Genomic DNA, 72,089 nt, shown 5'->3' on the forward strand with positions numbered 1-72,089 from the left:
AGGTGGTAGCCTTTAAATCGGCCGCGGTCCGTTAGTATACGTCGGACCCGCGTGTCGCCACTGTCAGTGATTGCAGACCGAACTCCGCCACACGGCAGGTCTAGAGAGACTTCCTAGCACTCGCCCCAGTTGTACAGCCGACTTTCCTAGCGATGGTTCACTGACAAATTACGCTCTCATTTGTCGAGACGATAGTTAGCATAGCCTTCAGCTACGTCATTTGCTACGACCTAGCAAGGCGCCATTATCATTTACTATTTATCTTGTGATGCATGTACCGTCAGACCGATGTTCACCAATTATGGATTAAAGTTAAGTATTCCAGAAGCTACGTACCTTTTTTGCTAGTCTCTATTCCTTTAACTGTTCCAGACCTCACGCCAGCCTGCGTGAGCTTAAACGCGTGCCTTTCGGCTATCTCATAGTGGCTTGGCTGTCTTGCCAAGTCGCAACATGAAGCATGTTTCAAAGTCCTTATGTACTTATATTGAGCTCTGAACAATGAAAGTGCATTTTAAATGTTGCCTTAGCAAATTGCTGTCATTTTGTCTGACTTCCGAATTCAAATTTCGTTCGACCAGTATCTCAAGCCATTCAATATTTGACTCGTACACTTCGCCAGCGTCTATCTCTGAAAATTTTGATTCCTTTACTTCCTTCAATTCTTGGAAATAGGTAGAGCTGTTAGGAATATGGAGTGCGACAATTTTAGTATCGTACCATTACGGTTGCAATGTAGATCGTATCTGCTAGTTGTCGTACAGTGTTCAGAATCTAAAGCTAAACAATAAATGCTGACCTGATGCTTTTAATTATCGGATTAATCTCCTTCTCATGAAACCTTGGTATTCCCATCGTCTTTTCCAGCTTTGTGATTCCGGCTGCCTTTGTTGCTTTATTTTTGTACAGTGCACATTTCACGTTCCGCAAGCGTTCCTGTTACGCGTAAGAGAAACAAACTTAACCGTTGTATCGTCACCCCACCAAGCCATGTTGCTGATCCAGAACAAACAGATGACTGAAAAGACAGAGCGCTACTGATAGGGTTCACACGCTTTCAGCGGCACGCCAGTGGTAAGTGACCTGTGGGGGAGGGGGGGGGGGGAGGGAGAGAGGGGAGGGAAGCTACTTGACCAGCTAATATTCAGCTTACTGGATAGGACCGACTGAACCGTTTTACTTTCCAACAAGACACCTTTAGTCACTCGCCACTTGACTAAATCACTGGCCTAGTATGAAACAGCCTTTAGATAGAGCGTGGTGCACTTAGGGGAGGGCGAGGACAGTGATGACCTCTGGATGATGACAAACGGAGAGCTGACGATGAGCTTAGATACTGTATGGAGTCGGTCGAATTTGTAGATAGTGACCTACCGTTTAAATGTTATCATACGACACTTGAAATTGTACGCTGAATTAGTAACGTTAACATGTGTACGTGGTTGCCGACTTAGTGTAAATTCCGTTGGTTCAAGGCTGGGTGTAGTCATGGTAACGCGGACAGCTGTTTAGACAGGCATGCACTGTAGTTCGCTGCGTACATGATAGTACGGCTGCAGCTGAATCGACGGTTATTCTACATGTTTGAAAAAGTGGTTGTCACATGTATCGATGCCTGAGGTCAGTTTAGTACAAAATTCCTTATACTGTGTGTACTTAAGTTTTCTGTTTTAAATACTATGCATAATCTTAATGTTCAAAGACATGTACTCCGGACTACCTTGCCACTGTGTTGCAAATAGAGCTGTTTTTCTTTTCAGCGCCGTGCTGATTTGTTAAATTATACCAATAACTACATCTTGAGTCTTTAGAGAATCAAATTTCTAAGTATAAAACAGCTTGACGCTAAAGTTTTACGACATGAACACCGAATATTTGGTAAACGATCAACTGTTTTCCTTCCAATACTTTATGGCACTGTAAGCGATAAAAAGTTTTTCAAGGATTTGAAATGACGTTCAAAATTTGTTGGAGGCCGCTAAGTATTCTCGTTATCAAAGACTAGATGAGAATAATCTAGTTAATTTTGCACTCAGTTTTTTTAAAAAAGCTAGTTTTCCACACACCTCAATGTTTATGTCATACCTTCTGACCTATGCGTCAATCAAGGGCATAATTTTGCAGGTACATTCGCTGGTATATGTCGATACTGTGCACAAAACGTATTACAAATAGAGTTAATAATAAAGAAGTAATAAATTAAAATATCTAACCTGATGCTGACGTTTTGCTGCATGAACAGCAAAAATATAGTAATAGATAAATATTTATCCTTTCATTACTTTTTTTGGGGAGGAGGGGGGGGGGGGGGGAGGCGAGGGGTGTCGCAAAGTGTACTCCCTCTCAAATATCGCAAGAATATAGTCTGGGTAATTTGCGCGCCATGAGCTACACTGCCTCAGGATATAAGAATAGTTTCTAATACTTGACCTATATCAAACGTTTACCATAAGATTGTACCTCTTAATGACAAGATTATGAGAGCATTGTAAATAATTTTTAAATTCGATCAGTAATAAGGTGAACTACTGAAAATGATATTTCTGTTACGACTGGAATTGTTTAGAAAGATAATCTCCACCCAATGGGTGATCAGGTGACCGTTTTGTTCGAGGAATAAATATCTCTTTCCACTGTGTACAGAGTGCAGGTGCTAGCCCCAAGCTTGATGGTTAGGACACATATCTAGAATCTGTTTTTAATATAAGTATTCTAAAGTGCAGTTGTCTGATTTTTTTATATTTCGTTGAAGCACTGTTTGTACGATTTTACGTGTTTGTCGGCTTAAATTAAAAGATCCTCTGCAAACTCTTTGTGATGACATACTGAAATAAATCAGTATCAAAGTGTTGTTATTAAGCGGATACATACTAAAAGACATCATTGTCAATTGCATATCAACTAATCAGGTCTCTGTTAATAAACTGAACTACTTGCATAGTTTGTGCAATACATAAGTCGGGACAGTGGCCCAGGTACGTAGATTTGTTCAGCGAAGCACAGCTACACGCTACAATGTTTACTGTAAAGTATCAGTTTCTTTTCCTCCTTCACACGGTGTTGTATCATTTTCTCATTAAAGCTCAAAATTAGCATAAGTAATACGGTAAAAAATGGCGTGCGCCGTACATCACTGGTTTCACCACGTGACAGGTACTAGTCAAAAACAAAAGGAGAGCATGCTGGCACCGTCATATTGGCTGCAGTGTGTCATCCCAGTCTCTACTCCTAACTATTCGTGTTTTAATGGCAAGGTCCTCAAATTATTCGGCCCGAGTTGCCGACAGGGCGCTGCACGCGTCTTACGTGTCCTGCCATAATAGGCGTGTCCGTGAGAGGTGTGTGGTCTCAAACTTCAGCCGCATTTAGTCTGTTCATGACCCAGTATAATGAGGCGCTAGAAATTTCCATCGTTAAAATTTAGCGTTAGGGGGATGGGAAGGGGGCCAGAAGATTAGTGGTGGAGGCGTACAATTCCTGATACCATGTCGGGAACAAAATCCCGAGTTCGAACATTTCCTGTCTGTACTCTCGTGTGTAGACACAGACAATGTTGACGGTAGAGGACAAAGAATTCTGCTCGATGGAACACGCTTCACTTATCTGAAAGAGCAACATTTTTTTTAAAATTTTTATTCCTTTTTTGTTTAACGTCCACAGTTTAAGATGGAAACTACGTGCTAGTGTTGTCATTCGCCTACTCCCTTTCATCTTTACAAACATTTTATATCCTAAGAGAAACAGAACATTTTGTCACAGTTCGCATTCATCAAGGCTGCAGAGTTGACCATTTGAACACCAGCCATTTCGGTTAGATAAAAATAATGACGATGAACCTGTCGTAGTTCCTTACGTAAGCCAACCTAGGTGCTACTGTATTTTTACTCGCTTAGACTCGTTGCTCTTGTCTGACATATCGTTACCAGTGGCAATAAACAGAAATAAACTGCGAAAAAGGGTGCTTTCATGCGCCTAGAGCAGCGGGCGCAGCCTTTAGGCTTGATACTGTTCCCCAAAATTACTATTTTGTACAAATTCAGTGTTTTTTAAAGAGCATTAGGATATTTATGCTGTTCAGTTACATGAATTACTAGTACTTTTACACAGAGTACGCGAAGGAACTTGTCCCCCTTCTTGCAGCGGTGTACCGTAGGTCTCTAGAAGAGCGTAGCGTTCTAAAGGATTGGAAAAGGGCACAGGTCATCCCCGTATTCAAGAAGGGACGTCGAACAGATGTGCAGAACTATAGACCTATATCTCTAACGTCAATCAGTTGTAGATTTTGGAACACGTATTATGTTCGAGTATAACGACATTTCTGGAGACTAGAAATCTACTCTGTAGGAATCAGCATGGGTTTCGAAAAAGATCGTGTGAAACCCAGCTCGCGCTATTCGTCCACGAGACTCTGAGGGCCATAGACACGGGTTCCCAGGTAGATGCCCTGTTTCTTGACTTCAGCAAGACGTTTGATACAGTTCCCCACAGTCGTTTGATGAACAAAGTAAGACCATATGGACTATCAGACCAATTGCGTGATTGGCTTGAAGAGTTCCTAGATAACAGAACGCAGCATGTCATTCTTAATGGGGAGAAGTCTTCCGAAGTAAGAGTGATTCCAGGTGTGCCGCAGGGGAGTGTCGTAGGACCGTTGCTATTCACAATACATATAAAGGACCTTGTGGATAACATCGGATGTTCACTGAGGCTTTTTGTGGAAGATGCTGTAGTATATCGAGAGGTTGTAACAATGGAAAATTGTACTGAAATGCAGGAGGGTCTGCAGCGAATTGATGCATGGTGCAGGGAATGGCAATTGAATGTCAATGTATACAAGTGTAATGTGCTGCGAATGCATAGAAAGAAAGATCCTCTGTCATTTAGCTACAATATAGCAGGTTAGCAACTGGAAGCAGTTAATTCCATTAATTATCTGGGAGTAGGCATTAGGAGTGATTTAAAATGGAATGATCATGTAAAGTTGATCGTCGGTAAAGCAGATGCCAGACTGAAATTCATTGGAAGAATCGTAAGGAAATGCAATCAGAAAACAAAGGAAGTAGGTTACAGTACACTTGTTCGTCCACTGCTTGAATACTGCTCAGCAGTGTGGGATCCGTACCAGATAGGATTAATAGAAGGGATAGAGAAGATCCAACAGAGAGCAGCGCGCTTCGTTACATGATCATTTAGTAAACGCGAAAGCGTTACGGAGATGACAGATAAACTCCAGTGGAAGACTCTGCAGGAGAGACGCTCAGTAGCTCGGTACGGGCTTTTGTTGAAGTTTCGAGAACATACCTTCACCGAGAACTCAAGCAGTATATTGCTCCCTCCTACTTATATCTCGCGAAGAGACCATTAGGATAAAATCAGAGAGATTAGAGCCCACACAGAGGCATACCGACAATCCTTCTTTCCACGAACAATACGAGACTAAATGGTTCAAATGGCTCTGAGCACTATGGGACTCAACTGCTGTGGTCATAAGTCCCCTAGAACTTAGAACTACTTAAACCTAACTAACCTAAGGACAGCACACAACACCCAAATACGAGACTGGAATAGAAGGGAGAACCGATAGAGGTACTCAAAGTACCCCCCACCACACACCGTAAGTTGGCTTGCGGAGTATGGATGTAGATGCAGATGTAGATGTAATAAGTACATTGCTTCTAGTGGCCGACAAGCAAACGTCAGTGTGCCTGCAATGGGCCCACCATCTGCGTTTGCCACCACTTCTTCGACAGCAGGCTCCAGCGCGCTGTTTACCCAATAGCAACGAGTCGCCAGTCGTTATTATACACACATTCAGTCCCATTTCAGTCCTCTTAGTAACCTCGTTACATCCTTTTCAACTACATAGCTACGTATTCACAGTGCAAGTGCACTGCAGGCGGTACTAAAGCTGTAATCGTTTCTGCGCCTTCAGTAGGGAATAAAGATGCTTTAATGGTTCTCCACACAAGACGTTTATAACGCTATCTTCTGGATCGCTAGTGCCCATCTATAGAAAACGCGTCTGTTGCTGTTTCCTGTTAACCAGATTCCTTTCCTAAGGAAACAGCATTCGAGAGCTATTGAAAAGATGCGCATAATGATAGCGAGCTTTTAAACTCCTTTAGTGCGATTTTCCGTATAAAAAACAGGAAACGAGGGAAGTGTGAAGTTAAGCCTACTGGCAACCCAGTTTTAGGTTCGTACAAAATTTGTACCTACAGGTGATAACGCCAGTTTCGTCTTCATAAAGCCGGTTTTTCTCTGCTTTTTTCTTGAAACTTTTACTGCGTATTTTATCAATATTTGTGTCTCTGTATATGTATTTTCAAGAGCACTCGAATGATACGAAACGCGCTACATCGCTCTTTTTTTTAAGAATTTCCTTCAATCCCTTTCCGGTTTAGTCTTCACCACACACCAAAACACTTGCCTTTTGCATATTATCGCTTGTGAAGTACCTTGTTTTAACAAAATGGGTACTAGTTGAATTGACTCTTCTGACTATCTTCATGCGGCCCACCGATGCCAGCCTCCATCTCAGTGTAATACTTCACAGTCCTTAATAATTTGTTGGATATATTCCACTCTCTTTCATGATTTTTATTTTCTACAGCTTCCTCTAATACCACTGAAGCTATTTCCTGATGCCTCAACACATATAATATCACCCTGTCATATCTTTCGTCAGCGTTCCCCATATGTTCCTTTCCTCGCCGACTCTGAGGAGAACCTCCTGATTCCTTACCTTATCAGGCCAGTTAATTTTTCACCACACCTCAAACACTTCGATTCTCTTTTGCTTCGGATTTCCTACAGACAAAGATTCTCTACCGTACAGTACTAAGCTGCAACCTTACATTCTCTGTAATTTCTACCTCAAATGAAGTACTATAATTGAGACTAACAGACTTCTTTTGGCCAGGAATACACTCTATGCCAGTGCCAGTCGGCTTTTAAAGACTGCATCCCTGTTTTACCCCTCTTTTAATCCCAGGACTTCGTTCTTGGTCTTCCAATCTTATTCTTCCTTCTTGGTTCTTGCGGATATTGTACATTACGAGTCTTCCCTATAGCTTACTCCTATTTTCCCCTACAGCTTACCGCTTTTTTCCCAGAACTGCGAAGATCTTGCGCCATTTTACACCGTCGAGTACTCTTACCAAATCGACAAATCCTACGAATGCGTCTTGATTTTTCTTCAGTCTTGCTTCCGTTAAAAAGCACAAGTCAGGGCTGCCTCTCTGGTGTCTTTACCTTTCCTAAATCCAAATTGATCGTCATCTAACAGTTCCTCGATGTTCTTTGCCATTCTTCTGTGTCTTAGTCTTGTCAGCAACTGGGATGCAGGAGCTATGAAGCTGACTGTGAGATCTCGTGCTTACCTGTTTTGCGCTCTTCGCAATTAATGATATTTTTCGATAGTCTTAAGATATGTCGTCAGTCTCATACATTCGACACGCCAACGTGAATAGTCACTTTGTTGCCACGTCCCTCGATGATTTTAGAGATTCCGGTAGAATATCTATCCCTTCTGACTTACTTGATCTGCCTCCCAAAGCTCTTTTAAATTCTAATTCTAATACTGGATCCCTTATCTTTTCCCTATAGACTCCTGTTTATTCTTCTATCATGTCTTCCTCATAGAGGCCTTCAGTGTACCCTTTCCACTTATCCGCTCTCTCCTCTTCATCTAACAGTGGAATTTTCATTACAGTATAACGTTGGCGCTCTTGTTTTTAATTGCACCGAAGGTTGTTTTGACTTTTATATATGATGAGTCAGTCATTCCGACGATCATTTCTTTTTCGATTTCTTCACATCTTTCACCTTGCCTTTCCTGCACTTCCTATTTATTTCATTCGTGAATGATTTACATTGCTGTTGTTCCTCCATGAACATTTTTTCCTTTCCCCTTTCGTCGGTCAGTTGTAGTATTTCGTATGATACTCACGCTGACTTCAAAGGTTACCTTGCTAGCACCCATGGTTGTCTTTTCAACATCTATGACTGCTCTCCTTAGAGATGTTCACTCCTCATCTACTGAACTGTTGTATTCCTTATCGCAGTATCCACATCTTTAGCGAACTTCAGTCGTGTCTCATCACTCCTCGCTACTTCATTGCCCTATTTCCACCCACACTGATTTTTCCGTACGATTCTCTTAAGCTTCAGTCTGCTCTTCATCATTACTCAATTATTATCCGTGTCTATATACATGTTCCTGGGTACGTCTTACAATTCAGTAAGATTTTGGAATCTCTGTCTGACCATGATATGACCCAACTAGAATCTTTCCGTATTTGCGGGGCCTTGTCCATACATATCTCTTCCTCTTGCCATTTTTAACAGTATGTTTGCTATCACTAACCGAAAATTACTGAAAAACTCAATTAGTGTTTCTCCTATCTCATTTCTACTATCAAGCCCATTTTCTCCGGTAACTCTTACTTCTATTCCTTCCCCTGCAGTCGGATTCCAATCGCCCATGATTCTTAGATTTTCATCTCCTTTCACATACTGATTTACCCGTTCAGAACCCTCACACATGTTCTCTATCGCTTCATCTCCTGTTTGCGACATCGGCATGTACACCTGAATTATTATTGACGGCTTTTAGTTGCTGTCGAATTTCATGACAACAACGGTATCACTGAATTCTTCTCAGTAATTCACTTTCTGCCCTATCTTCCTAATCGTAACGAATCCCATTTCTGCTGCTGCTGGTATTACCTTATATTCGTCTGACCAGAAATTCTTATCTTCTTTCCATTTCACTTCACTGACCCCAACTATTTATCGACTGAAACTTTGCGTTTCCCTTTTCGTATTTTATAGCTTCAATATCACGTTTGAACTTCTGACATTCCGCGCACAGACTGGTAACATATTATCCTTTTATTGGTTATTCCATCTTTTCCTCATGGCCACTTCCCCCTTGTCAGTCGCCTCTCGGAGATCCGAATGGGGGACGAAGCCGGAAATTTTGCCTTTTTCAATTACAGGCCGTATGTTCTGTCGTACACGTTACGTGTCTTTAATACAATTTTTGCCTTCTGCATCCTCAGGCCGTTGATCATTGCTGCTTGTTCCATCTTTTAGGGGAGTTTCCCACCCCAAGGGCAGGAGAGTCCCCTGAACCTCTGTCCGCTCCTCCGCCCACTTTGACAAGGCCGTCGGTGTAACGAGGATGACTTCTTATGCGAAGAGTGTTCGACCGCGATTACTGATAATTTTTATTCAAAATTTAAGCTATACCCAGATTCGAACCCGGCACTCATGGCGTTTTGATGACAAGCTAAAGACCCTGCAACCTATATCCTCTCGAATCCGATTACTGTACTCCCACATTTTCCTCCTTCACTAAGCTGACTGTTCCTTGATGACTTCTTTTAGTCAAGATGTGCTTTAAATTTCTTCCAACCCAGTTCTGTTCAAATTAGTAATCCTATCTACCCAGCTAATCTTTAATATCCTTCTGTAGCATCACATTTCAGTATTTTCTTGATTGTGATTTTTGTCGTCAAACAGTTCATATTCTACATCAACAAGTAACTCTTTACAGAAAGGCTTTCCTTGCTATTACCAATCTGCATTCTATATCCTCTCTGCTTGGGCTATCGTCAGTTACATTTCTGCTCGCATAGCAAAACATATCCAACACTTATAATGTCATATTTCCGAATCTAATTCCCGCAGTATAACCTGATTTAATTCATCTACACACCGTTATTAGTGCGTTACATTTGACATTATTCGTATTAGACACTCTGTTCCACACCTTCCTTTCAACAACTCAACGAAGTCCTTTGCTGTCTCTGACAGAACTGCAATATCACCAGTAAATTTCAGAATTTTTATCTCTTCTCCATAAACTTAATTACCTTTCCAGATTTGTCCTATCTTTCCTTTACTGCTTGCTCAATGTATAGACTGAACAACATCGGTGACATTCTTCAAATATGTCTCATTATCTTCCAAGCTGTCTCGTTCGTTGCGTGTCCTTGGCCTCTTATAGTTGCAGGTTGATTTCTGTACAAGCTGTAGATGGCCCTTTTTAGCATGTTATCTATTCCTGTTATCTTCAGACATCCACATATTATGTTCTAATCCCCACTGCCAAAAGCTTTCTTTAAATCTACAATTGCTATAAGTTGGATTGCTTACCTTCTCCTAATATATGTATCGAATTATCCTATGGACTACTTTGATCTAAATTAACAGATATATGTCAATAAAATTCTCATTATTTTGACATGGCTATCTGTACCATCTACACGTTGCTGTGTCTCTGGGTAAATGGAAAATAAAGAAGAGAAAGAAGCACACGTTTCTAATATTTATGAGACTTAGATATACGTCTCAGTTTCCTTCTTACCGTGTCTCTGTACATCTCGTCCTCCCTCTCTCTTTCTGTATCTCCTCTTCCTCCCCTGCCTCCTTGTCCACCTTCTCCTCTCTCCTCTCTCTCCATCCCCGTTTGCCCTTCTCTTTGTGCATCTACTCCTTTGCGCTCTCTGTGTCGATTACCTCCCACCCCTCTGTCCATCTGCTGTTCCATCCCCTCTCTGACCTTGAACCTTGTTTATTGTTATTGTAAATTCAGATTGTGTAAGTAATATTCTAATCATAAGCCGATAAGCCAGAAATACAACTTTCTTGTTTCCCGTGAAAACCATTATTAGAATATCGCGTAAGAATCTGAAATAAGTTGGTCTAGAGCTTTTTGAGATTTTTGATAAAAACATTTCCCTTCGTACATTACATATTATTTTTATATATTATATACTACGCTCGAGTAGGCGTATAAAAAAAACGCTCTAGTATTCGAATGCAACGTTGTATAAAAATTTAATAGCAGTCTGTGAAGAACTTTCGGAGATTTGAGATTTTGTACAAACGAAAAATTACATTTTTATTTATATAGAAGATAAATAGAACTGATTTAACCAAATATCTGTACACTAATTTATGATTTGTCGTTATAAGAATATAAAATATTTGCTTCTATCATTATCAATATTTTCTTATATAGGATAGCTTAAAATGAGTATAGTGATTATAAAAGGTTACAATTATTTAATCAATACCGACACGTCGGAAATAATTATAGTAAATATAAGAAAAAGTTCAAAGTTCCGATCGTTGGGCAAGCACATTGAATCGGAAGCTGCCGCAAATTCCAGAACAAAAGGTAATGGCTGATGCTGTGCAGAAGGCATTCTACGTGTTACAATTTGGTGACCGTCGTATACTGTTGTTACAAAGAATTTCTTTTTATGGCTTACGTGAAAGACATTGTCTATGTGACTTCTTCGCCAGAAACAATTCTAGAATTCAAAACGATCATTTCTAATGCCTCCACATACCTTCCAGAATGTTTGACCGAAATTAATTTTTTGCTTAGTTACGTGTATAATAATGGGGACTTACGAAAATCGCGTATAAAGTATATAAAAAAGAAATGTACTTCTATATATGAAGATGGTATCTGTTCTTTCGGACAAATCCGAAAAATCAGATACCATTTTATATATATATATAAGGCTCACCGGCCATTTGACCACCTTCTGTACGGATGCACAAACAGTGCCAGAACTCTTACCGGAATCGGTAAAGCCGCGAGCAATGAGAGTAATGGGCAGGGGCACTACGAATATAGTGCGGGTTCAAAAATGGTTCAAATGGCTCTGAGCACTATGAGACTTAACATCTGTGGTCATCAGTCCCCTAGAACTTAGAACTACTTAAACCTAACTAACCTAAGGACATCACACACATCCATGCCCGAGGCAGGATTCGAACCTGCGACCGTAGCAGTCACGCGATACGGACTGAGCGCCTAGAACCGCTAGACCACCGCGGCCGGCTATAGTGCGGGACAATAAGTTGAGAATGTGGGCCTCACGGGAGGCGTGCCAGAGAAAAGTCCCTGCAGTCGCACTATCCTCTGCGTCCTCGGTGGCTCAGATGGTTTAATAAAAAACTGAGTGAACGGATCAACGAACAACCTGAACGAGTGTCACTGGACGTCCGCCACGAACAAATTCAACGAAAAATAAGGAACAAAATGGGATTAAAAAAAAAAGATGGATAGAGCGCCTGTCTTGAAGCAGGAGATCCCGGGTTCGAGTCCCGGTCGGGACACACATTTTCAACTGTTCCCGTTGACGTATATCAACGCCTGTATGCAGCTAAGGGTATTCATTTCATTTTACTGAAATGTACTTCCTTTTAAGAACCTTCAACAGCGCAGAGCGTCAGTAATCGTTGGTTAATATATCAAAAAACTAAAAACCCATCTCGATTGCGAAAAAAGCTCCTAGTGTTAAGTGCTAACTCAGGTTTCGGCGTAGATAACTACACCTTCTTCAGAACAACAATAAAACTCACAAGTGCCTAAGAAGACCTTTGTCAATGATTAAAAGAACACCATAGCTATACATTTGGCAGTTTATGGCGGGTCATGGCCCATCGAACATAGGCCGGTGTGAGGTGATGCGTAAACTATTAAAGTTAAGTAGTGGTTTTGACTTTGTACATTTGCACTGGTTGTGTTTTCCTTTTCTTTTTCGTTTATAAATGTATAGCTATGGTGTTCTTTTAATCATTGACAAAGCTCTTCTTAGGCAATTGTGGGTTTTATTGCTGTTCTGAAGAAGGTGTAGTTATCTACGCCGAAACCTGGGTTAAAACTTAACACTAGGTGCTTTTGTCGCAATCGAGGCGGGTTTTTAGTTTTTTAATACTTCCTTTTACATTTTTTGTATATCTTGTAGATGTATCGCTATACATTAAATTGTTATAGCCGTATGTAATGTATTTATTTGGAATTGCCCTGGATAATAATGTGTTTCGCCAAAAAATAGATCCGTATAATTTTTAGAAGTATATGAATTAAAACTCTCAGTTTATGCTAATTAAATAAAATTTATTGAGAAATTAGATTTAAGATAAATAAATTATTCTTTAAAACACTTAACAGTGCCTCCTTAATTAAAAAAATGGGCATTAACCACACAGCAAAGCACTGGCCGTTTGCTCGCTATCTCTCTCGTGGAATAGCTTGTTTCGTCACTCTGTATATCAATTAGGGGGAGGGGGGGGGGGGGGCGGTGTGCCGCAGCCATCGGCGGGAAGTTGTTGGTACGGCAGGAGGACAATCTTACGATGATAAAGGAGGAAGACGTAAGTTGCTCGGCGGCGGGCGCGCCGACGCTCCGCAGCGGAACTTTCACCGGCAGGCGTCCTTAATTAATAACTTGAGAGAGGAAAGCTGTGTCTCTGCCACTTAATGAAACACGTAAATTCGTTTTAAATGTAAATCGCGTTATGCATCTTGCCGTCTCACCGGCCTGCACGTCCAGCCCCGCTGTCCCGCTCCCTGGTGCACGTGCCGCCTGCTGTGGGGCGGGGGTGGGGGGCGTGCAGACCCAGCGAATACTGAAATTTCCGCTGCCACTGTGCATCGTTACGTTATCAACCCTATGTTGCCTTCGACATTTCTACCGATCTACTATAGTTAATACCAACCATTCTGCTGAGTGGTTATACACTACTGGCCATTAAAATTGCTACACAAAGAAGAAAGGCAGATGATAAGCGGTTATTCATTGGACAAATACGTTATACTAGAACTGACACGTGATTACATTTTCACGCAATTTGGGTGAGAAATCAGTACCCAGAACACCTCTGGCCGTAATAACGGCCTCGATACGCCTGGGCATTGAGTCAAACAGAGCTTGGATGGCGTGTATAGGTACAGCTGCCCATGCAGCTTCAACACGATACCACAGTTCATCAAGAGTGGTGACTGGAGTATTGTGACGAGCCAGTTGCTCGACCACCATTGACTAGACGTTTCCAATTGGTGAGAGATCTGGAGAATGTGCTGGCCAGGGCAGCAGTCGAACATTTTCTGTATCCAGAAAGGCCCGTATTGGACCTGCAACATGCGGTCGTGCATTATCCTGCTAAAATGTAGGGTTTCGCACGGCTCTAATGAAGAGTAGAGCCACGGGTCGCAACACACATGAAATGTAGCGTCCACTGTTCAAAGTGCCGTCAATGCGAACAAGAGGTGACCGAGACGTGTAACCAATGGCACCCCATACCATAACGCCGGGTGATACGCCAGTATGGTAATGACGAATACACACTTCCAATGTGCGTTCACCGCGATGTCGCCAAACACAGATGTGACCATCATGAAGCAGTAAACCGGACCTGGATTCACCCGAAAAAATGTCGTTTTGCCATTCGTGCACTCAGGTTCGTCGTTGAGTACACCATCGCAGGTGCTCCTGTCTGTGATGCAGCGTGAAGGGTAACCGCAGCCATGGTCTCCGAGCTGATAGTCCATGCTGCTGCAAACGTCGTCGAACTGTTCGTGCAGGTGATTGTTGTCTTGCAAACGTCCCCATCTGTTGACTCAGGGCTCGAGACGTGGCTGCACGATCCGTTACAGCCATGCGGATAAGATGCCTGTCTTCTCGACTACTAGTGATACGAGGCCGTTGGGATCCAGCACGGCGCTCCATTTTACCCTCTTGAACCCACCGATTCCATATTCTGCTAACAGGCATTGGATCTCCACCGACGCGAGCAGCAATGTCGCGATACGATAAACAGCAATCGCGATAGGCTACAATCCGACCTTCATCAAAGTCGGAAACGTGATGGTACGCATTTCTCCTCCTTACACGAGGCATCACAACAACGTTTCACCAGGCAACGCCGGTCAACTGCTGTTTGTGTTTGAGAAATCGGTTGGAAATTTTCCTCCTGTCAGCACGTTGTAGGTGTCGCCACCGGCGCAATCCTCGTGCAAATGCTCTGAAAAGATAATCATTTGCATATCACAGCATCTTCTTCCTGTCGGTTAAATTTTGCGTCTGTAGCACGTCATCTTCATAGTGTAGCAATTTTAATGGCCAGTAGTGTAATTCAACTTTTGTTACTTGAGCCAGTGTAGGCGAAAACTATTTACCGTATGGTTACCCGACTTTAAAGGAATTATGAGTACGTTAAGAGTGTGTGCTGCAGCATTTGCATAGTTAGCAGTGTTGTGGTCGTTACTTGCCGTTAAGTGCCGTCACTGGTACGACGACAGAGGGTTGAAACACAAGCATTAGTGTGTTCTGCAGTTGTAGGCAGACAACATGGGTCTGGACAAAGTGAACAGGGCAATAGTACTGCTGCTCTTCGTGAGTATCGGCGCGTTAAATCTGGCATGGGCAACCTTTGGTGCCCCACGAGCCTGATTCACATACTTATTTAAATTTGCGGGCCGCCTCGTCAAGTAACGTAACGTTAGCGCACCTGGCGTGGAACGTCAGAACTATAGCCAAATGAAACTATATGGCTCCACATACCCTTTTTTGCTCTCAAATAACTGTGACGTACGAGGGTAATCCCAAAAGTGAGGTCTCCTATTTTCTTATAAGTACATAGACTTGTTTATTTCTACAGTGGTTTACATCTGTTTACAGCCTGAGCATTTAACTATTTTGCGACATAATCACCATTCGTGTCGATGCATTTTTGTAGACGCTGTGGCACTTTTTGTATGCCCATGTCATACCAGCTCGCCGCCGTTCTGTTCAGAAACTTATGAACCTCTTCTTTCACCTCATCGTCGGAGCTGAATCGCTTTCCGGCCAAATGTTCTTTTAACCTAGGGAACAGGTGATAGCCACTGGGCGCCAAGTCAGGGCTATAGGGTGCGTGGGTGATACTGTTCCACTGTTGCAGGAGAGCAACGGTTTGCCGAGCGACGTGTGGGTGAACGTTGTCATGGAGAATGTGTATGCACTTGCTCAACATTCCTCTTCTCCGGTTCTGAATTGCCCGTTTGATTTTTTTCAGAGTCTCACAGTACCTAGAATGAAATTTTCACTCTACAGCGAGTGTGCGCTGATATGAAACTTTCTGGCACATTAAAACTGTGTGCCGGACCGAGACTCGAACTCGGGACCTTCGCCATTGGCCAGTTTTAATCTGCCAGGAAGTCTCACAGTTCCTGTCTGCGTTAATTGTGGTCCCAGCGACTCAGCTCCGGCGACGAGGTGAAAGAAGAGCTTCATAACTTTCTGAACAGCATGGCGGCGAGCTGGTATGACATGGGGATACAAAAACTGCCACAGCGTGTACAAAAATGCATCGACAGAAATGGTGCTTATGTCGAAAAATAGCTAAATGTTCAAGCTGGTCTATGTACTTACAAAAAAATAGCAGACCTTACTGTGGTGTCACCGCCAGACACCACACTTGCTAGGTGGTAGCCTTTAAATCGGCCGCGGTCCGTTAGTATACGTCAGACCCGCGTGTCGCCACTGTCAGTATTGCAGACCGAGCGCCACCACACGGCAGGTCTAGAGAGACGTACTGGCACTCGCCCCAGTTGTACAGCCGACGTTCATAGCAATGGTTCACTGACAAATACGCTCTCATTTGCCGAGACGATAGTTAGCATAGCCTTCAGCTACATTTGCTACGACCTAGCAAGGCGCCATAGCAGTTGATAATTAATATTGTGAAGCATGTATCATCAAGAGCGATGTTCTACAAATGTGGATTACAGTTAAGTATTACAAGATTTTCGTACTTTATTGCAATCCTCAAGACATTGTCCTGTTCCAGACCTCACGCCAATCTGCGTGAGCTTAACGCGTGCCTTTCGGCTACTTCCGAGTGGCGTGGCTGTCTTGCTACGCCACTACACTTACTTTTGGGATTACCCTCGTATATATCCAGATTGAAGCGAACCGTATACACTGAAGAGCCAAAAAACTAGTAAAGCTGCCTAATATAATGCAGGGCCCCCGCAAGCACGCAGAAGTACCACAACACGACGCGCCATGAACTGGACAAATGTCGGAACTAGTGCCTGAGGGAACTGACACCACGAAACCTGCAGGGCTGTCCATAAATCCATAAGAGCACGAGGGGTCGAAATCTCTCCTGAACAGCACGTTGCGAGGCATCCCGGATATGCTCAATAGTGATCATGTTGGGGGAATCTGGTGGCCAGAGTAAATGTTTAAGCACAGAATAGTGTTCCTGGAGCCACTCTGTAGTAATTACGGACGTTTGGGATGTCGCATTGTCCTGCTGGAATTGCCCAAGTCCGTCGGAGTGCGAAATGGACATGAACGGATGCAGGTGGTCGGACAGGATGCTTACGTACGTCTCTAGAAGTATCAAGGTTCCCATGTCACTCCAACTGCACACGTCCCACATCATTACAGAGCCTCCACCAGCTTCAACAGTCGCCTGCTGACATGCACGGTACCGCGCGGAGTGGTCGCGCGGTTAGAGACGTCGTGTCACGCATTGTGCGGCCCCTCCCGCCGGAGGTTCGAGTCCTCCGTCGGGTATGTGTGTGTGTGGTCTTCTTAGCATAAATCAGTTTAAGTTAGTTCAAGTAGTGTGTAAGTCTAGGGACCGAAGACCTCAGCAGTTAGGTCCCTTAGGAATTCGAACACATTTGAATATTTGAAGATGCAGGGTCTATGGATTCGTGGGGTTGTCTCAGTGCCCGTACACGTCCATCCGCTCGATACGATATTAAACGCGACTCGTCCGACTAGGCGACATGTTTCCAGTCGCCAACAGCCCAATGTCGGTGTTGACGGGCCCAGGCGAGGTGTAAAGCTTTGTGTCGTGCAGTCATCAAGGGTACCGAAGCGGGCTTTCGGCTCCAAAAGCCCACACCGATGGTGCTTCGTTGAATGGGTCGCGCGCTGGCACTTGTTGACGACCCAGCGGGGAAATCTGCAGCAATTTGCGGAAGCGCTGCACTTCTGCCAAGCTGAACTATTCTGTTCAGTCGTCGTTGGTCCCGTTCTTGCAGGATCTTTTTCCGGTCGCAGCGATGTCGGAGATTTGATGTTTTACCAGACTGCTGATGTTCACGGTACACTCGTGAAATGGTCGTCAGGAAACTCCCCTCTTCATCACTACGTCGGAGATGCAGTGTCCCATCGCTCCTGTGTCGACTGTAACACCACGTTAAAACTCACTTAAATCTTGATAACCTGCCATTGTAGCAGCAGTAACCGATCTAGAAACTGCGCCAGACACTTGTATTACATAGGAGTTGCCTGCCGAAGCGCCGTGTTCTGCCTACTCTGTATTTTAATATGCATTCTTACGCCAGTTTTTTTCCCGCTTCAGTGTAGATTCATGTAATTAAAGCACCAATGCCTGGGTTTGAGACACGATCCCACACTTCGTTCGATGGTAAGGTGCTATTCCATTACGGTTGTTGAGCAACTGCAGCACTGTTCGTGTTTAGGGGGAATGCTAAGTGTGCTGCGGCATGATGGGAATTTGGACCGCAGGGTTCGAACCCCGGCCTTGGTACAAATTGCCGTTCATCGTCTTCAGCCTGCATATGTACAAAACTATACCGTCTGTGGCTTTAATGTTTATGGGGTAACGTACCGATATTAATGCCGTTGTTCAAATCGGTACATTTCGCGAACAATCTGTGATTTTCGTGTCACTGTTGCCTACTACCAACATTTGCAGTCTATTGCTGTGTAGCACAGACGTAGGCAGTAAGGGGTAAGTAATGTGTATGTCTGTTTTCAACACTGATCCAGAGGCGAAAATTCTTCTCCTTGCACCCCTTCAAGATAGTGAGCTATTTCCACCACTCTCCACACCATTTGAGCACATGAGCCACAGTTTTATGCTCAGACTGGAAACGTATTTCTTTTTGTTACTCACATTGCATATACGTGCAGTAAGCGAAACTTTCACTGGTTTGCGTCATGAGTTGCAAACCTGAGGCGAGACGAACTTCGGGGACGGTATAGCCGAAAATAAGACCGGGCGGAGTTCAATGGAAGCGTCTTGCTCTCTCTCCAACGAATTTGCTCAGTGGGACAGATTGAACCAATCACGGGCCGGATCCCGCCAGGCGATTGTCGGTTGCCCATCCATGCATTAAAGTAATACGAAGAGGTTGTCTTTCCGCACCGGGGTTGAAGTATAAGATTCGGAACTTCGAATTAACCGGCGAATTGGGAATTGCTTCTGAGAGAGGCTGACGGCAAACTGCGCCACAAATTCTTGAAATAGTGCTGTTGCCATGGGTAAAGATGGTGGATGCAATGTTGGAAGCTTATGGTTACTAGGTTACTTAGTAACATTTTGAGCGAACCGAATTTTTAGTCGATCGTTCCAAACTGCGTGGCCACCAAAATTGCCACGTTTGAATCATGTTATTTGTGGCTGTGGGGTTAGGTGGAGTGTTGTGGGTTGGCAGGAGAGCCAACACCGGTATGAGAGGAAGCCGAAAGGCACGCGTTTTAGCTCACGCAGGCTGGCGTGAGGTCTGGAACAGGACAAGGAAATTAGACTTTAGCAAAAAATGTACGTAGCTGCTGGAATACTTAACTTTAATCCATAAATGGTGAACATCGCTCTTGACGGTACATTGTTCATAATCTCAATAGTAACTGGTAAGGGCGCCTTGCTAGGTCGTAGCAAATGACGTAACTGAAGGCTATGCTAACTATCGTCTCGGCAATTGAGAGCGTATTTTGTCAGTGAACCATCGCTAGCAAAGTCGGTTGTACAACTGGGCCGAGTGCTAAGAAGTGTCTCTAGACCTGCCGTGTGGCGGCGCTCGGTCTGCAATCACTGATAGTGGCGACACGCGGGTCCGACGTATACTAACGGACCGCGGCCGATTTAAAGGCTACCACCTAGCAAGAGTGGTGTCTGGCGGTGACACCACATGGAGGGTACGGTTTATCAACGGAGCAGTAACACACGTTGGAGGTGCGATATGAACATAGCGAGGGAAGCAGCCAACATCCCACCGGAGATGTTTCGGGCAGCAGTAGGGCAACCTCTAGTACGGTTCCAGATTATCGTAGGTGCAGATAGTCGTCACATTGACGAACGTATGTTACCTGAACCATAAACAGGCTTTGCAGTTAACAAATGTTAACTACTCAATTAAAATGTGTTTCTTTCAATTGTTTATTCGTTATTTATCTTCCTTGTGTCCTTAGAAATGTTTTCACAAAGCTCCATTGTCCTACAATCACCCGTTTTCCATGGGGACTCTCTCAAGTAGCGAAAGTTTGACCATAACCATCCCGTACATCGTGGTCGTATCGTCGTATCGAGCATCGGTAGAATTCAACTCCAAGCAAGCCTCCAAACTTCTTGACGGTACCTCGAGGTCCAGCTCCCTGTGTAACTCCTGGTACTATGACATCAGTCCCTATCTGCTCCGGTAGTAATCAGCAGATGAAAAATTCGAAATTTACGGATAGCTCAGTTCCGTTTCTCCATTTGTAGTGGTCCCAGCCATTTTCTAGCACACTAAAATATCTAGGGCTAAATCCCCACGAATTAAAATGATGTCCCATCTATTAACTATCCAACGAAAAGTCCAGAACAGACTAACACTACTTATAAATTATATAGTGCAGCAATCAGTCGTCCTTTTTTAGATTTTATTGCGTAAATCCAGATTTCGGCTGGTAGCTAGCCATTCTCAATGAACTATTTTCTATTGTCAGTGCATGTAAGTCCCTGTTGCTGTCCTTTGAATACTGTGACTGACGCCCGAGCAACAGGGACTTGCATGCATTGACAATAGAAAATAGTGCATTCAGAATGGCTAGCTATTAGCCGAAATCTGAAATTGCGTAATAAAATCTAAAAAAGGACGAGTGATTGCTGTACTTTATAATTTATGTCACATAACAGTCGCTGAGTGCACCCACTTTCCGAGTGGAAGGTAACCTGACTAACACTAGTCCGCAGCTCGTGGTCTCGCGGTCGCGTTCTCGCTTCCCGAGCAAGGGGTCTCGGGTTCGATTCCCGGCGGGGTCAGGGATTTTCTCCTGCCTCGAGATGACTCAGTGCTTGTGTTGTCCTCATCATTTCATCATCATTCATGCACGTGGCGAGATTGGACTGAGCAACGGTTGGGAATTTGTACGGGCTCTTACAACCGCGCAGCTGAGTGCCCCACAAACCAAACATCATTATCATCATCATCTGACTAACACTACTTATATTGCGTAACTACAGTGTTATACATACAGATACAACCCTTACATTTATAATTACTTTGCACTGCACTGACATAAATTACAATATTTACAACGTAATATCTGGTCTATAAGAGTATTTTAGAATTTTGTGTGGTAATTCTGCTTTTATTTGTTAAGTGAAATTGTGAAAGTGTGCCGCGCTCGTGGTCGTGCGGTAGCGTTCTCGCTTCCCACGCCCGGGTTCCCGGGTTCGATTCCCGGCGGGGTCAGGGATTTTCTCTGCCTCGTGATGGCTGGGTGTTGTGTGATGTCCTTAGGTTAGTTAGGTTTAAGTAGTTCTAAGTTCTAGGGGACTGATGACCATAGATGTTAAGTCCCATAGTGCTCAGAGCCATTTGAACCATTTTTTGTGAAAGTGTAAAGCTCTAAAATATGTATAATATAGATTGTGTACTGTTTAAGGTCTTCTACTCGCATCCAGAAGGTATAGCCGTTTTATATTCGTTTGAGTGTAGTAACTTACTACCAAACAGGGGGAACATCCTCGCTACGTAGATGTGCTAATGTTGGCACGTGTAACTCAGTTCGGAAACAGCAATGCTAGAGATTTGATAAACCGAGCAAATTGTTGTACCGTCTCGCGGCGGTAATACTGAATAACGTTCTCGGGCTTCCAGACGACTGGAGTGGTTAAAATGTCACGAGCTTTCGCCCATGTACTCGTTGGCCTTTGTCGAGTGGAATATTTTCAGATGTCAGAACCGGTAGCTAGAGCATATAAAAGCGTACCAGCAGCCGTCTGGTTGTCATTCCACTTGACAATGGCTAAGGAGTGTTTGTCCGAAAGCCCGTTGCATTTTAACCAGTTGATGAGGCCGGAAGCATGAGAACATTTCATTCAGGTAAGCTGTTGTGTGCGTGGTGAGATGCATCGTTTGGGAGCTACAAATTTGTACTGATACTGTCCAATACAACTTACTATGGCTTCGGATGCATTGGTGGTTGTGAGTACAGATATCTGGAAGAATCACTCCGTGTATCAATAGCCAGACGCAAGGAGAACGTGTGAGCGATGCCTGTACGACTGAATATTGCGCAGTTGGTATAGCACTGACGAATGGGAGTTATTTGTTCACCTCGAGAAAAGTAAAGGCAAGATCATTTCCTTTATTTAGTTGAACTTGTAACGGGGTGATCTTTAAGTTAGATGAGTGAACTGAAATTTTTAAAATATAGTGTTAAAATATCCGTTGTGTCTGACTGAATCCAAGACCGTCCTTAGTCTAAATCTTGTGTCTATAATTACGTACCTTGTTGCAAGCAAGTGAAGAAACACATTTATTCGTAAAAAGATGTATAGGTAACATAAAAGTTCTAACAGTACTGAAGGATAAAATTATCGTGAAGTCAGTTCGTTCAATAGTGTTGCAATCAATTGAACATGATGAAGGCCTTCCGTCATGTTCATTCTCTTAACTTACTTGAATTTTGTATCTAAGGACTAAAATTATTTCAGTAAAGCTATTCAGTCGTTGCGAAATTGAACATCTGTAGTGCTCCTTAACGTAATAGACATATGATAAAATTAGGTCGTTTGTGTCAGAAACCGATAGACATTTCAAAATTCCAAGTTTTCAGTTGGTATTCTGCAAAATTAGAAATTACGTAAGATAATACTGGAGGTACTTACTGGCTTCGGTCTCAGCTCGCGTGTCCTCCACTCCAGGTAAGCTACTTACAGTATGGAGAAACAAGCGTCGAAGTAATAAGTATAAAAGATAAGTGCTTTAATAACGGACGATTGGTTAACGTGTTGTATAGCTTCGGATTAACAAAACCTATCCTTTTAGTATGGATCGGTTTCTCATTGACAACGGTTAGAACAGATTGAAGAACGAAGTGATTTGTGAATGTATTAGGGCCAAGTTAAACATAAAACGGAACAACAGCAATGTGTTATTGCCATAGTTAGTAGTAGGAAACGCAGATTGTGATGTTACTTTAAGTCTTACAATTACTGATCGTTAATAACTTTCGCGTTCATGCTCTGTTAGATGAAATATAAAAATAATTTGTGGATAATGAATGAAATCGAATAAAGAAGAATGTAAAGTTTTTTATCTTTAATACAATTTTAGCGGCGAAATAAACAGTGTGAACTGGCATTTGAAAAGAGAACATTAATAAGTTCCATTAGCATCCATACAAAGACCACAAATCTACAATCTGGTCATTTCCTTCCAATCCTAACCCACAGCCACACCTACATTGCATGAACATGTACCCACTCCAATCCCACATTCCTTATCACAATTCCTTGTCGACATCTACCTGTTCGGTCAAGTATACAGTTAGAACCATATTTAAGAATCAAGACACCAGTATCCCCTATCCCGACAGTTCGATATTGCAGTACTCGCAACTTACAATTGCAGCCCCTCTCGCGTAGTTCTCATCCCTACCCCGACCACCCACTGCCCAGCCCCAGTGACTCCCCACCTTCTTAAAGACATAGTGATCCATCTACATTATGCCGTATTCAGTGTTACATCCATCTCTACTCATCAGAAGCAGCATCTTAACCTACAAGGTGACATCTCCTACATATCGTCATCAGTATCTAACAACAACTTTTATCATTAAACTAATTAATTTTTCTTAATTAATTTTTGACAGGAATCACCTTTGACTATTAAAATTTTGTATGTATGAAATGTTCTGGTGCAGTTTCAGCCATTTAAGCATTCTTAACTGGAATATAGCGAAACTATCAAAACAGAGTGCAAGTACAGAATTAAATTATTTCATTTACATAGTGCCACGCAGAATGTCCGTTGTATTACGAAAGGACGCAGTACTCAATTTTGTACTTCAGCGCATCTCAATTTTTTTAAAAAAAAGTCAGACATGTGTAGAGGTGTAGAGGGGTGTGCCAGAAACATTGCGACAAAGTTCGAGGGCTTGAAAAGGGTGTCTGTAGGTACAAATTGAGGATAGGAACCGTGTGTGTGTGTGTGTGTGTGTGTGTGTGGTTTGAGGATTTCGGGCGCTAAACAGCGTGGTCATCAGCGCCCAAACGCATAGAAACAGGAACACATGCAGTGAAGGGACGAAGACGGACAGCGAACAAGGAGAACGGCTAAAAGACACAGACCTGACGCAGTTCCAAATCCTCACATACAGAGGCAAACCAAGAGGAGAAGAAACACACTAAAAAAGGAAAGGAAACACTAGGAAAAGAGAACAGAAATCGAAGTGAAACAAGTAGGTAATCGTGACTGGCGGACCTCTTACCTAAAACCTGGGTGATCCAGTCACCCAGCAGCACATTAAAATCCTCTCCCTAAAATCCGAGGCAACAAATTGGACAGGACACAAAACCGTAAGACCTTAACCACAGTCGTTGCGTCGTCTTGCAAAATAGAGGGCAAATCCGGTGGCAAGGAGACCACCGCCATCTGGTCAGAGAATAAAGGACAGTCAAGTAAAATGTGGCGGACAGTTATCTGGACGCCACAAGCACTGCAGATTGGGGGGTCCTCCCGCCGGAATAAAAAACCGTGCGTTAAGGGACTGTGCCCGATGCGGAGGCGAGTGAGGAGAACCTCATCCCGCCTGCATGACTGGTAGGACGTACCCCATGGCCGCGTGGTGGCCTTGACCAAACGCAGCTTATTTTTACCGACTGCCAGCCACTCCTCTTCCCATTGACGCATAACACGAAAACGCAAAAGGGAGGTAACAGCATGGAGGGTGACGGCACATTCAACAACGTGAGGGAGGGAACATGCATCTTTGGCAGCCACATCCGCCAGTTCGTTTCCCCTAATACCCACGTGCCCTGGCACCCAGCAGAAAGAAACCTCCTTCCCCTACCGTTGCAGGTGGAGTAGGGCATCATGGATGTTCTGGACGACCGTATCCGCTGGGTACAAGTGTTGCATGGTCTGAAGGGCACTCAGGGAGTCAGAACAGATGAGAAACTTAAGACTGGGAACACATCTCATCTGCTCCAATGCCCGCAAGATCGCAAACAATTCGGCATCAAAGATGGTGAACGCTGCAGGAAGCCGTAACTTGACGACTCGATCAGGGAAAACAACTGCACAACCAACAGAGTCCCCCTGTTTAGAGCCATCCGTAAATACGGGTACATGGTCGGCATGCTGGTTTAAAATATCGTAAAATAAGGAGGTAAAAACAAACGCAGGAGTGCAGCTCCTCCGGTACTCTGACAAGTCTAAAAGGACGCTGGGCCTCTGGAGCAACCAGGGAGGCAGGCGGGTAAAACCCTGGAGTTGGGGTGCCACACGCTCCACACCAAGGGACTCAAGCAAATGCTTGGCACGAATCCCAAATGGTCTCGTTGCCCTTGGACGACTGGAAAAGAGACGCTGTCTGGAAACGTCATCCAACGACGTTACAGAGGGTGCAAATTTTATGCTCCGGCGCCTAACACTATACCACCCCTTCGGCAGCAAACGTGAGTTTGTACGCTGACGGACTATAGGCAGAACGTCTCGTAATGATATTTGTTATTCTGTGATTGCCACTATCGCCAGTGGAGAAGCTTTGTCTCCTATGAATGTGATCCTCTGCTGCCTTGGTGGATGGCGGTTTCGGAAACGGTTTGCCATCCATAGATTGTTTTTCTCCTGTATACCGGAAACATGGGAGATTTTAGAGGGTGTCAGGAGTAAAATATACTGTAGATGGAAAGCCTTTCCTGAAATCGTCTACCACCGAGGCAACAGAGCGTCGCATTCATAGGAGACAAGGCCTTCCTTCGCATCAACTAGTTCCATATCCTCCACCGGTGATCGTGACAGTCAGTCGCGATCACTAATTAACAGACAACATTGCGAGACGTTCCGTCTATGGTCCGGCAGCGTACAAAGTCAGATTTGCTGCCGAAGGGGTATCACAGTGGCAGGTTCCGGCGCCTATAACTTGAACTCTCTGTAACATCGATCTATGAAGTTTCCGGACTCGAGTTCCTACCCTAGATTTGTTCCTCAAGACACCCTCTACAGCCGACCTGTGTAGCCGTGCGGTTCTAGGCGCTTCAGTCTGGAACCGCATGACCGCTACGGTCGCAGGTTCGAATCCTGCCTTGGGAATGGGTGTGTGTGATGTCCTTAGGTTGGTTAGGTTTAGGTAGTTCTAAGTTCTAGGTGACTGATGACCTCAGATCTTAAGTCCCATAGTGCTCAGAGCCATTTGAACCATTTGAACACCCTCTACAACCCCTTGAGGTTTGTCGCAACATTTCTGGGAGACCCTTTCTATGGCATAATATTTTTTTTTAACTGACGTGATCTAAAGCGCAATGAGTAATCATATTTTTGTAAAATAGCTAACATGTGCATTTCACCATGTAAGTGAAATTATTCATTCACGGAGAGCTTTTGACACGTCAGAAATGTAAGAGCCTTGCGCATCAGAGATGATCGTGTTGTCCACTGTTGTCGCTGAGAGCACCATTGTCGGCGCTCTTCCCTTTGCTACAGCATCAACGGAAGGAGGAGCAATGGTCGCCGTCCTTGTGTACACTTGTCTTGATGCAGACAAATCCATTTCCTGATTCAAGGTATGTGACGTGACTGCAACATTCTGCACTGCCGAGCGAACGGTGGTTGAGTCCTCTCGGGCGCTAATCGCTCAGGGTTGCTGAGATCTCTCGTGGTATTGAGTACGACCCTCCTGAACCCATCGATACCCATGTAGCACGAGTAACGGGAGTAGCAATTTTGCGGAATGGTACACCGCACTTTCGAGATACCACAACACTTGCCGCTGTCGTATTCCGACACATGCTGGTAGACGCTTGTCTTACTTACTCGATCTTGAGTTAAACCTTTCGAGCCGTGATCGACATAAGGGTGATTCGAAAGTCATGAATCATAGGACGAAGTCTATGTTGGCAGTTCAATAGTCTTAGCTTTCAGGACAAAGCCGTCGTATTGAGAGATATGGCAGGGATGATCATTCGAAGCAAAAAAGTCTATTGAAAATGGGTTCTAAAATTCGTGCCTTAACAGCTATGAGCACTTACTCATCTTCGACACTGTGAAACGGATCTCTTCCACTTCATGCTCTTTGATTTCCATATTTTGGGAAGAGGTAATACAGACCAAAACAAGAAAAAAATCATCATTTGGATTTGCACCTCCTTGTGTTTACCGTGTTTGCAGTTAAAATTGTAGGATCTGAGGTCCGCCAGTTATGCAAAACACCGTTTTTTCTCAGTACCCAAACATGTTTCAGCATCACTGTGCCATCATCATTGGGTTTCCGTTTTATTTAATCTGTAACGTGAAACATTTTTACTAAATGATTACAAAATTATGTGGATATTTAGTTCAAACAATAGTTCGTTTCTTTTTGTTAATACCTTTACACTTGGTGTGCATGATTTTTCAGAACAGCACGTCATAAATGAATACACTACACTCTGCAAGGGCACACTATTTAACACATTAAAGGAACTTTACAAAAAAGACAACACAAACAAATAAAGTCCACCCACACAGACAGAGGCTCATACATACACACACACACACACACACACACACACACACACACACACACACACGAAAACTGGGTACACTGCACTCTGCAAAGACTCACCTATATATGCACAAAAGAAACACCATGAAAAAGGTAACTCTCTGGCGAACAAATGAACACTGACTGGGCTGGGACACACAACAACCACAATTTCACTGTGTTTTGCCGGCCGCGGTGTCCGATCGGTTCTAGGCGCTACAGTCTGGAACCGCGCGACTGCTACTGTCGCAGGTTCGAATCCTGCCTCGGGCATGGATGTGTGTGCTGACTTTAGGTTAGTTAGGCTTAAGTAATTCTAAGTTCTAGTGGACTGATGACCTCAGATGTTAAGTCCCATAGTGCTCAGAGCCATTTGAACCATCACTGTGTTTGGGTGAAGTGCAAAGCGATTTTATGTCCTTATTTGAGAAAATACGTGTTATATTTACGTGTGCATCACGGCACCTCACCATGATGATGAGAATAAAAGGGCTTGCCACACGAAAACGTAAGTAAAACGAATATCTCGATAAACAAAATTACGTTTAGATGATAGGTTAACTCCCAACAAAATTTCTCATCAACATCGTTTGGTTGCAGATGACAAGCTACCTGTAATAAATAACACACAAGTGGTCCTGAAAAATCATGCAGACCAAGTGTAAAGGTATTAACAAAAAGAAACGAAGTATTGTTTGAACTAAATATCCACATAATTTTGTAATCATTCAGTAAAAATCTTTCACATTGCACATTAGATAAGACGGAAACACACTGATTATGGCACAGTGGTGCTGAAACATGTTTGGGTATTGAGAAAAAACGGTGTTTTGCATAACTGGCGGACCTCACATCCTATAAGAAAAAATTGTCTAGTAAACATAAGCTCTAAAATGGATGCATCGAGAAATGAGCCAGTGTTCAGTAGAACAGATGGGTTTCACAGTAGTGAAGATAAGCAAGTGCACAAAGCTATTAAGGTATGTACTTTAGAGCAATGTTTGCTTCGAATGATCGTTCTTGTCATAACTTATAATATAAATTTTTTCGATGGACCAAGCTATTGGGTCACGCAAGCAGACTTTCTGCTATGGGGCATGATTTTTGAAGCACTCTGTATAACGACGAAACGCCAGGAAATAATTTTATATATCGACCGTGGCCTCTCAAATCGTAAGTCTTAAGTAAACGCCGGATGTAATAACTTACATTACATAACACAGTGTACTCACAAACAAACAACATTCGCATGCTATTTTTGAGTGGAAAACTCGTTGCATAATATTTCCTTAAACAAATAATGTAGATTAGAACTGAAACCTTGCGTCCTGCGACATAAACGTAAATGTGCATGAAAACATCAAATCAACGGTTAATAAAGACTATGATTGTCTTAACACATTGAAAATAATATAGGACAAAAGCAAAAACCATCACGGGTGTAAAAGCGTGTGCTAGTTATAAAATTACCAGCACAAATTAACTTATTAACGGCATCTAAGACTAAACAATGAGAAATACCAATGAGGACAGCAAAAAAAATGCTGAAGCATAATTGGGTAAAGAAAAGCTAAACAAAAATCTGTCTTGCATAAGGCATAATATCTCTCCAGTTTTTCTCAGCAAGCTCAGTAAAAAAGAAGAATATCGGCGTCCAAAACATCAGCTAATACTATCCAAGGATATAGAACAGCTAATGCCAGTTCGACGTCTGTCGCATACCATCTTCGTGGTTTTGCGGTTTTAATAGTAAGACTGTATCTGATTGCCCTGAAACCCACAAATGCAGGATGTCGTCGACTGCTGCAGATGGATACCGATTTAGATTTTTAGAATAGTCAGTTAAGTAGATGCTTCCCGAAGCTCATAGCGATTATCACAGACACACAACTTACAGAGCAAGGAAATTTTTTATATTAACTTTAACTGTGTAACGTAGTATTACTAGACTACAATGAGCGTGGAAATGTATCTATTCACTTTCGTGAAGTTAATCATTATTCGCTGATGCATACGTGTGGTCTTCGATCGGATCGACTTACTGTGAGCAGAGCTCTTTGCTCACGCATTGGCGTTCAATTGTCGTGGTCGAAAGCTGAAAGAGAATGGACAAAAACATGTTCTATGCGCGTCCCACGCTTGGCGCTGCTCAGCTTACACGTATATTCGTACTAGCAATATTTGAGCGTCAGATATAAACTATAAGCTATTATTATAAAATATAAGATAAACTATCGATAAATATGAGTTCTATCTAAATTTCGCGTACCCTATGGTGCTGCTAGCATTAATTTTTCGTTTTAAAGTATTTACTGAAACTGGCGGCCCTCTCACTCGAAGTCAGAGTATGGTTAGGTACAAACACAGTCGTGCACAAGCTCCACTGTTATACTTGACTGGAAGGGAGAGCAATGCTAAACCATAATCTTCCTTTTTTCTGAATAACTTATCTACCAAACTGAATTCAGTCATTTCTATCCATGACCTCGCCAAGTTAGTGAACAGGAAATCAATTAACTCCGTTATGTCACCTTAGGTGGCACAAAGTAGTAATCTTGGAGATTCAATATACTTGCAAAATGTGACTGCACCGCGGACGACGGTCTGAAGAAGACTTAATGCGATCTAAATAAAGAAGGACGGAGCAATATCTGGGGGTACGGAGTATACGGAAAGCGAAAGTTGTTTCCTTGTGTCCCCGTTGGCAGCCGCACAGCGCACCGCAGGTGTTCCGTCGGCCAGTGCAAGCCAGCATTCAGGCACGCGGCCAAGACGTGGATCATTGGCGCGTGCGCAGTGCACACACGTCCACTTACCGAAAACGTTACACTGTGAAGCACAAGTCTGATATTTACCGAACTTCGTGGACACATTGTTCACGTAACAGGTACTTAATGGTTATAAATCCTTTGCACTCAGAACTAATGTCCATCTATAGTATTCGTTGTGACGCGGAGGGGAACAAACACCATCTGAACGTGACCCTGAGGAATGTCTTACCATGCCTGAAACGTCTGCTATGTCAGTTGATGAAGATTGCTGACTCGAGGGCGGTACAAAAGTATACGTCTTCCCATCACATGTTCAAGGCGTTTGTAATTTGAAGTGCAATGTGAGGCTTTGAATTATCATTCTGGAATATGACATTTGCTAACCTGGTCATGAATGTTATGAAACCAGTTGTGCCGCTGTTGCTACTTACTGACAATTATTCATTCGCCCTTCAATAATTACTGTATTATTCATGTTTACAATGTCTGTGTTTATACAGTGTCTGTATCTTCAGACGTAGACACTTGCCTTTCTCCGACCGTAATGGGGATGAATGAAGGTGATAAAGGCGACACAACGACACTCAGTCATATCGGAGCAGGAGAAAATCCCTGACCCCGCCGGGAATCGAACCCAGGACCTCGTACTCGGGAAGTGAAAACGCTACCTCGAGAGCGCGAGCTGCGGACATTTAATACGTACTAATATTTATTTATATGTATGTTGTTTTCATTATTTGATGCCGATGTGTTATTACGTTGGTGGGTGGAGGTTACACTCAACAACCGAGCTAGGTTAATAATTAGCTCCTTTTACCGACCTCCCGACTCAGCAGCATTAGTGGCAGAACAACTGAGAGAAAATTTGGAATACATTTCACATAAATTTTCTCAGCATGTTATAGTCTTAGGTGGAGATTTCAATTTACCAGATATAGTCTGGGATACTCAGATGTTTAGGACGGGTGGTAGGGACAGAGCATCGAGTAACATTATACTGAGTGCACTATCCGAGAATTACCTCGAGCAATTAAACAGAGAACCGACTCGTGGAGATAACGTCTTGGACCTACTGATAACAAACAGACCCGAACTTTTCGACTCTGTATGTGCAAAACAGGGAATCAGTGATCATAAGGCCGTTGGAGCATCCCTGAATATGGAAGTTAATAGGAATATAAAAAAGGGAGGAAGGTTTATCTGTTTAGCAAGAGTAATAGAAGGCAGATTTCAGACTACCTAACAGATCAAAACGAAAATTTCTGTTCTGACACTGACAATGTTGAGTGTTTATGGAAAAAGTTCAAGGCAATCGTAAAATGCGTTTTAGGCAGGTACGTGCCGAGTAAAACTGTGAGGGACGGGAAAAACCCATCGTGGTACAACAACAAAGTTAGGAAACTACTGCGAAAGCAAAGAGAGCTTCACTCCAAGTTTAAACGCAGCCAAAACCTCTCAGACAAACAGAAGCTAAACGATGTCAAAGTTAGTGTAAGGAGGGCTATGCGTGAAGCGTTCAGTGAATTCGAAAGTAAAATTCTATGTACCGACTTGACAGAAAATCCTAGGAGTTTCTGGTCTTACGTTCAATCAGTAAGTGGCTCGAAACAGCATATCCAGACACTCCGGGATGATGATGGCATTGAAACAGAGGATGACACGCGAAAAGCTGAAATACTAAACACCTTTTTCCAAAGCTGATTCACAGAGGAAGACCGCACTGCAGTTCCTTCTCTAAATCCTCGCACAAACGAAAAAATGGCTGACATAGAAATAAGTGTCCAAGGAATAGAAAAGCAACTGGAATCACTCAACAGAGGGAAGTCCACTGGACCTGACGGGATACCAATTCGATTCTACACAGAGTACGCGAAAGAACTTGCCCCCCTTCTAACAGCCGTGTACCGCAAGTCTCTAGAGGAACGGAAGGTTCCAAACGATTGGAAAAGACCACAGGTAGTCCCAGTCTTCAAGAAGGGTCATCGAGCAGATGCGCAAAACTATAGACCTATATCTCTGACGTCGATCTGTTGTAGACGAGTATCATGTCGTTTTTGGAAACCCAGAATCTACTATGTAGGAATCAACATGGATTCCGGAAACAGCGATCGTGTGAGACCCAACTCGCTTTATTTGTTCATGAGACCCAGAAAATATTATATACAGGCTCCCAGGTAGATGCTATTTTTCTTGACTTCCGGAAGGCGTTCGATACAGTTCCGCACTGTCGCCTGATAAACAAAGTAAGAGCCTACGGAATATCAGACCAGCTGTGTGGCTGGATTGAAGAGTTTTTAGCAAACAGAACACAGCATGTTGTTATCAATGGAGAGACGTCTACAGACGTTAAAGTAACCTCTGGCGTGCCACAGGGGAGTGTTATGGGACCATTGCTTTTCACAATATATATAAATGACCTAGTAGATAGTGTCGGAAGTTCCATGCGGCTTTTCGCGGATGATGCTGTAGTATACAGAGAAGTTGCAGCATTAGAAAATTGTAGCGAAATGCAGGAAGACCTGCAGCGGATAGGCACTTGGTGCAGGGAGTGGCAACTGACCCTTAACATAGACAAATGTAATGTATTGCGAATACATAGAAAGAAGGATCCTTTATTGTATGATTATATGATAGCGGAACAAACACTGCTAGCAGTTACTTCTGCAAAATATCTGGGAGTATGCGTGCGGAACGATTTGAAGTGGAATGATCATATAAAATTAATTGTTGGTAAGGCGGGTACCAGGTAGAGATTCATTGGGAGAGTCCTCAGAAAATGTAGTCCATCAACAAAGGAGGTGGCTTACAAAACACTCGTTCGACCTATACTTGAGTATTGCTCATCAGTGTGGGATCCGTACCAGATCGGGTTGACGGAGGAGATAGAGAAGATCCAAAGAAGAGCGGCGCGTTTCGTCACAGGGTTATTTGGTAACCGTGATAGCGTTACGGAGATGTTTAACAAACTCAAGTGGCAGACTCTGCAAGAGAGGCGCTCTGCATCGCGGTGTAGCTTGCTCGCCAGGTTTCGAGAGGGTGCGTTTCTGGATGAGGTATCGAATATATTGCTTCCCCCTACTTATACCTCCCGAGGAGATCACGAATGTAAAATTAGAGAGATTAGAGCGCGCACGGAGGCTTTCAGACAGTCGTTCTTCCCGCGAACCATACGCGACTGGAACAGGAAAGGGAGGTAATGACAGTGGCACGTAAAGTGCCCTCCGCCACACACCGCTGGGTGGCTTGCGGAGTATAAATGTAGATGTAGATGGTCTAAATAGCAGCTATTTTTTCAGTGAAATCTGTAAGAAGAAATCAAGATCTAGGTTGTGAAGGAACATTTCTTTAGAGAAAAGTCTCTATAAGTGATATAGATTAGTTCTATATTCCCTGACAAAATATTGGCGCGCCCAGAAGACATTATCTTACGTCAATGTAACTTCGTTCACGTACACAAACACAGAAATTAGAGTTGCTGTTTTCCGTAACATGTAGAAAGGCTATCAAGGTTCGCTGATGTCGTTAGTGTTTAGTTGTGTTACGAGGCCTGTCAGACTATATAAGGGGCGTGAACAATCAGATGTTGGCTGGTCACTATGAAAGACACGGAAATGCCGCGCACTTGTGTGAGACAGCGGTAACAATACGAGACGGACTATGACACGGATCTTATCGTGGGCCTCCATTCGGCTGGCTGGTCTATTTTTGCAATATCCAGATTTGTGGAGCATTCGGATGTGACATGGACTGCATGAGAAAGTGAGGGAAGGCGTCCTCGTCAAGATTCTGATGGACTGCGTCTCACCATCACAAGAGAGGATATCCGTGTTATGCACCAAGAACATCGCAACTCCTTCACATCTGCGGACAAGTAACAGAGTTCCTCCAACATTCTGTTTCATCGCGCAGCATTGCTCGCAGTATAATACAGGCGGGCTAAGGAACTGAAGTCCCATAAACTGTCTGCCTGATGATGTGGTACTCCCGTGGTTAACAAGACCCCCAGATCCGCCCTCGACAGAACGTGTCTGGGACCAGATCTGCTGTCATCTCCGCCCCTGTGCCTCTATACAAGACATAAGGACCAGTTACAACAGCTGTGAGACAGCAGACGATACAACGCTTTATGACGTCATTCCAAACCGAAAAGGGCGTGCTTCCAGGCGATGGGGGGAGGGCAGGTGGGTGCGACGTCTTACTGCTAAGTAGGCTCATGCTACTAAATTCTTTGTAAATTTAACTTGTAACCTCCCCACACGAAATTTTTTTATTTAAATTAGAATATGAACCATTAACCAAGTGTAAACTCCCCACAGAAATTTAAATAAAATTATGAACCATGTGTAAACTCCCACAAAAATAATAATTAGATGATTTTTCTGAACAAAATTGGCTCCCATTTATAGTCTCCGTGCAGAAATGCATTCACATTTAATGTAACCACAAAATTCTTTTCTCATTTAATGTTAAGTTCGAAACAAAAAAATTCCTAATCACCAAAATAATAAAAAAATTCAGTAACCTGGTAAATTTTATGACGACAGCAGCACTGCGCCTCGGCCCTGTATTCTGAATAGAAAAGGAAAAATTCTTACCTCAATAAAAACTGCGAATATATCTGCTCTTATGTAGAAATTTTTCGGCACAGCTTCGTGCAATGCTGGCGTATATTTTTTTTCTGATTCTTGGAAGGAATGATCATGCATTGGAAATATTCTTTAAATTGAAATGAATGCTTTTCTTTAAAAAATTACTTTATATTATAAAAATTATTATTGGGGCATTTTTTTTAAAAGGAAATTAATGACAGTTAATATACATTACTAGATATGCGCAAGGCTGCTTCTTTACCTTCTACAATAATACTCATCGTCCAAAGTCCCGACCAGAGCAGACTGCCGACACGCGCAGGCACGCGCCGACTAATGTCGACCACTGCCGACTCACGCAGACTACTGCTTACTAGCACGGACTGAAGACTACTGCCGACAGGCGCCGACTCGCGACAAGCAACAACTAACTACATACTACTCTCTGGTCAGAGACTCTGCCATGCCTCGCCCATCGCCGGCAACGCATACGTCTTACAAACTCCATTTTTTAATCAGTGAAATAACATCACATACCCCCCTGCTTTCCTTCTGTGTGCTTCATCCATTTATTTTCTTCTTTCCTTGTCAGTGTATCTTGCTAGATTTTTCATTTTATGTATGATTTGCTATCAGATTTAACTTTCTCTATTTTAAAAGTCCTGCATCTTCGGAGGTAAAATATAACACAAACTAGAGGATAAAGAAATCTAGATATTACACATCTGCTAGTAAGCTCAATGACAACGAAAATGTACTGAGTGTTTCCAATAACGATCCATTTCATTAAAACGTCACATATTATTGGCTTAATGCAAACAGTTACGCTGAATTGTACATTAAGTTACTAAAAGCATTAAAAAAAAGAATAGTAACTGGTTTAGATTGTTTCGTTAATCCACGACGTACAAAGACGATTCTATTCTCTGTCTGATTTTTTTAAATGCGTTATCAGAAGCCTTCGGCTAGTAAGATAAGCAGTGCCAGGCACGCGGTATAACTGTGCCGTTTTCTCTCTATCCATGTGTAGGTTTCTGTGAGATCAACGTCCGCGACCTTCGATTTCATTAAAAATATTCCTAGAAACAGACGGTGAGTAAAATATAGTTCTGCCTCACGCAAATTTCTGCTAGGAAGTTGAGCGGAAGAAATCACACGCTTGTGACGCTCATGTTGACCGCTTCCTAGTACGGTGTAGCACAAGATAGTGGATCGTCACAGTCGTAGTGGTCTTGTGGCTAGCGTTGCTGCCTCTGGATCACGTGGCCCCGGGTTCGATTCCCATCCGAGTTGGGGATTCTCCCTGCCCGGAGACGGGGTGTGTTGTGACTTGGCAAGACAGCCAAGTCACTATGCGAGGATGCCGAAAGGCACGCGTTAAGCTCACGCAGACTGGCGTGAGGTCTGGAACAGTTATAGGAGTTGAGTCTAGTAAAAAAAGGAGGTAACTGGTAGAATACATAACTTTAATACACAATTGGTGAACATCTCTCTTGACTGTACATGCTTCAAGATAAATATCAAATGCTATGGCGCCTTGCTAGGTCGTAGCAAATGACGTAGCTGAAGGCTATGCTAACTATCGTCTCGGCAAATGAGAGCGTAATTGTCAGTGAACCCTTCCTAGCAAAGTCGGCTGTACAACTGGGTCGAGTGCTAGGAAGTCTCTCTAGACCTGCCGTGTGGCGGCGCTCGGTCTGCAATCACTGACAGTGGCGACACGCGGGTCCGACGTATACTAACGGACCGCGACCGATTTAAAGGCTACACCACAGGGTGTTTGTGTTTTCCTCATCGTATGGCTCTGAGCACTATGGGACTTAACTACAGCAGCGAATGTTGTTTGTGTGCCGCTGTGTATATATTGATCATGTACATTGTCAAAACTTTAACTTCAAAGTCATGTCAATACAATTTCAAAAACCAATACGAAAACTTACAACATGGAAAGCACCCAACACAGTGTGGGGAGAGAGCACTATGGGACTTAACTACTGTGGTCATCAGTCCCCTAGAACTTAGAACTACTTAAACCTAACTAACCTAAGGACATCACACACATCCATGCCCGAGGCAGGATTCGAACCTGCGACCGTAGTCCTCATCATATCATCATCATTCGTGACAGTGGCTAGATTGGAGTGTGTAAAGAAATTGGACAATGTAAAACTCAAAACTTTGTACGGGCACTGACGACCGCGCAGTCGAGCGCCCCACAAACCAAACATCATCTTCATGATCGTCACAGTCGTTGCTGCCTTGGTTCGCGATAGGTTCCGCTTCCATTGTCGGATTGACAAATTCGTATTTCATCGTCTGCGCCTTCGGTCGCACTGGACGAGGCGTAGTAAGATGTATTGCTTGAAGCAGGCAGTTCACTGGTGCCATGACGTCACACACGTTGTCCGCACCTGTGTCAATAAGACAGTCATGCTTCGAGGCTGTGTACAGCCGTAGTAGCGTAGTGCCACAACAGGACACTCATCGACAAATATTCTGTCTCCTGGTACCACATCCAGGTTAAAGATTACAATATTTTAACAAGAATAAAATGTTTTACTTTCTATGCTTCAGATAAAGACATCCAAGACTGTCATGGTTTGGTTATACACATCTCATATTCAGTAATCTTGGGTTCTCGTCTTCAGGGAACCATTGTTACTTCGTTGAATCCCACACACCGTCACTAATAAAGACGGTCTATCTGGTGTTGTACTGAGATACCCCATGATAAAGAAACTGTAGAATCATTTACCCAATTCTTAAACCTTTCGTTGCTAAAAGACCATCTCTTCTTTCACAATTGGGGATATCTTTTCTACCAGTTCTGTAAAAGTATTGTTTGAAATAGCCATGATTAAAATTAATCCGAGTGATTATTGAGCACATATCTGAAAAGTCTGTGTAAACCAATTTTCTGTACCTTCGTTTGTGTTTACCTATAATGTCTGCCTCTAGTTAGAGACGATATTTTCTTCCTTCCGTCGTAATCTTTGTTGCCCGGTGAGTAGATTGGTTACGTCGGAATATGGAATCCTGTAGTGTTCGCGACGGCCCATTGTTATAGCGTCTTTGGAAACCTACTTAGCAGTTCAGTGTCGTAAAAACTGCAGTGCCCCTATACTCACACAATTTTAAAGGACTTGTGCGTGTTTTGTAACCGGATTATTTGCTTAACTATTTCGTACACCAAATGATTATTACAGCGTTGCATTACAAGGCTTTTTGGACAAATCCAAGTGAATTTTCATCTGATAATGTTATGGTTCTTTCCTTGACATACTGCAAAATTTGGTTGGAAGTTCTGCAGTCATGAAAGAATTTCCTTCGAGCTTGAACCTTCTGTGTATATGGTCCTCGCTAGCCGTCCTGCACATACCACCGTACGGTGCGCTGTTTACGTGATGTACAGTGCCTTTGCTGAACCCCACGCTGCTAGAGCCTTTGACATTCTCGTTCTTATTAGACAAACTCCACATATCGCCTTATGGTGATTCGTTTCCGTGATTCACAGCGCCTTTGTTGTAGCGTACACTACCAGAGTCTTTGACGTTCTCTTTCTCATCAGACAGGCTACATATATTACCATAAGCGGATTTATTTTCGTGATGTACAGCGTCTTTCCCGTAGTCTATGCTACTAGAGTATTTGACATTCTTGTCCTTATCAAAGAAAGTTTACGTACCAGAGTACGGTGATTTATTTTCGTGATGTACAGCGTCTTTGCCGTAGAGTACACTACTGGAGTTCTTGATATTCTCGTACTTATTAAAAAAACAGTAGCATACGGTGATTTGTTTTCGTGATTACAGCACCTTTATTGCTGCGCACGCTACAAGAGGCTGAGATTCTTGTTCTTATTAGAAACTCCAGGTAACTATAGTATGGTCACTTGTTTTTGTGATGTACAGCATCTTTGCTATAATTCATGCTACTAGAGTCTTTGACATTCTCCTTCTTATTAGGGAAACTCGGCATACCAATATACTTTCTTGGTGAGGCGTAGCAGCTTTTTTGTAGTGTGTGCTAATACAGTATTTGACATTCTCGTTCTTATTAGCCAAAGCAGAGACGAATTTCGTAGCTGTTCTTGGAATCTCCTGTGTCTTGTTTATTCTGTATGTGAGGGATCCGATACAACAGAACGGTAGTCTAGAGCAATAGTTGTCAATTCTGTTTCAAAAAATGGTTCAAATGGCTCTCAGCACTATGGGACTTAACATTTTAGTTCATCAGTCCTCTAGACGTAGAACTACTTAAACCTAATTAACCTAAGGGCATCACACACATCCATGCCCGAGGCAGGATTCGAACGTGCGACCGTAGCAAGTCTGTTTGGTCAAGAGCTGAAGACGAACAGATAGCTTTGAGAGATGAAATAGTGAAGGCAGCAGAGGATCAAATAGGTAAAAAGACAAGACCTAATAGGAATCGTTGGATACCACAGGAGATACTGAATTTAACTATGACGGGAGAAAATATTAATATACAGCAAATGAGTCAGGTGAAAGTGAACGTAACGTCTAAAAAAGTAGATTCTCAGGAAGTGCAAAATAGCGAGCAGTAATGGCTAAAGTACAAATGTAAGGATTTAGAAACATATACAAATAGGACCTACGGGAAAATTAGAGACGACTTTGGGGCAACGAGAAGCAGCTGCATGAAATATCAAGAGCTCAAATGGAAAACCAGTACTTAACGGAAGGAATATATAGAGTGGTCACTTGTTTGCTGAGAAGTTTATTGGTGTCCAAGTGCCAGCAAAGAGCGCCACGTTACGCTTAGTCCGAAAATGGCGTGAGACAGGATCTGTTTCGACCAAGTCAAAAAACATTCCGAAACGTGCCCACATGCCAGAAAATGTGGCTACAGTTCACCAGAAAATGCTACAGAGTCCAACTAAATCACCCGACGCTTGTCTCAAGAGTCCGGTATATCACGTCGCTAATGCGGACGATTACTCCACCTTGACCAGCACATGTATCCTTACCGAGTATCTGTTGGTCAAGTATTAAAACCAGCAGATACTCCTTAGGGCTTCCAGTTTTGTGAGTAGCTGTTCACTGAGATAACTAGTGGCCTCGATATTTGTCTGTTCTTTATGTCATGAAGCCTGGTTTCACCTGAGTCGTTATGTCAACTTACAAGAGTCTCAGGTTTTGGGCAGCGGAGATTCTGCATAACTTCCACGAAACACCAGAAGGTTGGGGTTTGGTGTGCAATGTCTGCGTGAGGCATTATTGGTCCCATTTTCTTTCATCAGACGCTGACTTCGGTGCGTCGCATTGCCAATATTTTGAAACCATTAATGGTAGCATTAACGGAGGAGGGAAAGACAGTTACTTCCAACAGGGCGGAGAAACTGCCCATACAGCCAGCCGAAACTTCACGCCTGACGGAGTTGTTAGCAGAGGTCATGCTGATCGCGACCCAAGCTGGCCACTCAGGTCACCTGATCTGAGAATAGAAGCTTTATAAATGTGGTGCTACAGCAGAATGTTGAAGGTTAGATAAGTCGATCACGTAACTAATGAGGAAGTGCTGAACAGAGTTGGGGAGACGAGAAATTTGTAGCACAACTTTACCAAAACAAGGGATATGTCGATTCTACACATTCTGAGACATCAAGCACTCGGCAATTTAGTATTGCAGGAAATTGTGTGTGTGTGTGGGGGGGGGGGGGGGGTAAAAATCGTACAGGGAGACCAAGAGATGAGTACAGCAAACAGATTCAGCAGTTATTCGGAGATGAAGAGGCTTGCACAGGATAGAGTAGCGTGGTGGAGAGCTGCATGAAATCAGTCTTCGGTCTGAGCAAACATTCAACTTATTATTTGCATTAATCTTCCTACGATTCCTTGTGTAAAGTGAGAATGGCTTGTCTGTTGTAACAACACATGTTCCATAATTCCTGTTAGGTATAACTCCAACTGCAAAACTGCGATAAGAAATAATGTCCCTCTCATCGTATGCTTCCAATCCGCAACAACAACAGAAAAATGTTCAAATGTGTGTGAAATCTTATGGTTCTTAACTGCTAAGGTCATCAGTCAATAAGCTTACACACTACTTAACCTAAACTATCGTAAGGACAAACACACAGACCCACGCCCGAGGGAGGACTCGAACCTCCGCCGGGACCAGCCGCACAGTCCATGACTGCAGCGCCTGAGACCGCTCGGCTAATTAAATGGCTCTGAGCACTATGGGACTCAACATCTTAGGTCATAAGTCCCCTAGAACTTAGAACTACTTAAACCTAACTAACCTAAGGACATCACACACACACCCATGCCCGAGGCAGGATTCGAACCAGCGACCGTAGCAGTCCCGCGGTTCCGGACTGCAGCGCCAGAACCGCACGGTCACCACGGCCGGCGCTCGGCTAATCCCACGCGGCCCGCGACAACAACAACCGATAATAATAAGGTATGTCGGGACATATGTGGCCAAGACCGTCGGAACGCAACACAGTTGCGATCAGTGAGGCATGCATTCGACAAGTCCTCAGCAGGCTTCCGGAGGTATGTGGTACCAGATGTCTACGAACGCGTCACAAATTTCCCGCAAACTATGGGCCGGTGGTTTGAGGGCGTGGGCTGAAGTCAGGTAACGTCCCCAGTGTATTCCACTAGGTCAAAAATTGAAATTTCGTGGCTAGAATATCAACGAGAGATCACTGTCAGGCTCCTCAAATCACTGTTGCTCGATTCTGGCCTTTCAACACGTACAGTTGTTCTGCTCGAAGATGCCATCACTGTCGGGAGGAACATCAAAATGAAGGGATCTTGGTGGTTCGGAATAATATACACATAGACTACCGCTACGACAGATCCTACGGAAGCCCAGGTGAATGTCTTCCATAGCCTAATATTGTCCCCACCAGCCCGCATTTGATCAGCCATAAGCCTGGATGAAGGCATGCCCAGACACAATCATCGAACTGGTGTAACAAGGACGAAGCGACAAGTTTCTGTGTAAAGTCGCATTTTTAAAATACAGTACTCAGTAAACGTGAGCGGGTGCCAGCGAGGGTTTCGCTGCACTGAGGAGTCTTAGAGGGACCATTCGCTGTTTTATTCTCGAGTGTGTCAATGTCGCATCCCTCCATGATCACCCCAGAGGAAGGCTTGAAACACGAGCACTAAGAAAGCTTAAGGGCCCTCTGCTGCTTCGGATCACGTTCAAATTTGTCGAATAGTTTCCAACGGTCCCTAATGGTTATACCATGAACACCAGAGCAAAACTTGCTGTCGCACAGCACTCCAAAGTGGTGAGATAATGTTCATTGGTGTTGCAGCCCCCTGCCGGCCGGAGTGGCCGTGCGGTTCTAGGCGCTACAGTCTGGAGCCGAGCGACCGCTACGGTCGCAGGTTCGAATCCTGCCTCGGGCATGGACGTGTGTGATGTCTTTAGGTTAGTTAGGTTTAATTAGTTCTAAGTTCTAGGCGACTGATGACCTCAGAAGTTACGTCGCATAGTGCTCAGAGCCATTTGAACCATTTGAGCCATTTTGTTGCAGCCCCATGATGTCTGTCGAGCTGTCAGCAGTGCCAAAGGTTGTCAACAACGTCGTCCTTTTCCTCGTCGGGCTTCGAGCTGTCGTTTTAGACCAAGGAATATGTGGGATCAACGTCACGATGGAAGGGGTGGTTTCATTGACGCTCTTTATGTTAGCAAATTGGAAATTTGTGGTAACTTCCTATGGGACCAAACGGCTAAGGTCATCGGTCCCCAAGCTTACACACTACTTAATCTAACTTAAAGTAACTTACACTAACAACAACACACACACCCATTCCCCATGGAGGACTCGAACCTTCGGCGGGTGGAGCCGCGCGAACCGTGGCAAGGGGCCTAAGACCGCACGGCTAACCCGCGCGGTTTTATGTTAGCCTGAGCGGCGGTGTATCTGAAATGTTTTCCTGGACCACTCACAAGAAAACTGCGTGATTTCAACGCAGAGTGTCACAGTTCTAACCTCCATTGCACAGGCGTCTAAAGAGGGAGTGACTTGTGAGTAAGAGGGGCTGCGACGACCTTGCCATCGTGTGACACGTCCATGCTGGCGTTGGACAGAAATGTGATGAAATGTGGTGCCAATGTGACGTCATTAACCCACTTTATACTTTACATGAATATCTGAGTTCTGGCCCTTCTTTCAAATGTGTTGATGCCTGGCTGATGCGTCGTCGAGCGCGAGAGTAAGGTCGCTGAGCGCCACGCTTTTCCACCATGGGAGCTTGTAGGCACCTTCGAGCCAAATTTCAAATATATACATTGGAGGGGGTAACAATTAAGTGGTTTCGAAAGAGTGTCCTATAATTCTGTTGCGCAGTGTGCTTTCAGTTGGCTTGATTATGTCTTCTACAGAGCAGTGTCCATCTGCTTCCACCTTATCACATTAGCTACAGTTCAGCACCGCAGTTGTTTGCTATTAACCGCTTACGTAGCATGTGTTATAATCTGATGCCATTCAGAACACGCTCCTACAGAAACTCAGTTAGTTGGGTGATTTGAAAATACACTGAAGAGTCAAAGAAACTGTTACACCTGCTCAATATCTTGTAGGTCCCCAGCGAGCATGCAGAAGTACCGCAACCGTAGCATCGACTCGACTAATGCCTGAAGTAGTGCTGGAGGGAATTGACACCATAAATCCTGCAGGGCTGTCCATACATCCGTAAGATTACGACGGGGTGGAGATCTCTTCTGAACAGCACCTTGCAAGGCATCCCAAATATGATCAATAATGTTCATGTCTGGGGAGTTTGGTGGCCAGAGGAATTGTTTAAACGCAAAAGAGTGTTCCTGGAGCCATTCAGTAGCAATTCTTAACGTGTGGAATTGCCCAAGTCCATCGGAATGCACAATGGGCATGAATGGATGCAGGTGAGCAGGCAGGATGCTTATGTACGTGTCACATGTCAGAGTCGTATCTAGACGTGTCAGGTGTCCCATATCACTCCAACTGCACACGCCCCTCACCATTACAGAGCCACCAGCAGCTTCAACAGTCTCCTGCTGACATGCAACGTCCAAGGATTCATGAGGCTGTTTCTGTTACCCATACACGTCCATGGGCTCGATACAATTTGAAACGAGACTCGTGTGGCCAACATGTTTCGAGTCATCAACAGCCCAATATCGATGTTGAAGGGCCCGGGCGAGGCGTAAAGCTTTGTGTCGTGCAGTTATCAAGGGTACAAGAGTGGGCCTTCGGCTCCGAAAGCCCACACCGATTATGTTTCGTTGAATGGTTCGCACGCTGATGGCCCAGCATCGAAATCTGCAGCAATTTGCGGAAGGACTGCACTTCTGTCACGTTGAAAGATCCTCATCAGTCGTCGTCGATCCCGTTCTTGCCAGTATCTTTTTCCAGCTGCAGCGATGTCGGAGATTTGATGTTTTACTGGATTCCTGATTTCGCGGTACACTAGGGAAATGGTCGTAAGGGAAAATCCCCACTTGATTGCTACCTCGGAGATGCCGCGTCCCATAGCTCGTTCTGCGGCTACAACACCACGTTCAAAGTCACTCAAATCTTGATAACGTGCCACTGTAACAGCAGTAACCGATCTAACAACTGCGGCAGACACTTCTTGTCTTATACAGGCGATCGCGATCGCAGCGCCGTATTCCGCCTGTTTACATATCTCTGTATTTGAATACGCTTGCTATACCAGTTTCTTTGGCGCTTTGCCGGCCGATGTGCGGTTCTAGGCACTTCAGTCCGGAACCGCGTGACCGCTACGGTCGCAGGTTCGAATCCTGCCTCGGGCATGCATGTGTGTGATGTCCTTAGGTTATTTGTGATTAAGTAGTTCTAGGTTCTAGAGGACTGATGACCACAGATGTTAAGTCCCATAATGCTCAGAGCAATTTTTTTGGTGCTTCAATGTAGAAACATATCTCTAGACTAGTAGCTTATCCCAATCTGAAACAAATTGGCACCACACACAGCTGGCTGTAGTACACATTCTAGTTAGCTGTAGGCGCCTGTAGTCATGTGTTGTGAATAAGGGGCTTTGACATACAAGCTGCATATCCGCCTGCGATGATATCAAGTCCCCTGTTTGGCAAGATAGCCAAGAAAATGTCGTCAGGCCTTCTTGGTGCATTTTTTGTCATGTGATGTAAGAATTAAAAGAAACACTGGAGGAATAACACTATTTTAATACACTAAATGTGTTTTTCTTATTCTGTTGTATAAAGTGCGATCAAGAAGTTTCCTTCCGAAGCCACACCGACCCCTTGCCTACATGTCGGTGCTTATATACACGCATCGGAAAAGCTCTTGGTTGTAGTTAGGCTGCAGCAACGCAGTCAAACGGAACCTTTTTGATCGCCCTTATAGTTACGAAATCTCTAAATTTCTAGGGCGATCGTGTCTCTCGGCAGTCAAAGAAACGTGGTCACAATAAACGACTAATACGAGAGCCACATTAGGTGCCTGCAGTAATCAGACCGACTCCAACAACAGTAAACTCGTCCTGGAATGTATAACGAATAACGGGCGATCGATTGAATTCCATCAATACTGATTGAAGACATAAGAACAGAGAGCCCTCCAGATGTAGATGTTCTCCGTAGCATGGCAACTAACGGTTCTTCCAGATATTTAAGAGATTTAACCACATAAAATTGCTTTAATGAAGTACTGATGCTAATCACTCTCCCTGTGTTTCTCATTGGTATATAAAGTTTTGCAATAACGGTTTGTCTGAAACGGTGGATCAAATAGCTCTAAGCACTATGGGACTCAACCCCTGAGTTCATCAGTCCCCTAGAGTTAGAAACTACTTAAACCTAACTAACCCAAGGACATCAAACACATCCATGCCTGAGGTCTGGAATGATCATAAACGAGTGTTCACATTTTACAAAGTCTAACTAAAGAATTTTTCTCTCGAGGCTCTCGCTGTAGGTATTTGTGAACCAACTCTGTCACTGATCGGAAGAAATGACTGTAATAAGTGTAAAACTTACATTCGCTTTATGTTATAAGAGATGTCTACTGAAGGGACAAAAGTCATGGGTGACCTCCTAATATGGTGTCGGACCTCCCTTTGCCTGTCGTAGTGCAGCAGATCGACGTGGCACGGACTCAACAAGTCTTTCGAAGCCTCCTGCAGAAATATTAAGTCATTATCATTACAGACCTCGGGCATGGATGTGTCTGATGTCCTTGGGTTAGTTAGGTTTAAGTAGTTTCTAACTCTAGGGGACTGATGACCTCAGATGATGAGTCTATAGTGGTCATACTTGTGAAAATGTTACCGTTGCAGGAAGTTTTGCACGAACTGTCCTTTCGATTAGGTCGCATAAATGTCCAGTGGGATTCATGTCAGGTGATCTGGATGGCCAAATCATTCACTAGAATTTTCCTGGATGTTCTTCAAACCAATCACGAACAATTGCAGCCTGGTGACCTGTTTGGGAACATGAAGCGCATGAAAGGCTACAAACGGTCCCCAAGTAGCCGAACATAGCCATTTCCACTCAAAGAGCGGCTCAGTTGGAGTAGAGAACGCTGCCCATCCCATGTAAACACAGACGACGTCATTATGGAGCCGCCACAAGCTATCGCAGTGCCTTGCTAACAGATTTGGTCCAAGGCTTCGTCGGGCCAGCGCGCCACTTTAACTCTACCATCCTATCAACTCTAATCGGGACTCATCTGACCAGGCCACGGTTTCCAAGTTGCCTAGAGGGTCCAGCCGATATGGTCACAAGCGCAGGAGAGGCGCTGCAGGCGATGTCGTGCTGTTAGCGAAGGCACTCGCGTCGGTCGTCTGCTGCCATTTCCCATTAACGCCAAATTTCGCAGCACTGTGGTAACGGATACGTTTGTCGTACGTCCCACGTTGATTTCTGCAGTTATTTCACGACGTGTTACTTTTCTGTTAGTACTGACAACTCTACGCAAACACTGCTGCCATCGATCGTTAAATGAACACAATTGGCCACTGCGTTCTTCGTGGTGAGAGGTAATGCCTGAAATTTGGTATTCTCGGCATACTCCTGACGCTGTGGATCTCTGAATATTGAATTACTTAATAATTTTGGAAATGGAATGTCTCTTGCATCTAGCTCCAACTACCATTCCGCATTCAAGTTCCCGATGTGCAGCCATAATCACATCGGAAATCTTTTCACATGAGTCACCTGAGTGGAACCGAAAGCTCCACTAATCCACTACCCTTTTATACCTACCGCCATCTGTATGTGTGCACATCGATATCCAATAACTTTTGTCACCTCCGTATATAATGTCACAACACGGAGAAAATTGGTGATTGCATTGTATTGTATTGTATATAACTGGGGACCTAGAAACGACGGAGAGGCTTCGTCCCAGCCGTAGCCCTCAGTGGTACACAACCTCGCAACAGGCTACAGCAGTCCGCTCACCCCACCGCCGCCCCACACCGAAGCCAGGGTTATTGTGCGGTTCGGCCCCCAATAGACCCCCTCCCCCGGGAACGTCTCACACCAGACGAGTATAACCACAACGTTTGCGTGGTAGAGAAATTATGGTGTACGTGTACGTGGAGAAAGTGTTTGCGCAGCAATCGCCGACATAGTGTAATTGTGGCGGGATAAGGGGAACCAGCCCGCATTCGCCGAAGCAGATCGAAAACCGCCTTAAAAACCATCCATGGACTGGCCGGCACACCGAACCTCGACACTAATGCGCCTTCCCGCCCGGAAAGTAGTTCTTTAGAACACACAGCTAAGGGCGGGCTAAATTGGTGATAGTCAGCTGCTCTCGAAAAATGCAGTCATTCCCGCCTAACAATAGAATCTCCATCAATATAATTCTGATATGTTACGCAGTAGGACGCGTCTCAGAGATTTTCATTTTACATTAGATTTTAAGTACATACGTCTCCTTCGTTCCTTCTACATCTACATCTACACGTATATTCTGCAGACCACTGTGAAGTGGATGACAGAGGGTCCTTCCCATTGTACCAGTTATTAAGGCTTCTTCAGGTTACATTTACGTATTGAGAGCGAGAAGAACGATCGCTTAAACGCTTCTGCGCACCCTATAATTAGTCTAATTTTGTCTTTGTGAAATATACTTAGTCTGTAGATTTCTAGACTCATCTTTTAAAACAAGTTCAGTTTCTTCACTATCTTTCCAAAGAGTCCAACAAGCCTGTGACCATTCGTGCTGTCCTACACACGCTCAACATCCCTGTTAGTTCTATTTGGTGCGAGTCCCACACACTTGTGTAGTATTCTAGGATTGGTTCACAAAAGTGTTTCGTACGCAATGTCCTTTGCAGACCCCATTTCTCCAGTATTCTAAAAAATGGTTCAAATGGCTCTGAGCACTATGGGACATAACATCTGAGGTCATCAGTCCCCTGGAACTCAGAACTACTTAAACCTAACCAAACTAAGGACATCACACACATCCATGCCAGAGGTAGGATTCGAACCTGCGACCGTAGCGGTCGCGCGGTTCCAGACTGAAGCGCCTAGAACCGCTCGGCCACTTCGGCCGGCTCTAGTATTCTACCAATGGACAGAAGTCTACCACTTGCTGTACCTAATGATGAGCCTACGTGAGCGTTCCATTTTATACACCTACTAAGTGTTACACCCAGATATGGGTTAACAAGTTCCAAAAGTGATTCGTTGATGTTTTATTCATAGGATACTACGTTTTACTTTTTGTGAAGCTATAGTTTTACATTTCTGAGCATTGAAAGCAAACTGCCAATTTCTACACCATTTATCAATACCCTATTGAATATTTCTGCAACTTTTTTCAGATAGTACTTCATTATAGATAACTGCGTCCGTTGCGAAAAATCTGAGGTTATTATTAATATTCTTATGACCGTCAAGGTCCCCAAGACAATTTCCTGGAGCACACCTGAAGTTACTTTCAAATCTGTCGATGACTCACCACCTAAGATAACATCCTGCATCATCCATACCTAGAAATTCTTAGACCAGTCACAGCTTTTACTTGGTGCCCCACATCATCGTAGTTCCAATAGTAATGACTGTGATGCTTACATTTTCGGAAATAAAGAAATACTGCATGTGTCTGAATGCCTTGACCCCTGCTTTTCTGGATGTCATGTGAGAAAAGTGTGAGTTGGGTTTCACATAGTCGATGTTTATGGAATCCATGCTGGTTGGCATGGAGAGCGACATTCTGTTCAGGACATCTTGAAATGTCTCCATTTAAAAATTATGAATGACAGTGCTAGTAAAAAAGACAGCTGAGTAAAACTGAACATACTCAGACATTTCTCCCTTTACTTATTCTGATCATCACTAAACTGACACACAATATTTTTGTAGCGCAACGCAATGTGACGTTCAGTAATCCCTACAAAAGAATGGCCCTGACTAACAATAACCTATACCCTTCATGAATCAATTACCTCACAAAAATATTCGTTATTCGAACTACTGCAATACAGCGAGCGCCAATACCGCCAGCTAAATAAAAGATTCTAACTACTGAAGGCACTAACTACTGATAGGCATATAGTTAGCAAATGAAAGATTTTGATAGAGAACAAACAATGTATTTACCTCAATAATGTTCAAAAGTCATTCATGACATCGATCTTTACAAATTTCCTTTTTCTGGCGGACACATCCCCAGATCGTCCGCTTCTAGCAACCTCTCAAAACTCTGGCATCTCTCTCTCCACATCCACCACTACTGGCGGCTCACCTCCAACTGCGCAACGCTACGCGCTGTTCACATCCAACTGCCCAACACTACAATAGCGAATATTCCAACAATGCCAACCAGCCACAGATTGCACACAGCACAGTCAGTGATTTTCATAAAGAGCGCTATATGGCGTTACCAACATCAAAACCTAAACAGCCTACTTACAACCTCATTACACGTAAGTTCGGAATATGTTCAAAGGTTCTATAACAAATGGGTGCCAAGGATATTGGATACATATACCACCGGATGAAGTTGTTGACGCAATATGACGTTTCAACATCGTGCTTTGGCGTGATCTTCAGGTGATATCTACAGAATGGGCGTCTTTGCTACGTAGCTCCCCAACCGTTCCTCTGTTGCCCGGCCGCACGCAGTGTTGGAATGTTAGTGGAGGACTGTGATCGCTGGATACTGGGCACGAACTCCGGTCCTTCACTGCTTCTGCTGTCTGTCGGGCGTGAAAGTCGCTCTCTGCCGACATTGTGACTTCAATTAAATGAGCACTGGTTTTCACGCGTTATTGAGAGTAAAGCCACTGTCCTCATCGATCAGGCAGGCGACTACTTGTATCTCAACAGCTTTCCTTAAGACACAATCCCAAAACGATGAGGTTTTTCTTAGCACTTCCGTTTATTCGTACTTCAAGGAGTCCATTATAGCTTTACAGTGTTCCGAAACTGTAGATTTTGTGGATTAGTTGAGTTCGATGTGTTTCCTGTGCTGTTGGCGCCTTTCTTCGGCTGTCGCACAGTCTGTCCATTTAGACACCTAATAGTGTCGAAAGTACTAGTGGAGAAAGCTCTGGAAAACTCTGTAGTGAAGCCTAGACGCTTCTTCAGATTTACTGATGATACATTTGCTGTGTGGCCATATGGGCGTGAAAGGTTTAATCATTGCCTATAACACCTGAATTCTCTGCAGTCTAGCATCAAATCCCAAGAGAATGACGAATTCCCCTTTTCATCGTGCTGATCAAGCGCAAAGCGAAAGGTACTATGAGACACACTGTGTAAATGAAAACTTCCCACACACTTGTGCCCTTGCAGCTGTGATCATTTCTTATAGCAAAAGAATGTGCTACATACATTGGTCCACAAGGACGCTAGCAATATCTGAGGAACAAAGCCATCAATGGAACACCACCATCTGAACAACGTACTCGAGAGGATCGGACACGGTGAGAGACAAATCCGATGTGCCTTCAGGTAGTAGGTACAGGCTGAGCAAATAGAACACGACGACAAAAATAAGACACTGGAGTACATTCCCTTCGCAGGCGAGGTATCGAAAAAAATCGGCCAATCCTGGCTCGGCGTAACAGTAAATGCGTTTTCGGTCCATTCTGAAAACGCGAACACGTGAAATGTTACCTGAGGTCCGTACACCGGGCGTGTATCGTTTCCGATGTAAATGTGATAAGGTGCCTGTTGTCCAGACTGGATTAAGTTCGAGAAGGGACGCCAGGAGCACATGAGACATACCAATCTTAACCAACCCACCAAACCCGCAATTGAAGAACACTGCTTAGCCACAGGGCAGTCCATGAAGTATGACAAATTGAACTGCTTAACCAAATCTTATCCTTCTAAAAATGTGTTATAAAGGAGGCTGTTTAGATATGAGCGATCGACTGACTGAAAGAGATACACTGGATTTACTCTCAGAAAATTGTGGGGCACAATACTCAGGCACCTGAAGTCACAACGTCGACTGAGAGCGACTACCGCACCTGATTAGGCAGCAGCAGCGCTGAGGGATTGGAGTTCATGCCCAACAGCCCACTGATCGTGAATGCCCACCAACGCTCCACCAGATGCTACGTGAGCTGGGCCACGGGCAAGCGGTGGGGAGTGATAAGGAGTGGTAAAGACACTCGTTCTACAGGTTTCACCCGAAGATGATAGTAAGATATACTGTCGAAATACCGTTTCTCGTCAACGAGTGCACCCAGACTGACAAAAATGGTTCAAATGGCTCTGAGCACTATGGGACTTAACATCTATGGTCATCAGTCCCCTAGAACTTAGAACTACTTAAACCTAACTAACCTAACACCCAGTCATCACAAGGCAGAGAAAATCCCTGACCCCGCCGGGAATCGAACCCGGGAACCCGGGCGTGGGAAGCGAGAACGCTACCGCACGACCACGAGCTGCGGACCCAGACTGACACCCGACAGGATTATATACCATGATACCCAACGAATACTTTTTATAGCATCATTGACTTGACTACTCCCGTCATTCGTTACTATTTGGCATTAATTTCCTTATTTCTGCGTACGTTTCAGATCACATATTCAAAGAGTCTCTCTTAAGAGTCATCAGGCGCTTATTCTCTGGCGTTTCGGCAGATATTTCCAATTTCGTTTTTACACTGTGTGGCTGGAATCAGCCCAAAGAAATAGTGCTCATCACGTCGTTCGTGCGACTTTTACTGTGGTTTGAAAGCGTCGGTTTCTTTCTCGTTACACACGAAATGTTTTTAAAGCGGAATTTTACGTGACAGCTCGAGAGAGCGGTCCTATATTGGTGTAATACGATATTCGTGTTAAGGATATATATTAACAGGGGCGGTAAAACACGAAGAATAAACAGCAGTCCAGCAGCAACTGTACCACCCTGGCCCGTGGCTGACTGCTGCCGATACGCAGTCGGTGCCGGAGTACTGAATACCCTTCGTGTTTGACCGTCCCTGTTAATACATATCGGTAACACGAATATCGCAGTAGACTAACCTGGGACCGTTCTATCGACTGGGCACGCAAAATTCCGCTCAAAAATCATTTTGTTTGTAACGGGAAACCAACCGACGCTTTCCGTCCACACCGGACGTAGCACGAAAGACTTATTGAGCAGTATTTATTTGGGCTGACTCCAGCTACGCATTGAAAAAACAAAATTGCAAATATTTTCGGAAATATCGGAGGAAGTACACCTGACGACTCTAAAGCGAGACAACCACTAACTCTGGCGCCAACACACCTCCATCCACATTTCTCAAACCGTAGCAAGATGGACAAAGGGTGCATGATCAAGTGAACATGGTGGATGCAGAATGACGCCCCAACCCAACTCCTGTATAATGTTTTATGTCAGTCTAGGAGAATTCAGGATTGGGTTTATCGTGGAGTAGGGTCATTTCACGCTGTCTTCCTGGTCGTTGTTCTTTGACGGCGTCTGTAAAATGTTGTTGACAACAAATATCAGCAGTGATGGTTGCACCTCGGGGAAGCAATTCATAGTCCACCACATGGTCGCTGTTCTACCAGAGCATAAGATTATCTTTTTTGAATGCACGCAGATATTTCTACAAGGAATTGCTCCCTTATTTGGGCTCAACCATCCCTTTCTTTTCCTTAAGCTAGGAGGAAGACGCTACTTCTCGCCACCAGTACGATACAGGATAGGAATGATCGGTGTCGTTCTCGAGCCAGTCGCTGACGAGCGTGGATGGCGTGTACAGGTACAGCTACCCATGCAGCTTCAACACGATACCACAGTTCATCAAGAGTAGTGACTGGCGTATTGTGACGAGCCAGTTGCTCGGCCACCATTGACCAGACGTTTTCAATTGGTGAGAGACCTGGAGAATGTGCTGGCCAGGGCAGCAGTCGAACATTTTGTGTATCCAGAAAAGCCCGTACAGGACCTGCAACATGCGGTCGTGCATTATCCTGCTGAAAAGTAGGGTTTCGCAGGGAACGAATGAAGGTTAGAGCCAAGGGTCGTAACACATCTGAAATGTAATGTCCGTTGTTCAAAGTGCTGTCAGTGCCAACAAGAGGTGACCGAGGTGTGTAACCAATGGTACTCCATACCATCACGCCAGGGGATACGCCAGTATGGCGATGACGAATACACACTTCCAATGTGCGTTCACCGTGATGTCGCCAAACACGAATGCATCCATAATGATGCTGTGAACAGAACCTGAATTCATCCGAAAAAATGACGTTTTGCCATCCGTGCACCCAGGTTCGTCGTAGAGTACACCATCGCAGGCGCTCCTGTCCGTGATGCAGCGTCAAGGGTAACCGCAGCCATGGTCTCCGAGCTGATAGTCCATGCTGCTGCAAACGTCGTCGAACTGTTCGTGCAGATGGTTGTTGTCTTGCAAACGTCCCCATCTGTTGACTCAGGGATCGAGACGATGCTGCACGGTCCGTTACAGCTATGCGGATAAGATGCCTGTCATCTCGACTGCTAGTGATACGAGGCCATTGGGATCCAGCACGGCGTTCCGTATTACCCTCCTGAACCCACAGATACCATATTCTGCTAACAGTCATTGCATCTCGACCAACGCGAGCAGCAATGTCGTGATACGATAAACCACGATAGGCTACAATCCGACCTTATCAAAGTGGGAAACGTGATGGTACGCACTTCTCCTCGTTACACGAGGCATCACAACAACGTTTCACCAGGCAACGCCGGTCAACTGCTGTTTGTGTATGAGAAATCGGTTGGAAACCTTCCTCATGTCAGCACGTTGTAGGTGTCGCCACCGGCGCCAACCTTGTGTGAATGCTCTGAAAAGCTAATAATTCGCATATCACAGCATCTTCTTACTGTCGGTTAAATTTCGCGCCTAAAGCACGTCATCTTCGTGGTGTAGCAACTTTAATGGCCATTAGTGTATTTCTGTATTCTGTATCTATGTTTGGTGGCCGTAAAGCTGTTTCCATAAATAATTTCTTCTCCAGTATTGTCCTGCTTCTGATGTCTCCCCTACTTTTTCAGTCTTATTTAATCTCGTTTCACCACATCTTCTACTGTCTCCCCCGGAGTTACGATGTTTAGCAGCTCTGTTACTTATCACTACTTTTGTAACTGTGGTAAGCAATTTGTTAATTTTCTTAATATGTTCTATCCATTTTAGTTCTGAGTAAGAAAGGGGACGCTTACTATGATTATAGGACAAGTACCTCTTTCCCTTGGGCGTTTATGGTTGTTGGGAACTTTATTTTCATCTCCTGTCTTATTTATAGAGTTATCATGTTAAACGGTGGTAGTAATAAAATAAAACCTTGTCTTGCTTTTTTTGAAAAGAATAATTTATCTTTCTTCACTGTCTGGCTTTCTTATTATCAATTAGTTTTGGCAAATCGTATGTCTCTGAACCCCCCGGCCACTCTACACAGAGGCCTGAAGCCGATCTTATTGCACTTTACAATGCCGAAACCTCTCTGTATACTCACAGACGCCAGACGGTATTTCTTTGTCTCTTCCGTTAACAATCTTTCCTCCCTCCTGTGTAGCGAAAATAGGAGAAATCGAATTCCTCCTTAGACATTCCACCGCCGAATAAAATAAAGGTGAGTTCTTTCAGTACATGAAGAGATGATGCTAAAGCAGTGCCTCTGAAAACCGCAGCGTTTTCCGTGACAGCTTTGTAAGACAATGCACTACTTGTTCTGGTGTAGGTATGATTTAGAGGTTACCCGACTCTGTATCATCTGCTGAGATGAAAGCCTGAGAAACAGCACAGGCAAAGTCTGAAAGTTCTGAAACATTAAAATATGGAAGAAAGCACTCTGTCTTCTACTCCCCCCCCCCCCCCTTCTCTATCTCTCTCTCTGTCATCCACCCAAATACTTTTTCATGTACCGTAGAGTAACAAGCAACGGTTTTCCCTGCGCACTTGTAAACACATCACCATACCATTCAGAATCAGAATTCCAACGCCGGCCGGGGTGGCCGATCGGTTCTAGGCGCTACAGTCTAGAACCGTGCGACCGCTACGGGTGCAGGTTCGAATCCTGCCTCGGACATGGGTATGGGTGATGTCCTTGGATTAGTTAGGTTTAAGTAGTTCTAAGTTCTAGGGGACTGATGATCTCAGATGTTAAGTCCCATAGTGCTCAGAGCCATTTTTTTTAAGAATCCCAACAATGGCATCATCAACTTAAAAGTAACAGGAGACTCTTACTAACGATCAAATGGACAGGAATTGTATTTTAGCAGCCGTACTGACAAAGTTCTCTATTAATTATAGGTGACATAACAGGGCTGTGCGATAATATATATTCAGAGATTCGGTGACTTCGGGAAGCGCTTATTAAGTTTATGCATTCCGTTTTTACAGAGCGCTGTATATCCAGCGATCTTTGTTATGATACTATAAACTCATATTAAGAAGGATTACAATCTTGATTTGATTTTAAGTGCTTTTCTTTTCAATCAGTCTCATTTTTGTAGATGCAAAATTACATAATTTACTTTTATGGACATTCAAAACAACGTTCAATATCATACTAAATAGTATGTAAAATAAATGATTTTGTGTTTAGTTTTGCACTAAAAGTTAATTGATTACTTTCATTCTCGTTATTTTTGTTTGACCAAGGTGTTTATCGTTAATCGTAGTCATTATTTCAGTTGCTTGCTACCTCTGCTGATCCTTGCAATGTTTTACTTTTGAAAATATGATGGCAAAAATCGTCTAAAAATGTAATTTGAATTGGAACTTAACTCGGCTACAACGTCGGAAGCGTTTTATTAACAAATGATGCCGTAAAGGTCTCTTTTCCGCCTTGATTATGATGACCGCTCCGACAAATTTGTTCGCAGTTTCTGAAGCAGTGTAATTTTGGACAGAGCGTTACTGAGAATAACAGAACTGATGTGCTGAATTTCTTATTATGTTTTTGATTAATACCTTTCGAATGGCCTTCGATTTATCTTCTTTTATTTTTAATGAGAAGTTTAAGCTATTGTTTTCCTAATATCGATAAGACAGCTCGATCCTGAGACGTGAGTACTATCATCAAGCTTCCTTACTTAGCACAATACAACTGCCAATACAAAACAAAACACTGATGACGTCTGCTTCAGCAGAAAAGAGGCGCAGGTTAAGACGGGATAGTATGAACCATACAAAAATTAAAAAAACGTAAACAACTCTATACCGAACTTCTGATACATAAAAATAACGTTATTCACAATTATCGCTTTACTAATACGGAGTGAAATCTGAAGAAAAAGCTTGGCAGTGTTTTAAATGCATGTTGCAAGTTCAAGCAAGTTGCAGCACAGCTCCCATTCGCAGCAAAACATCTGTCAACGTGACCTCCAACATACATTTAAAAAGTTGATGGCATTTTAAATAATAACTGTGGACTGAAATTTGAAATAAAATAATAGGTTAAATGGCCTGTTATACTGTCATCAGTACTCTTGACAGTTTGAAGTACGAAGTTATAACTTGAAGACAATTGAGAGGAGAGCACAAACTTGTAAGATGTCTTCTCCTTTAACGCAAGCCCTTTTACTCCTAAGACATCCTGTATTACGAGGATATTTTATGGGGGTAAAGGATTATTGGTCATTAGTGTACAACTACTATACTTCATTTCGCTTTTTTTTTTTATTGACTTAGTATCTTCTATTTTTCAGGAAACTTCAGTCCAGTATTCATTCGATCTTCAACGATTAGAAGGGTTTATTCATTTCTCTTGGTATTAGTCCATACTCTTGCATTACTGACAGACATGATGCTTGAAACTTCTTTATTTAAATGTGCGTGTCTGTACTTAAATTGCTGAATAACTGAGACCCAAAATATCCTAGCGCAACGCAATCTCACTGCTCAAAAAAATTAACTCCAAATAATTAATTCAGAAGAATGGCCCTGACTAAAAAGAAATCTTAACAATAACATATACATTTCATTAAGCACTTACCTCACAAAAATCTTCATTACGTGAACTACTGCAATACAGCGAGCGTCAAAATACTGCCAGCTAAATAAAAGATTCTAACTTCTAAAGCCACTAACTACTAATAGGCATGTGGTTAGCAAAGGAAAGATTTTTTGTTGCAAACCAAATAATGTATTTTTTACCTTAATAATGCGACATCCAGTTCAAACACGAATATAAATCGTCATTGACAAAGGTACATAATCATTAATAATATTGAATCTCCAAGTCAACATGTACAGATCGTTAGCCTACGCTAACACTTCAGACATCTACCCTCCATCAATGCTAACTTCTCACGTCTAACATCCGTCACTGCTGGCTGTTCACCTCCAACTGGCCAACAGTACCTCCATCACTGCTGGCGACTAACTTCCAACTGTCCAACAGTACTGGCGATTAACTTCCAGCAACGAGTCCGACCAGCCACAGAGTCTCTTACAAAGAAAGCGCAGTCAGAGATCCAATGCAAAGCGCTACAAAGCGCTGCCAACACAGAAGCAAAAAAAAATGTTCAAATGTGTGTGAAATCTTATGGGACTTAATTGCTAAGGTCATCAGTCCCTAAGCTTACACACTACTTAACCTAAATTATCCTAAGGACAAACACACACACCCATGCCCGAGGGAGGACTCGAACCTCCGCCGCGACCAGCCGCACAGTCCATGACTGCAGCGCCCTAGACCGCTCGGCTAATCCCACGCGGCTCACAGAAGCAGCCGGCTTACATGCTGTGTATAATTTTACATACATCAACAGCAAAGAATTTGTAAACATCAAACAAATTAATTACTAATTCTATACTAAATATGCAAAATAAACAATTTATAATCATAGGATACTAAAATAAATAGTTACCTGGCACATCGAATTTTAAAAGGGCACACTATACAATTACCCACTCAAATTTTGTTAAATTTCTTTGTAGCAATGCTAGACAATGGGCTAAAGCCCGAAACCTAGATCAGTGAATAAAATGGCAAATAACAGTGTGTTTCTCATAGAAAACATGGTTTCCTCAAACGAGTCGGCCGGCTGAGATACGTGAAACCAAGTTCGCGGTTCGCCTAAATACACACCGTCCAGTAACGTTACTGTCACCACCTTTAAAAAGTCTGAATAACCATCTTTCGCAGGAAGACAGTCAATGAGCTTCTGGAAGGTAAGTGGAGCCCCATCCTTTCTTCCAGGAGTGCTAGTTCTGCTAAGTTAGCAGAAGAGCGGGCTTCTGTGAAGGTAGGAGACGAGGTACTGGCGGAAGTAAAGCTGTGAGGACGGGGCGTGAGTCGTGCTTGGGTAGCTCAAATGATAGAGCACTTGCCCGCGAAAGGCAAAGTTCCCCAGTTCGAGTCTCGGTCCGGCACACGGTTTTAATCTGCCAGGAAGTTTCCCCTCAGTGCACACTCCGCTGCAGAGTGAAAATATCATTCTGGAAGCATCCCCCACGCTGTGGCTAAGCGATGTCCCCTCGTTATCCTTTCATCCAAAATGCTAGTTCTGCTAGGTTAGCAGGAGAGCTTCTGTGAAGTTTGGAAAGTTGGAGATGAGGTACTCGTGGAAGTAAAGCTGTGAGGACGGGTCGTGAGTCGTGCTTGGGTAGCTCAGCTGGTAGAGCACTTGCCCGCGAAAGCCAAAGGTCCCGAGATCGAGTCTCGGTCCGGCTCACAGTTTTACTCTGCCAGGAATTTTCACATCCTGATGCTCTTCGACCCTTTCATGTACACTGTGAGTTTTGTGACGCATTGCATTGTCTTGCTGGTAAATGCCATTGTGCCGAGGAAAAACAAACAGCATTTAGGGGTGGACGTGCTTGTACCTATCCACTGTGACTTCCAGAATGATAAGATCACCCAGGGAAAGCCGCGAAAACATTCCCCGGACCATTACGCTACCTATTCCGGCCTGGATCCTTCCGACTATTGTTGCACTGCCGTACACTCTAATGACCATTGGTCCGATGGAGCGCAAAACATTATTCATCTCTAAAGGCCACCTGTCGCCAATCAATGGACATCCAGTTGGGACGCTGGCGTGCAAATCCCGGTTTTCGTCACCAATTAACAGCGGTCAGCTCGGGTGCACGAACCAGCCGCCTGCTGCAGAGGCCCATAGGCAGCAACGTTCACTCAACGATCGTTGAGGAGATACTGTTGGTAGCCGTTGGTTCATCTGGACAGTTACTCTACTGGCCATTAAAATTGCTACACCACGAAGATGACGTGCTACAGACTCGAAATTTAACCGGCAGGAAGAAGATGCTGTGATATGCAAATGATTAGCTTTTCAGAGCATTCACACAGGGCTGGCGCCGGTGGCGACACCTACAACGTGCTGACATGAGGAAAGTTTCCGACATATTTGTCATACACAAACAGCAGTTGACCGGCGTTGCCTGGTGAAACGTTGTTGTGACGCCTCGTGTAAGGAGGAGAAATGCGTACCATCACGTTTCCGTCTTTGATAAGGGTCGGATTGTAACCTATCGCGATTGCGGTTTATCGTATCGCGACATTTCCGCTCGCTTTGGTCGAGAGCCAATGACTGTTAGCACAATATGGAATCGGTGGGTTCAAGAGGGTAATAGGAACGCTGTGCTGGATCCCAACGGCCTCGTATCACTAGCAGTGGGGATGACAGGCATCTTATCCGCATGGCTGTAACGGATCGTGCAGCCACGTCTCGATCCCTAAGTCAGCAGATGGGGACGTTTGCAAGATAACAACCATCTGCACGAACAGTTCGACGACGTTTGCAGCAGCATGGACTATCAGCTCGGAGACCGTGGCTGCGGTTACCCCTGACGCTGTATCTCAGACAGGAGCACCTGGGTGCACGAATGGCAAAACGACATTTTTTCGGATGAGTCCAGGCTCTATTTACAGCATCATGATGGTCGCATCCGCGTTTGGTGAAATCGCGGTGAAGGCACGTTGGAAACGCGTATTCGTCATCGCCATACTGGCGTATCACCCGGCGTGACGGTATGGGGTGCCGTTGGTTACACGTCTCGGTCACCGCTTGTTCGCATTGACGGCACTTTGAACAGTAGGCGTTACATTTCAGATGTGTTACCACCCATGTCTCTACCCTTCATTCGATCCCTGCGAAACCCTACATTTCAGCAGGATAATGCACGACCGCATGTTGCAGGTCCTGTATGGGCCTTTCTGGATACAGAAAATGTTCGATTGCTGCCCTGGCCAGCACATTCTCCAGATCTCTCACCAATTGAAAACGTCTGATCAATGGTGGTCGAGCAACTGCCTCGTCACAATACGCCAGTCAATATTCTTGATGAACTGTGGTATCGGCTTGAAGCTGCATGGGCAGCTGTACCTGTACACGCCGTCCAAGCTCTGTTTGACTCAATGCCCAGGGGTATCAAGGCCGTTATTACGGCCAGAGGTGGTTGTTCTGGGTACTGATTTCTCAGGATCTATGCACCCAAATTGCGTGAAAATGTAATCACATGTCAGTTCTAGTATGATATATTTGTGCAGTGTATACCCGTTATCATCGGCATTTCTTCTTGGTGTAGCAATTTTAATGGCCAGTAGTGTGGATACTCAACAGTTGCACGTCTGTTTGCCAGCACACATCTACGCAGCCGTCATTCTCCCCTGTCATTTATGGCCCGTGTTGCAACAGAGTTGCCTCGGTGTCAATTTGGATAGGGCCATTTCACGTTAACCCCTGCGTCACGCTATCAATGTACAAACTTAGTAGTTTCGGAAGTGCTTCTACTCTTGATCCGAAAGCCAATAATCACTACCTTTATGACTTGATAAACCGCTCCGTTTCCGCATTACGACAAGCACTGAACTGATTTCCGCATCCCCGACAAGCTTTCATACTCTGCACTGCTAGTAACACTACCTGTCGTCTGTGAGTTGTCGTCGAAAATAAGCATTAATCACATTAATGTGACTCTGGACCGTGTATGTACGTTCAGTGTAATGGAACGAATTTCTTTGTCTTAGTAAAGGTTGGGTAAAGATTTTCTCAACCCGAGGATTTGTTCGAACACCATATCGTTTTACAATGAATTTATTTATTCAATTATTTATTCATCCAGTTTTCACAGTGACATACCCCATCAGTCCGTAATGTTTTGAGACTGGATTAATAACGCCAGGAGTTATGCAGCTTTGCTTAATTTATATGCAGTGTTTTCCACGGCAAGACAGTCGGATAAAACTTACTTTTTTACGTACTGTTATCAGCTGCAAGCCACAGTCGCTTCGTGGGAACCGCCCGTTAATGCATATGTCGTCAATGTCAGTCATACTAAAATGGTCGCGGCAGCCAGACTCGTCGTAGAGAAGACGCGCAGGCTGGCCTACCTGTTGTCGTCAAGAAATCCGAGGCACCTTTGCATCCACAGATAGAACGAGCAAACCACATGAGTCTAAGTAAGGGACGATGTAATCGGAAAGATTCACTATTGAAACACAAACACTGTAAGGCGGTCATGTAATTTCGATTTTTGTACGTTATCGATGTACAGTCGTGGGCAAAACGAGCGAGACCCCTCGCCTTTTCGTTATGCTGATCCGCACAGCTTTAAAGTCTGCTACACAGCATAACAGGCATGGTGACGAAGTGCTACCAACATACTATGCACATTCGCTCAGCTGATGTGGTGAGATAGCTAGCACTGGAGAAACTCGTGCTTCGAAGACGCTACATTATCGTCTGCCACCACTTCGTGGGAAACGAAATACCTCAAGTATAAGCCACTGTGTTGTATTCGCATATCTGTAACTATGACTTGGTTCTAAAGTGTGGTTATGGATAGTACGTATGCTCAGATTGCGAATCTAACATCATGAATAAAGACAAGAAGAAATGAATTAGGTGTCCTTCCTCTTCCGTAACATCAAATATATTTTAGTCATTCTTTTTTAATTGAACTGACCAGAAAATCATTCACCAGAAGTGAATAACTTTTTAGTAACACCAGATGATATTAACAGCTTGCCGGCGCGGGTTAGCCGTGCGCTCAACGGCGTCATATCGCGGACCGCGCGGCTCCTTGCGCCGTCAGTTCGAATCCTCCCCCGTGCATGGATGTGTGTTAGGTTAGGTAGGTTGAAGTAGTTCTAGATCTAGTGGACTGATGACCTAAGCAGTTATGGTGGCATAGTTCTTAGAGCCATTTTTTGACCTTTCGCGTAAATTTTCTTTACATAAACAGCCGTATCTTTAGATTGCGTTGACATAGCTCACTTTTTTACATCACCAAGTGACCGTATACCGCAGGAACTGCAATACGTTTCCGCTTATTATTCCCACCCGTACTCGAGGTAAACGGGTCTTAAGGGTTGGGTAGAAAGATAGACGGTCAAGAAAGTGAGACTAGTGCCATTTTTACCGATTTACGTGACGAAATCCTAACAACGAAAATAGTTACTTCAGTTACTGAAGATGAGGGCTGCATAATAATTTGCCCTACTCTTTATTCTAAATGTTCCAGTTGCAGTCGATACATCAGCATACTAATCGTAGCTACGCTTTCGATCCAAATCACGTTTACGGGAATGTAAATAAAATCCATTTGCCTATACACGTGATAATTCAGATCCCACTATTAGTGCCACCGCGTTTTAAATGTGCGAGCATTCCCATTACTAGCTACCTTAAGGAATACTTCGGCTAATTAACGTTTTCTGGCTGTGGCACGTCTAATGGACAATTCGAAACATGGTAGAATACGTTTGGCAGCTACGTCGCCGTTTATTTCCTGGGGTGGTGCAGAATTATCTTACTCACTTTACTCGCTAATAACAGTTTTTTGTTATTTCGATAAACATACCGAATGATTGTCGCATAAGCGGTGACATAAATGTAGACAATTCATGTTTTTGAGTCCAGAAAGCTCTATGCAACAGAAAATGCAGATAATTTTGCCATTTTCATTGCGAAATTGTCGGCTTATTCATGTCTGGGTTAATAATAGAGGGCTGTTTGCCTGGGTTGTCTGCTAGCGTAGTGAAAGGTGTTTGCTACTGCAAGGGAGGTCTGGTTTGTTTTCGATTCTAATCTCGATGGAGGCAGATAGACTATCAGTAAAGGAATTTTAAGAAATTCTCGCGCCCCCAATACCTTTTATTGCTACCTTTATTCTGTACCGGCCCCCTGTGGATGCCGATATGAAACTCTTGTAGAATTTCATTCTTGTTATTGCCTAATTTTTCCGCTTCTGTCAATAATTGAATTGATTTAAGTGTGGCACTGAATGATTTTTAACTGAATTTCGTTATGAATCTTCACGCATTGCTAAATTTGCACACTTTCATGGTAGGTCAGCAACGGCAATCCAGTATGACTGACCTGGACGTTGACACAGACCATTTCGGGGCAGAATGCGCATAATATTTTGCTAATTCGTAACGATCTAGGGTACTTTGTCGTACTAAAACAGTTATGTTATCTCGATAAGCTGAAATTCATTTTTATTAGTACAGTTCATACTAATTAGCGTTTCTTCTTTAATTTATATCTTATATTTAGGTGTTGTGGTTAACACACTAATCAGTATTAATATAGTCTTACACATGATTGAAAAGCCTGACAAATTTCGGATAGTGTTTCAGTTTCACGCCTGTGCATAATATGTTGGTAGCACTTCATCGCCTTGCCTGTTATGCTGTGTAGCAGACTTTAAAGCTGTGCGGATCAGCATAACAAAAAGGCGAGGGGTCTCGTTTTGTCCATGACTGTACACGTCAGAGAGAGAACAAGTTATGTTACTGTTAAACAATCTTTGGTCTCGCCATGGCAATGTCTTTGCCTCTCTGCGGTCTATAGCCGTATTCAGTAGTGCCTGTGTTGACTTTTGATGGTATCTGTTAGACGAAGAAAGATTCGTTTTCAAGGACAGCAAGGATGGATATGATGTACACATTGAAAGGTGAAAGGATTATAAATTTTGAATAATGTGACTTTTTTTGACGAGAAGAAAGCACTGGGCATCTAATATGTAGAAATGATTATTGGTAGCTAGTTAACTTTGTTCATTTGCTCAGAGCTCAGAGAAAGACCACTCCACTTCCCTGAATCATGCATTAAAATTTGAACTGATTAAGCTGTTTGATTTTAGTAGAAATTCTCTGTTAACATTGTTCCATTTTTAAATCATTGTTCGCTCCGTTAAGTATAGTATTGGTGATTAAAATTCTTCTGGGTATTATGTCGCGTCATTGCTAAAAACTAACAACAATAATAAACTAAAACCGTTTTCGGCCGAATTGCAACGGCCTTCCTCAGGGCACGACTGTATTGTTTAGACCAATGATATGTGTGAAGATCACGCGAAGTTTTACTATGTCTTTTCCAATACACACTTTATTCTAAAATCGTTTTCTCTTATTTATAAATAGAAGTCTAACTTATCCGCTGACTGCTTGCTGTTTGCTGCTGTGCCTCCTACATCTACATGTATACTCTGAAAATCACAATGAAGTGCCTGGCAGAGGGTTCATTGAACCACCTACACAATTCTCTATTATTCCAATCTCGTAAAACGCGCGGGAAGAACGAACATATATATCTTTCCGTACCAGCTTTGATTTCACTAATTTTATCGTGGTGATCGTTTCTTCCTATCCAGGTCGGTGTCAACAAAATATTTTCGCATTCGGAGGGGAAAGTTGGTGATTGGAATTTCGAGAAATCCGCAACAGTGTTGTCAAAATGCGAGGTAAGTGGAAATTTTGATTAGGACCAGATAATTGTTTTACTTCACTTGTGCATTAATATAAAGGCAAGTTGCACACATATCAGTTACAATTCAGTTCAGATTACGTTCTGTTTACTCAAAGGTTAGCATACTAGTTTAAGTTGATTAACAGTTTGTTGATACATAATTTTACGAAAACTCTGCGTATTACGAATACGTAGACTGTTATATGGCATGAGGTAAATTTGGGCTAAATTTCATACAGAAGCAAATATAGTGTGAAGGCTACAATACAGAAATCCTGACTGTTGGAATGTAAGTGGAAACAGCTTAAGGAAACGGCACGGCCCACGTTTAGGCGCTCGTATGTATGTGGTCTGCACACCTGTGTTTACAGTCGTAAGGTTTAGTGAAATGCCAATAAAAGTGGATGCACACTTCGATTTTATTTTGTGTAAGTTGTAACATTATGAAAATTGCGAGGATTTGTTTGTCACAGATCGTATATTAATTGTGTGACACATGTACATTTCAAATATTCGGATGTATACTTGCCAAAGGCTGAGTTTTTTTCAGAATTGCGATTTCTTCAACGTTCAGATAATGTACTGTACTATTCACTGATTTTAATAAATTATTATTATTTTAATTAATATTAGAAAGGAAAACACTTCCTAGTGTTTTACAGAATTATATTTATTTGGTCGCGAACCGGCTTTCATCTTCTCAGGACATCGTCAGGAGACAACTGAGTGTAGCAACACAGATAAACATGATATGCGACTTACAAAGATATTATTTGAACAGAAGATACAAAAATACCGAAGAGTTTACTAAGAAAATATTTCAGTTGTTACATTAACTAAAAAAAGGGAGTAAGCAAAGTTTTTACGTAGAGACACGCGTAGCAAACGATAAGAAATTACACTAATTTATGGTCTGAATCTACTGCTTGTAACGAAAATGTAATTTAACAAGAGGAAAACACTAGACTGGCATCTGTGTCATGTGTTTGTTGATTTCCATTACTTCCACTAACGTCATCTCTTTGCTTTTCTGGATGGGACGTAAAACTTCACATTCTACATCAAACGAATGGTTTTGTGCTAAAAGGTAATCAGCAAACGTCGAATCTTTCTTCCTTAATCGCCAGCGTCTCTCACGTTCACGCAGCCTCAATTACCACAACTCTGCCTGAATGACCGTTACACACTTTTTCGCACCGCTTGCAAGTGATTTTATACACACCACTCTCCATTACTGAATAAATATTTTGATATGTTAGTGGTATTATAAACTGCTGGTCTATAGTTGCGATACTTTAACTTCTTTGCAAGATTGTCTGAAATGTCGCCAATATACGGAACTTTCCACCAGGCTTAGGAAGTATCAAGTGTTTGCTGTAGGCCAGCGTGCGGAAGTGATGTAATTTTATTCATTTTGAACTGTCGTAGAACATTATCAATCTCGGGCAGAGCTATAGCCTTTGCTGAAAGCGATTTGTTTGATGGTTTGGAATTCTGTTTGAAAGCCTGATCTGGATAATGGAACAGATATGCAGGGATTACTGTATCAGTAGCAATATTTTTTCTGTAAATGCTAAATACGTGGTTTCTTGTATTAATATCTGTACTAAGACCCAAGAAATTTTATAGAAGAGCCTCCTAGCTGCACTGTAAACTGAATTTTCTTATGTTGTGAGTTTAAATGCTGTAGTACTGTATTTAACTGTCTAGTGGTACCGGTCCACAAACCCAGCACATCATCGACATACCTGAGCCAGGTTTATAAATTAGTGGTGCTGTCTGTAAGAAATTTTGTTATGAACATTTCGAATAGTATAGGACTCAGAGTTGAACACTATAATACTTGTTTAGAAAGTGGAAGTAATTCTCTTTTATGCACATTTGAGTAGCATCAATTACGTAATACAATTCAACAGGATTTACTTTGGATTTGTCAACAAGATCCATAGAACTTTTGATACCAAACTTGGGTTTCAAACTTTTTTTTTCATTAATATACAATATTTCGCTAATAGGTAACATGGAACAGAAAGGGATGACACTACTAGGGGTAGTGAAATACTACCTTCAGATGATAATTTGGTTAAGCCATTAGACCTAGCAGCCGTGAAATTCATAGGAATTAGCATAACACTACTGGATTATAAATTGACAATATTCATTTGTTATTAAATGGCTGCAGACTGATCTTTTTATACAATTTAATGGCAATTAAACGACTACGAGAAGAATGTGACAAGGTACTGAAAGACCTAAGTCCTGAGATGGACGATATTCCGTCAGAATTAGTGGTAGCCTTGGAAAAGCCGGCCATGACTAAACTATTCCATCCGGTGCGCAGTATGTAAGACGAAATACCCTCAGACTTCAAAACGAATGTAATAGTTACAATTCCAAAGAAAGCAGGTGCTGACAGGTCTGAATATTACCGAACCATCAGTTTAATAAGTCATGGTTGCAAACATTAACACGAATTCTTTACAGAAGAATGGAAAAACTGATAGAAGTCGACCTCGGGAAAATCAGCTTGGACTCCGGAGAAGTGTAGGAACATGCAAGGCAATGCTCACCCTACGACTTGACGTAGATTAGAGGTTAAGGAAAGGCGGCCTTTCGTTTACAGCATTTGTTGACTTACAGAAAGCTTTTGACAATGTTGGCTAGAACACACTCTTTGAAATTCTGACTCAAGCAGAAGTAAAACACAGGGGGCGAAAGGCTTTTTATAACTTGTTCAGAAAGTACACAGCAGTTACAAGAGTCTAAGGGCATGAAAGGGAATGAATGGTTGGTAAGGGAGTGGGACGGAGTTTATTGCTACTCGCGATGTTATTAAGTCTGTAACTGAGCAAGCAATAAAGAAAACCACAGAAAAATTGGAGTATGAATTAAAGTTTAGGAAGTTTAATAAAAACTTTAAGGTTTCACGATAACATTGTTATTCTGTTCAAAAATGGCTCTGAGCACTATGGGAATTAACTTCTAAGGTCATCAGTCCCCTAGAACTTAGAACTACCTAAACCCAACTAACCTAAGGACATCACACACACCCATGCCCGAGGCAGGATTCGAACCTGCGGCCGTAGCGGCCGCGTTGTTCCAGACTGTAGCGCCTTTAACCGCTTGGCCACCACGGCCGGCTTGTTATTCTGTCAGGGCCAGCAAAGGACTTGGAAGAGCGGAATAGACAGCGCCTTGAAAGGAGGATAGCATACTGCGTTCCAACTTAGTGGCGACTTTTGCCAGTTCAGTACAGAGCGAGTGGAGGAAAGCCTAGTTGACGGCGTGTGCCGCACACGGCAGCAGGTGACCATAAGCCAGGCCTACTCGGCGCGGATACTATGAAGTTGACTGTAAACTGACCAAGCCGGCCGACCTGCAATCGTTTTCAAACAAGTTTAAGGAAACTATTCGGTAATAAACTCTGATTCTCGCACGTCTTCTAGCTTCATCCGTCAGCTTTCGTGTTGAGCTGCCTACCACTTCGTCAATGGTCATCGTTGTTGTCATATTTCGATGTTAGTGAAATCTACGGACATTCTTAAAGTCTGCAGTGAAAAATAGGGATGGCTATGAATTTGCGTTTGGTTCGTGTCAGGTCATATTCTGCTGAACATGAAGCTTAGATAACATACTGAATTAATCTTTAAATTTGGAAGGACATCGTTATCAGTCCCCAGTGTCGAGAAAATGGAATGTATGTAACATGCTCCGCCACGAACGCATGCACCAGTGAAAATGCCACAATGAAATATTTATAATTCCCTCATATCTCATAAACGGTCTCAGACATCGAAGTAAGATTTTTGAAAATTATAGCATGCAAAGACGAAAGTATTTTTCCATGGAATTAATATGCGAAACTTCCATATCAACGCGATATTCAAGCAACTACAGTTTTTTGATATAATGAAATGAAGTAATACTTAACGACCATCAGTAGCTAGCGAAACGAGAATTGATGTGGGTTTTGCAACAATATAAGTGAAGAAGGTACACGTTTATTTTTATACTGAAAGTGGGATTTTCCATAACTGTTGACCTGTCTTGCCCTCTGTTGGTAGTTTAATAATCCACTGTTTCAGGATTATGTCACAATTCCAACAACATTAGAATGTCAGTGAGATGAATATTTGCAAACTCTGCTGTGTTTTGGCAAAAGACGCAGATTTTAACACGTCAACAAGAGAAGCAACGTATTACCCAAACCTCTAACAGTCCTCCACGAAATCCATATCTCCTCAATTACTTTCATGGTATGGCCGACAACTCGAGACCAATTCTGTGGCGTGACATTGACAATGGTCTCTTCTGTTAGCATTTCAATCTCGGTGATCGTAAATTTCTTGTTGTCTTTTCCCACGTTATTTTCTACCTAGACCCTAATATTCTCAGTGTAAATGGTTCAAATGGCTCTGAGCACTATGGGACTTAACTTCTGAGGTCATCAGTCCCCTAGAACTTAGAACTACTTAAACCTAACTAACCTAAGGACATCACACACATCCATTCTCAGTACAATTTAAGTGAGAATAATACGGAGAAAGCCTGACTAAAGTGCTGGTGAACGTGTCCTTGATCGACTGCTTTCATTGCGAATTTCATGTTCAGACGTGCTGAACCGTTCTTATTAATATAACGCCAACACAAAATACTGGTTCACAATACCTGTTGACTGCAGAACACTTAAACGCCAGAATAAACCACTTTACAACGAGAGTTAATGAACGTAGATGCATCTACTGCGTGATACTGTTCATCCATGGCGTGGCAACAGGGCACTTTACCAACCGAACGCCGGCCGCGGTGGCCGAGCGGTTCTAGGCGCTTCAGTCTGGAACCGCGCGACCGCTACGGTCGCAGGTTCGAATCCTGCCTCGGGCATGGATGTGTGTGATGCCCTTAGGTTAGTTAGGTTTAAGTAGTTCTAAGTTCTAGGGGACTGACGGCCTCAGATGTTGTCCCATAGTGCTCAGAGCCATTTGAACCATTTTTGAACCATTTTTGAACCAACCGAACAGATGGCGGCCTAGTACGGAAAGGCGACTCGCCATTAGTGTTACTTGAGCGCCGGTATCATGTCCCCTCCAGTGAGCCAAACGTCAAAATACGCAACTAATTTTAATCGCACTGTAGATGCTTTAAGCCTTTTGGGCGCAAAAAACTGATGATGGCCGAAGTAAATGTAGATTGAAATGTAGATTGACAACGCTAAGAAAAGCTTTTTTGAACAACAGAAACTGGAAGTCCTTTCAGAAGGTATCTGCGTGGAGTGTAGCCGTGCATGGAAGTGAAACGTGGATGATAAACAGTTTGGACAAGAAGAGAATAGAGGTTTCTGAACCAGATTGGTAGATCGCGTGACGAATGAGTAGGTACTGAATAGAACTGGATAGACAAGAAATTTGTTGCACAACTTGACTCAGAGGATGGGTCGGTTGATAGGATAAATTCTGAGACATAAAGGGATCACAGTTTAGTATTGAAGGGACGTGTGTATGAGGGGTGAAGGAGATGGGTAAAAGTCGTAGAAGAAACCAAGAGATGAGTACAGTAAGCAGATTCAGAAGGATGTATGTTGCAGTAGTTATTCGGAGATGAAATAGCTTGCACATTGGTAAGAACTATACAGAGTACTGAAAGAAGTTGGTATATGTGCTAAATTAATAAGATTAATCAGAATGACAATGACAGAGACAAGAGCAAAAGTAAGGGTCCTTAGCAGAAGAACTGAAAGCTTTGACTTTAATAAAGGTGTGAAGCAAGGGGGTAGTCTCTCCACTGTTCTATTGAATATTGCCCTGCAGAGTGTAGCATATAAAATCAAAAAAAGAGGCACCATATTTATGAAAAGTAGCCAGATATGTGCATACGCTGATGACATTGCTATAGTAGGAAGAAATACCAATACACTCCTAGAGACATACCGGGCAATGGAAACAGAAGCCTTAAAAATTGGCCTCATAGTAAATGAAAACAAAACAAAATATATGGTAATGTCATAATCTGAGGCTAGAACAACTCCTAAAAACCTAAACATCAATGGGAAATGCATCAATGGAGTGTCCTCTAAAAAACTACTTGGGAGCCCTAATAACAAATGATAACGGTATTGGAAAGGCCATAAGGGAAAGAATACAAGTAGGAAACAGAGCTTACTTTGCAAATATGCAACTTTTCAAAAGTAGCCTTGTTACAAGAAAAACTAAGCTGCTAATATATAATTCCCTAGTCCAACCAGTTATCACATACGGTTCAGCGGTATGGACGTTGACAGAACACGATAGAAATGCACCAAGAACCATTGAGTGGAAAATACTACGCAAAATCTATGGGCCAATAAGGGAGGAAGAAGGCTGGAGAATACGCTACAATGCCGAATTACAAGAGTTAATACAAGGCAGGGACATAGTAAAATTTTTGAAATCACAGCAAATACGATGGCTAGGACACTTGGAGAGAATGGCAGAGGATAGAATTCCAAAGAAAATCATGAGAAGTATGATCCATTCCGTTAGGCAAAAAGGGAGACCTAGAAGAAGATCGAACGACGAGGTAATAATGGATATCACTAGTATGGGAGTCCGGGGGTGGAAAAGAGCAGCAAATAACCGAGAAGTGTGGAGGAAGATTGTTGAAGAAGCCAAGGCTCACCAAGGGCTGTAGCGCTACTGAAGAAGAAGAATAGCTTGCACAGGACAGAGTAGCACGGAGAACTGTAACAAGCCAGTCTTCGGGCAGAAGACAGCAACAAAAAACAAAATTTAATATATTAAAACATTTCGAATGTGTTAATATTACTAAAATCGTACACTCTATGGCACTTTAAAAGTGGGACAGACCGTATTTCGACGATGAGGGGGATAGGGAGGGAGTCAGAGGTAGTATCCAACTGTGTCCCCCCAACCTCTGCACATAATCGATCCCTGAATCCGTGCCTAGAAAAGCGAAATATTTGATGAAGTGTCCAGTCAACAATAAGGGGAACTCGGTTAGCAAACTGAGTTTCTTCTTACCTGTAA

Source organism: Schistocerca americana, chromosome 1, assembly GCF_021461395.2.
Source record: "Schistocerca americana isolate TAMUIC-IGC-003095 chromosome 1, iqSchAmer2.1, whole genome shotgun sequence".
Taxonomy (NCBI): Eukaryota; Metazoa; Arthropoda; class Insecta; order Orthoptera; family Acrididae; genus Schistocerca; species Schistocerca americana.